The sequence below is a fragment of the Magnolia sinica genome, chromosome 2 (assembly GCF_029962835.1).
Source record: "Magnolia sinica isolate HGM2019 chromosome 2, MsV1, whole genome shotgun sequence".
NCBI lineage: Eukaryota > Viridiplantae > Streptophyta > Magnoliopsida > Magnoliales > Magnoliaceae > Magnolia > Magnolia sinica.
The window spans coordinates 29,148,920-29,221,008 of NC_080574.1; the positions used below are offsets into that span (position 1 = coordinate 29,148,920).

Here is a 72,089-nt window from a genome sequence, read left to right on the forward strand (position 1 = left end):
ACCTTGATTGAAGATAATTTAGTTTATTATAATCTAAATTGAATTATTCTCTATGTAATATCATTGCCACTTCACATATGAGAATTACTCTCTATTCTTGATCATGACATAACTTGGAAATGTGATCCTTCACACATTGACACCGCTCTATCTTAGCAGGATTGAGTAGCAATGATGGTGGTATTTGGATGGAGAGAATTTATTTTGTAAGTTTTTGCACATTATTTGCCATGCATAAAGAGTTTTCAATTTTTTGGAGTCTGTATGAATGGGCGCAATATGATCTTCACTAGATCTAGTGTTAGCCGATTGAGTTGGGTGAGTGTTTCAAGGAGGTCCCAAAGACTCTTTTAACTTGACCCATTTTGATAAATACTAGGTTAATGTAAAGCAATTTTATCATAGGGATGCATAATTAGGGTTTTTGGAGGGTTCGATTGATTTAGTTACAATTAGATTGATTGAGTCCTTCATCTGCTAATCTGGCTCATCAGTTGTTCTTAGGAAATGTTAATGATGCTCTCCCATTTGGTTAGTTTAGACATTTCAATGATCTTTAAATTAACAAAAGATGATTTTATCAAAGGCAAGCATATGCTCGAGGAGTAGTTTATTCTCATTTTGAATGAGTTGTTTACATTTATGGTAATATACGTGTTTTATCCACATCATTCATTTACTTTAAAAGCTTATTTTAAGGCAAAATCCATAAAAAAATTAAAAAAAATAAAATGATCTAGAACTCAAAGTGAACCACACCATACAAACAATGAAGGTTAAACCTATTGAAAACTTCTGGAGGGGCTTATTATTGAAAACTTGCTGGGAGTATGGCAATGTTTATATTCCATCCAACTTATTCATAAAAAAAATACCTGACGAAGGATATATATATATATATATATATATCAACTTAATCCAAAACTTATGCATTCTCCCAATAAATATCACCTTCTTCCAAAATACGCACCCCTGAGAAGTTTTCATGGGCAGCTTCCAATCTTCATTGTTTCCATCGATGTGGTGTACTTGAGCTTTGAATCCGTCTCATTTTTGGAATCCCCTCTTAAAATGGAAGGGAAAAATGGATGGATGGGGTGGATAAGACACATAATTCATGGTGGGCCGACAAAGCTTTTCCATCAGCTACTTGGCTGGTGCAGCGATCACGGAAACGGATTGGCTACTCCCCCTGCCACCAGCCCCGTGGCTGATATTCGGTGCTTTGTGGCCCCCACCATGATGTATGTGTTTCATCCATTCCTTTCATCCATTTTTACAGATCATTTTAGGGCTTGATCCCAAAAATGAGAGGGATATAACTCTCAGATGGACCATACCACAGGAAAACAACAATGATTGGATATCCACCATTAAAATCCTCCTAAGGCCCACTGTACTGTTTATTTGACATCCAATGTGTTGATTAGGTCATACAGACCCATATGAAGGGAAAAAAGAAATATCAGCTTGATCCAAAACTTTTATGGCCCCAAAAAAGATTTTAATGGTCAACGTTTATTCAACACTGTTTCCTGTATGGTCCACTTGAGATTGGGATATGCTTTGGTTCTCATACATAAAATGATCTAGAAAAATAGATGGACGGCATGGATGAAACAAATACATCATGGTGGGGCCCACAGAGCACCAACCACCAGCCATTGGCTGGTGGCAGGGGGAGTAGCCAATCCGTTCCCAGCGATCACCAGCCAATCCACGTCCTGGTCAGTGACTTTTGCAGTGTATTAATTAATACGCAGACATCGTATCAATTCCATCCAAGACAGTGGCCCAACATTTAATGGATGGTCGAAATAAAATATTCAATGGTTCTAATCCAACAAATAAATGTCAGAGGAGGTTCCCACAGATTGGACGGCTTGGTTTGAAACAGTGGACCTCACTTTAGTTGAACCGCATCGAGTCCTGCTAGCGTACATTTTTCTGCACTCGCCCTCACACGCGCGTACGCGGCACACGTGAGAGTGATTGTACCCAATTGCCCAGCAAGTCCCGTGTGCATATATATCTTCGTCTCAAAACCAGGCAGGTCTGCTCGGTAGGTGGGCCACACGTAAAAGAGATATGGACGGTCGGAGTAAGTTAACAACAATCCGTAGCCACTGCACACGTGTGGCTACCGAATGAGTTGATTGCTCATCGTGGACCGCACAAGCGAACGTCCTTGATCTACCTTTCGCACGCACGTCACTCGCACAACAGTCCGGCATCTCTCGCGAGTCAATACACATTCCACTTTCTGCATCTTTCCGAAAGCCCATTTCTTTCCCCTTCTCGGATCCCACGCCCATCCAAAACCCTCGCCTCACTAACAAAAACCCTTCTCTCATCCGTCTCTCGCTCTCCGATTCCAGATTCATATATACAAAGCCTCCGTATAATTCTTCTCTCTCTCTCTCTCTCTCTCTCTCTCTCTGATTCCAGATTCATATATAGCAGAACCTCCGTACAATTCCCTTCCTTTTCTTATCCTCAGAGAATCATGAAATCCCATCACCTTTAAATCCATTTCCCTAAAAGAAAGAAAAAGAAAAAATCAAAGCCATTTCACGATGGGCGGAAAAACCGAACACCCAAACGGAGTGAAAGCCGGATCCACTTCCACTACACCGTCGGCGCAAGTTAGCCTCGCTCCGGACCTCCTCTCCTACCTGAAGTTCCCGAAGCTGAAGACGAAGCAGCAGGAACTCCTGCTCCGCGTGAGTACCCTATGTTTGGTGTACGTCCTTGCATTCGCCATCCGCCTCTTCAGCGTTCTCCGCTACGAGAGCATGATCCACGAGTTCGATCCTTACTTCAACTACCGCACGACGGTCTTCCTCACGAATAATGGCTTCTACGAGTTCTGGAACTGGTTTGACTCCGAGAGCTGGTACCCGCTCGGTCGAATCATCGGTGGGACCCTCTACCCGGGCCTCATGGTCACTGCCGCCCTCCTCTACAGGGCTTTGCGCTTCCTCAGCTTCGCCGTCCACATCCGCGAAGTCTGTGTGCTGACTGCTCCCTTCTTCGCGTCCAACACCACTCTCGTCGCCTACTTCTTCGGCAAGGAGATCTGGGATTCCGGGGCCGGCCTTGTCGCCGCAGCGCTGATCGCGATCTGCCCTGGGTACATATCCAGGTCGGTTGCAGGGTCCTATGACAATGAGGGGGTCGCAATCTTCGCGCTCCTCCTCACGTTCTATCTCTTTGTGAAGGCGGTGAACACAGGGTCGCTGGCGTGGGCCCTGGCATCAGCATTCGGGTACTTCTACATGGTGTCGGCATGGGGCGGGTACGTATTTATCATTAACCTGGTGCCGCTCTATGTGTTGGTGTTGCTGGTGACAGGGCGGTATTCGATGAGGCTTTATGTGGCATATAATTGCATGTATGTGGTGGGGATGCTGCTCGCCATGCAGATTCGGTTTGTCGGGTTTCAGCATGTGCAGTCAGGGGAGCACATGGCTGCCATGGGTGTGTTTTTCCTGATGCAGGTAAATCGAATTTTTATGAATTTTCCTGAGAGTTTTTATTTGTTGGTGTTTTTGGCTTCTGGGAATGATTTGTATGGCTTGATAACATCTGACTGTCATTGCATGAAGTGGGAGTTGTTCTGGGAATATTGTAGAATATGCTAGGCTACTATGTATTTTTGTGGCAACTCATCCACTGTCTATTTAGCATACATGCATGCCAAATTGCCAATCCAGGCCACCTGAATCATGGGCCCCCTTGCGGTTGGAGTATAGCCCGAAAATACCTGTTGAATTTGGGCAGCTGACCATTTTTTGTTTAGCTGTCCATTTTGATAGCCACTAATTGAACAGGACCGTTCAATGAGGATTATTTTTGGCTTATGCTCCATTTGTAATGGGGTCCATGATATGGATGGTACAGATTGGGTTGTACACCACATGTACTGTTGATGAGTTGCCACAACAATGTTGTGGCAAATGCACAATGTTGGGTAGATGGTAAGACTTCAAAGTGCATTTGATATTTGTAAAACATACTTATCTGATATTTGTAATGCATACTTATCTATCAAAAGAAATATATTTGTAAAATATATGAATTCGCTTAGTAATTATTTCTACCAAAACCCTGGTTCCAAAAATGACCAAAACTACAAATGTGCATAGTTGATTGTGTTAAAGGTGATCCTAATAGATTAACGGAAGCGTTAGCTTTTCTTAGGATCAATAGGAGGTTTAGAAGTGCAAGGAAGAATGCAATTTGAGAGTGGGAAAATGTTTTGCAAATAGAAGCTCCCTCCAATTCAGCACCAGACTTGCACTTTGCAATACCTTTTCACTAAACTTTATCTTGTTTCTTGGCCCAATTGATTTTTATTTTTTTTTGGTTCTATGATGATCTCATGCATGATTTTTGTTGTCAATATTATGACCCACTTGATTTTAACAAGATGCAAGATGGGAGAACTAATTCGATCATATGCATTTTTCTATAACCATTAGGTTCTTTCAGTGTTGGTTCTTTTACTCCAAAGGAATTAACTCATGCTACGTTAGAACACGAGTGGTACCCAGGTGCTTCTTGTCTGTACAAGTTTGTTCTATGTTGCATCAATCCAGATTCTAAAGCACTGATCATATGCAATCCATTGTGGATTGGGATGACCCAAAACACTTCCAGATTGGAAAGTCCTTGCCATCCAAGCTTTGGACCTTTATTTTTATTTTTACCGACTAAACTTACTCTATGGCAAATATAGTCAAGGTTGCTAGATGCTTGTGACAGACAAAGGCCCTTCGAATGCTTGAGGTGCGTGTTGATGATAGGCCCATGCTTGGAGAAGCCGGCCCCATTTTTTATATTAATGTGTTATTATTTTTATCATACATGATATATGTATGTATGTATATCTATATATTTTCAAGCTAAACATATTAAAAAATCTATGTATATATATATTATGCATATTGATTTTTTAATACGTTTAGCTTGAAAATAATTTTACCACAATGAAATATTCATATTGTTTTTCTAATACCGTTAACATGAAACCAATTTTGACACAGTGAAATATAACTAATTCTTAAGTTGTTATATATCTAACAGCTCACCAGTTAGACACCACTTCCAAAAACTCACATTTACTAAAAAATTCCAATGAATCCACTAATCATTCATGTTAAACCAATCAAATTCAGGAAAAATATTCGAAGAAAAACTAAAATTGAAACATTAGGTAATTAAACAAAAGCAAATTATGCACCAAACCTTCTACTTATCAAACTAATAATCACTATCAAACCATCACCAAACTGGTATGCAACTAATCACTAACATAAGCTAAATCTACTAAAGTCGTAAAAAAGTTATTATTATTATTATTATTATTAATTTTGAATGGTAACATAAAATTTAAAAAAGATACCATTCATCTCCTTTTCTTAGCTGGCCTATATAATGGCTTCACACACCCTGAGGGGGAGGGTTCAAGGAATTAGTGCCAACTTTGTCAAAAGCATATTTTATTAACACCAAAAGGGATACAACAGGCATCAATCATCATCATCTGGGCCTTATCCCAATTAATTGGGTTGGCTACGTGAATCCTATTTCCCCATCCCACTCTATCAAGGGTTTCTTGAATTTGATCGGTTTAATTAGAATGATTAGTGGATTCATTGGATTTTTTATTTTTATTTTTAGTAAATGTGAGTTTTTGGAAGTGGTGCTTACCTGTTGAGTTGTTAGATATATATAACAACTTTAGGATTAGTTATATATCATTGTGTCGAAACTTGTTTCATACTAAAGGTATGAGAAAAATCAATTCATTGTGGTAAATAGTTTTTTTTTTTCCTTCTTTTTATTAGAATAAAAGAAAAGAGAGGGGGGGGGTCTTCTGTTATGCATTGGTTGGCAGATGTTTTTGGGTGTGAAGTGGGTTCTTTTTCCTTGACACATTTCATTCTTTTATGCATTGGAAAGTCGGTAAGGCACCTTTGGGATAAGGTTATTGGAAGAGTTGAGAGGAAGCTCTGTCTTCCCAAGACTTATTGAACACATGCTAATCGATAAGCCACATTTGTAACTTGCGTATTTTATAGTTGCATGAAGCGTGAAGTGAAGCGTGAACATATTCCGTTGTGGGAGTAAGGAAGCATCTATTTCAAAATGTTAGCAAGTATAAAAAGCTAGGGGAGCAGCACTTGATTGGAACGATAATGCAATTAAGGCTTATTCCAGTTTTTGTTGTAGATCAGCACATCTGAATAAGTGAGGTGAGTAACTTTAAAATAAAATGAAATGATGTTGTTAAGAGATTGCATATGATGCAGACCACTAACTCACATGCTCAAAGATGTTCAAAATTTTCAAAATAATCTATTGAATCATTATCGCATATAAATAATTAAAGTTCAAAATTTTCAAATCAAGCATGTGAAATTGTGAATAGATTTTTAAAGGGGAGAACTGTCACGGTGTACTTGTGCCCTTCTCAAAATGCCAACTCCCTTCCAAATAGCCCTTTAAAGTGAAATAAGTGCCTTTAAAAACAATTGTGTTGAAAAATCAAATCCCGAAACAGCTTACTAATTCACATTATCAGATGCTCTAGCTGCATTTACAACGAAAAGCATTGCAAGCCAAGCTGAGAATTTGAAAAGCTAGCTGTTGTAAATTTGGAGTTCGTCTCCCATGTGATCTCCACCATTCAACTGCAGCTATGGGTTGCAAATTCCAAATTTATCTATCAAATCATTCTCACATGTTAAGAATTAAGAGTTCGAAAGTTTCAAATTGAAGCATGTGAATATATTTTTAAAGAGACGTGTCAGATTGTGCTTTTCCCCATTGTCAAAATGCCAACTTTCTTCCAAATAGCTCTTGCACACTTCTGTACGTAGACAATTCCTCAGAGAGGATCTCTTGCGCATCGGGATCTTGAACCAGCCTCTTTTTCTAATCATAGAGACCTTCATCCACCTCTTTGTTAGAGTCAATTAGGATTTCCATAATACATAGCCGCAATGAAAAGTAACCTGTTGCATGTTCAGTGGTCAATGGAGTTGTATAACCCACATGCAATCAATAATTTTCAAAATCAGAAGATACCTTTTTTATTCCCATTCATGGCATTGTTTATTGCTTCTTACTTCCCACCAAAAAAATTCTTTATTGCTTCTTTCATTCTGTCTGTGGCCTCATAGATGTACCCTGTTGTGGACTCATCACTGTCAACCGGATGCACTACACAAACTAGTTGTGCAGTGATCTTTAAACCCAAAAAAAAAAAATGTTCTTTCAAGTGAAGGTTGGTGAACTATATAACATGTTCTCTTTCTTTTTTTCATGCTTTGCCAATTTACTAGTTATCCAGTCTTTTGAAGTGGAAACTATCAAAAACTTCCCTTCACAATCATATGTGCTTTAAAATTTGATATAGGAAGAGGTGAACCTAGTGATGGCTAGTCTCACAAGTTTCATTTACTAAACTTTATCATCATGTTTAGGACACTGGAGTAATAATACATGAACACATTCAACGCAGTTCCTTTGTCAATTACCCCTTTCACTATGGGGATATCTCAAATGCACTCTAACACGAGGTCAATGCAGCGAGTAGCACAACGTGTCCAAAAATATAGTCTCAATCAACCAATTTACCAAAAAATTGATTCAACATTCTCCCATATCCGTGTGTGCCCATCTGTCTCAAAAAATTATACCCATATAATTTGTCCATGCCTCCCTATATGTCATCAAAGGATCTTTTGTGTGCTTTACCTCTTCTTCTTTCTTTTAAAGAGGTACTTGTAGCTCATGATAATTTGGAGCTTTCATCCCTGTTCTGAATTGCGCTGTAGCTTCAATAGTTTCCTTGAAGCTTTTTAATAAGCAGTGTCAAATGCTATTCCAGCCTGTGTATTGGCAAACTGTCTCTTCCTTCTATTCCTCCTTTGACTGAATTTCCTTACCATCATGATCATCTTCTTCTTCTTCTTCTTTATCATGCAAAACAAATGTATTATATGCGAAAACCATTTTCCCACCATCTTTCTTCTATTTTACACTTCATTCATTCATTAATGTATTCTTTTATCTCATCTAGGACTTTGGGGTGTGTTTTCACAGACCATACATTCAAGAGGCTTTTCAAGGGACTTTGGCACTACTTGTACCCTAGACGGAATGTACAGTGTAGAAAAATGTAGATACTTATAGACAATAGTGCGTAGAGTAGGGTAGATATCTTTGGAATGTTCTAGAGTTCTCTAGTGGGTTTTATATAGATAGTGTAAAATAGTCTAAATGGTTTCTAGAGTTTTCATGACCATTGGATGATTGCCACATGATGCCAATCTTAGCCATCAAATGTAGTCTAGAATGTTCTTATGTCTATATAAGGAGGAAGGGTCCCCATTTGTAACCAATGTTGTTAAATTGCATATGCCATCGTATGCGACTGGCATGTGTTGTTCTCATATGCCATCGCATAATCCCATATGCGATCGCATATTGCTCTTTTTTTTTTTTTAGTAAAAAAAATGGAAAAAAAGAGGAAAATTTTGAAAAAAAATTCTAAAAAAAATAGGAAAAGCTAAGATTGGGTTCTTTTACTTATTTCATTGTAGTTTGAGTGTTTGAGAATATTAGACCATCTATAAAATAATTTATATTTAATCACTTAAATTATATTTACATAAAATTTAACAAAACAAATAATATGTTACATTAAGAGAGAATTAATTATTCAAAAATTTAAACATAGAAAATTTATTGATAAATGATTACTTGAACAAACTTATAAGTTACAAGTTATAACTTAATTTACAAATACAATTTACAATTTACTTAAAAAAAGCTCAAATTGTAAAGAATGCCATTGCATACTTGCATATGCGATCACATACTTATCGCATAAAAAGGTATGCCATTGCATACTATCCTGGATCACATATGCCATGATGGCATATGCAATCCTTCTAAAAAAATGGCATATGCGATCGCACATGACAACAATGTTTGTAACCATTCTCATAATTGTCAGAGACTAGTAAGATTTGGTGCTTTTGCGTAACAACAACATTCTTGCACTCTCTTGCGTCTCTTTTGCATCTTAGGTTTATTGCACAACACTTGGTGTTTGCACTTGAGGGACATGCCGACTTGTCTTCGGCCAGACTACGAGTACGAGTGTTTTACTTCCTACCCTTGGGCAAGCACTTGGGCTATGACAGTGGTGAAATTATCCAATAGAAACAAGATGTTGATTACATCAATAAATCCTTCCCTTGACTTGTTGCAAGAATTACTAATCATATACCTATCCTTGGTATCTCTTATATGTGACCACTCTGCATGGGTTCCTTTGATCAAATACATTTAGATGTTTTAATCATTCAAATGAAGAAAAAATGTCATAGCCACTATATATAGAGAAATGGACCAATGATGATGAATGATTACCCAAAATGTCTTTACTTAAATTGGACCAATGAAAGGTTGAGCCCCGCAATCTCTTGTTTGGTACCACACAATGGAAGCTCAAATTGCTTTTAAGAAGTCCAACATTGTGATCTTACAAGACTGGTAGAAGAAAGAAATCAAATTCTCGTGAGTTAACCAAAAAACTAAGGGAAGAGGTATTTAGTTCATAAACCATAGCTTTGATCTAAAATAAATGGGGAAAAAGAGTTTGGTGCGATCTCTCTCCAAAAAAGGTGAAAAGAAAAAAGAAGAAAGAAATAAGTTTTTAAAATAGGTTTATTTAACCCTCAAGTCTTTCCACCCTTAATGGGTGTCAAGCGGTGTTTCAAATAGCGTTTGTAGCATACGCTACATAGCATAGTGTAGCTAAATAGCATAAATCCCTTGTAGCGTATGCTACAGGGGTCGTAGGTTGTAGCGTGTAGCGTTTGTATCGTACGATACAATGTTTATTTATTTATTTATTTATTTTTTGTTTTTTAGCTTTGTTTGTTAAAAATGGTGTAAAACTCACAGCACAGAAAACTTAGAATATAAAGTTAAAATCAAACCTTTCTTCGTCTACTTTCACTTAAAATGGTGGTGTTAAAGTTGGTGTGAAAGTCACACATTAAAAAACTTTTAAAACTAAGCTTAAAAGAAAAAAAGGTTTCAAAGCAACAAAATGTTTGGCTATGGGAATTGTCTGGCTCATTTGGAAGGAGTGGAATGGCCGTACTATCAACAACAAGGCCTTCCCTGTGGAAGGGATAATTTGTAGAATCAAATATGTGGTGGTGGAATGGGCTGTTTGTGTTGAAGCAACAAAATGTGGAATTTTCCACCTTTTTTGTTTAGTGCTAGGTCGTATTTTGTTGCCGCATTACGGTGGCTCTCTTAATAAATTTTTTTTTTATCTCCTAAAAAAAGGGTTTCGAAAGAGGGTTTTCAAAAACTCCTCTTTGTATTGATGACATCTATTTTGCACTTAATACTCTTAACCTGTGGGATTTTTATTTCTTTTTCATACCTGTGAGTTGTGTGACTTGCAGTTTCAATTAGACCATTAATTAAAGTGGTTTGCTTGGAAAGTTGTTGATGTGATAATTATTTGATTTGGTTTATTACTTTATATATATATATATATATATATATATATATATATATATATATATATATATATATATATATATATATACGCCCATAAAGGATATGGTAGGCTTAGCGACGGGTCGTGACACCCATGACAGGTGGATAGTGCTTCTCGAAAATCTGAACGGTCCACAGGAAGCAGAACCTCATGAAACCCCCTGGTACCAATTTTTACTTTGAACCAAAACTTCGGTGGGCCATGAAAAGTGCAAACGGTTTCTTCCCTTGATTTGAATTTCTCTTTGCTATGGCCCACCAGAATCTTAGATCAGGGTGAAAATTCACCCCTTGAGGTTTCATGGGATTCCGCATCTTATGGACCGTTCAAGGTGCACACGTGCGTAGGTGCGTAGGTGAGCATGCCTCTCTCTCTCTTTCTCTCTCTCTCTCTCTCTCTATATATATATATATATATATAGGTTGTCTTTTGATAAGTGATAATTAATAATTTTTTTGAACGTGCTTGTACTTGAAGAATGAATCTTTTAGGCATTTTAATATATATATATATTTTAAAACTTTTTCCCCCTTACTATTTAATATGTTTTTCCTATTTTTAAATTAAAAATAGAAGTATCGTGTAACTCACACTACACGCTACCAAGGGCTGAAGGCTACACAACATGCTATCGCTATTTAAAACGTTGGTGTCAAGACGTCCAAAATAACCTTTGAGGTCCCCATATGGGTACCCCACTTCACTTTCTAGATTGGACTGGGTGCACCACACTCTCGGGTTGTTCTGCCTAGTGTTTAGGTTGTCAGCAAAAAGATTGAAATATCGCTAATAATTTCATTGTCGTTGGCTCAACGAAATCGAAAACCACAAATTTCATTTATGTTTTAGATATTGGTGAGCTTTCGCCGATTTTTTCGAAATTTTGATAATTCCAAAAGTCAGTCATGTCTTGAATTCGGTACCTGACACGTGCCGTGTCCCGAATTCGATGTGTAATGGGGGTAAATTTTTGGAATGAAATTTTAGTTTGCCTTGTGTGGAGATTGCAAGCTTACTGCTTAGATATTTGGAATAAAAAAAAATTACCCAAAAAATTACTCCCTTTGCGCATCCAATTTGAGACACGAAACGTATGCTTTGGGTACCAGGTTCGGGGTGTGACAGACTTGGTAGTCGATAATTTCCTATTGCCACCCTCCATGGGTGGGCACTATAACCAACAACCATCTTTTATTACCAATAAAGTGGCGAAATTTTTATCAATTATCAACGACAAAATTGAGCCAATGTCCAACATAAATATTGGAAAAAAAAACTCTTTTTTTTTTTTGGGATTTGTTTGAGAAGGTTAATTTTGGCACCTATAGAGGGGTTTCAAAAGATTGAGAAGTGTATTTAGTGGTTGGATTGTAAATCGACTAGGCTGGTCTTCAAAAGGTATGAAATAACCCAAAAATTCTTCGATTAGGTGATGGATTTCAAGGATTTCGACAAGGTTTTAGTAATCTTGTTGGAATTTTCCATTGACAATTCCTCCCATGCTATTTTCCCAAAAAGAATCGTTGAAACTGCTTCTAGATTTGGTTTTAGGGTTAAAAAAGTTGGGGTTCCATTTCCCTTTTTGTTTATGCCTGACAAGCTCAACATGACCATGGAATCGTGCGTGTCTGACTCTGTGGCGCCCACCTCAATATATGCATTGTATATCTATGTTGTCCATTCATTTGCCATGTCATTGGTGCAACTAGTTGATGAGAAAGATCTGACCAAACGTAAACACCTCCAAGCTAATCACAAGAATCACACACAAAGTAGAAAGAGAATTCATAAATTTTATTCAATTTAAATGTGCCTTGATACTATTATGCCAGGCCCTTAAATAAGCTTTGAGATGTACAAACAAGGAATATTCATAATATCATCGACAACCAATTACTTATTACAAAAATGAAAACGTAATAAAAAGATGCCGAAGGGATAAGAATGCAATTAAGAAGATTTGATTGATTGATTATTGCATAGCTAACTGGTTGATTTTGCTAGCTAGCTACCTAGATGGGAAGCTTGGCCCTCTTTATTGATGAGCTAGCTGTGGGGCTTGGGCTTAATGGGCCTAGGTTTGACCTATGGATCGTGGGTCCACTTCAGCTTGTATCAATCCTTCCTAACTTGATATTACTCATAGAGGTCAGGATTCAAGCATTGGAAGTCTTGTCACTGTGATCCATGAAGCATCGGTGAGAGGTCGTTCTTGCCAACGGATGAGAAACTTCTAATAATCGCCTTGGCGTGTGTAGAGAATCTGGTCTTCAAGAACATTAATAATCATGTCTGTAGGTGGGAAAATGGTAGGAAGTGTGATGGCTTGTTCTTTGATACCATCATTGGTATGGTGCCCACGATAGATGGAAAGATCTTCCATATTTAAAGTAGGACTGATAAGTAAATTTAGTAGGAGATCTAAAACATAAGCATTTGTAATAATCTTCTTTATGATTTTGAATAGTCTCGCATTGCAATGATGGAGCTTCCTCGAGGTACCCGGGGGAGGGGTTTGGTAACCGTTCAAGACAAATATAGGCAATAAGCATGCCATCTTCCGCAAATGCAATAAAACGACGTCTTGTATCTACACGGTGCTTATAACTTTCATTACTGGTAGCGTTATTGTGTTGAGCTTCATCATGCGCCTGCTAGCATATGGCGGATGAAGTCATTAGTTTCCATGCTTGGTCTTGGCTCTATGGGTAGAGGAACCAAATTGAATTGGAAGATGCAGTCATATACCAGTTACTACTTCAAAAAGTTACGTTCTTGTTGATTTGTTGACCGAGTTATTATAGGAAAATTCAGCCATTGGTATTACTAGGTCCCACATAGCTATATGATTGTGGACAAGACATCGTAATAACTTGCCCAAACTACGATTGATTCCATTTGACCATTGGTCTGAAGGTGGTGGGCACTAGAGAACTTAAACTTGGTTTTCATTGCTGCCCAAAGAGTTTTTTAGAGATAAGATAACTTATGAATTTAGTATCATGATCCGACACAATTGTCTTTGGAAGCTCATGAAGACAAACAACCTCTCGAAAAATAATTGAGCAATGTTAGAGAGCGTCTGTTGTATTTGAGCATGGTATGAAATAAGCCACCTTTGAAAATCGGTCCATAAATATTGAATCAACGTTCTGAGTGGTTTTTGGGAAGCTCACGACAGAGTCCATGCTAAGATCTTTCCCATAGAGCATGTGGGATCCACAATGGTTGATACAATCCAGTGTTTTCATTTGGTAAGTTGGCAAACCCTACATAACCGGCAAATCTTTATGAGATTTGATTTTGGACTAGGCCAAAAGTATTTATCTCCAACGAGATCTAAGGTCTTATCACGACTCAAGTGACTACTACACTCACCAGTGTGTAACTCCCTGACAACATACTCGCGGATGGACGTACTGGGTAGGCAAAGTTGCGTCCTTTGGAATAAGTAGCCATCATGAATGCTAAAATGTGGGTGTCTCGTATGGTACCCACTAAGAACATCTGTATAAATATGTTTGAAATCCTTGTTGTTAGCAAATTCACGCCGCATTTCGTCGAATCTCGGAATAGTGAAAAACGTCGATGACAATAAATGCGCACGATAGCTCAATGCATTAACAACCTAATTGTCCTTGCCAGCCTTGTGATGGATGATAAAGGAGAATTCCTGAAGATAAGAACTCCACTTGACACAACAAGCACTCATCTTTTGCCGAGAGTTTGAGGACTTGAGTGCTTCATGATCAGAGTATAGGACAAATTCCTTGCCTACCAAATAGTGATGCCAATGCTGTAAATTCTGAACAATGATATACAATTTCAAGTAATAAGTGGAGTACCATTGCTTCGCATTAGAAAGCTTTTCACTGAAGAATGTTATTGGATGGCCCCTCATGATTGAGAAATTTACCAAAGCCGATGTTGGAAGCATCACAACTCACCTTAAATACCTTCTCAAAGTCCGGAAGATGCAAGACTGGAGCTTTGGCCATCTTACATTTGATCCCATCAAATGCTCGTGTTGCTGCACTTGTCCATCAAAGCTCCCTTTGTTTAATGCAATCAGTGATTGGAGCTATGATGCTATTGAATTTCACACAAAACGTTCATAAAATGTGGCAAGGCCATGAAAACTATAAACTTCAGAGGTAGTGGTAGGTGTCGGCCAATCAACATTGCCTTTCACCTTGTTGGGGTCCACCTCTACACCTTGTGACAAGACTATACTGTAAGAAGGCCACATATGTACCATAAAGGTGCACCTTTTAAGGTTGATGTAGAAGCACTCGTGTCGAAGGATTGTGAAGAAAAGACCCAGGCGGTTGAGGTGCTCCAATAAGATTACTAAAACCTCGTTGAAATCCCTGAAACTAATCGAAGATTTTTGGGGGTTATTTCATACCTTTTGAAGATCAACCTTGTCAATCCACAATTCAACCATTGAATGCACTTCTTAATCTCTCGAAACTCCTCCAAAGGTGCTGAAATTGACTTTCTCAAACAGATTAGAAAGAAAAAAAGGTATTTTCTATTATTTAAAACTTTTTAAATATTTATGCTGGACCTTGGCTCGATTTTTTTTCTCGACAATAGACGAAAATTTCGTCATTTTATCGACATTAAAAGGTGATGTTTGACTACAGTGTCCACTTGTGGTAGGTGGCAATGGGAAATTATCAGCGTTATTTTGGAATTATTGAAAATTTGAAAATTTTGGCAAAATCTCATCGATATCCAGAAGAGAAACAGAATTTGTGGTTTTCGATTTCGTTGAGTCAACGACAATGAAAAGATTGGCAATATTTCAACATTTTTGCTGACAACTTAAACAATATGTATATGATGAAACAACATGTGAAAAAAGTATGCGCTAATGCTTTATTCATTATTTAGTTAAGGAGCTCCAAGCTAGAGCAATGATATGCATGGTGATACACTGTCGATACTCGAATGACACTTTATTCAAGGGTCAAGTCACAGAGGACACTTAACTTATTATGGTCATTTCATGATTGGCATTTTGGCAACGCCTAGTAAAGGGCCCAATGGAGACCTCTATGGTGACTTCTAGTTCACGTGAATGTCAATGTTGACATTCTTGTATTGGGTAAGGTGTTGTAGAAGAGGTGAGTGTGAGGCTAACACTTTGCTAGAGTGCAAAAGGACTTAGATGTGAACACAATGGTCCTCAGTGTATGCTAAGCCTAGCGGGACTTACAAGATGCAAGTGTGTGCCAATTGAAAAATAACAGCTAATACTTTCCCAAGAGCCCTAGAGGTGGAGCCATCAAGGGTAGCCCCGAGGTGAGATCTAGAGTATAAGAGTACTCGAAAGTGGGTGTCAGACACTCTATTAGGATTTTATTTTCTTTCTTTCTTTCTTTCCTTTTCTGATTGACACTCCTTGTTGGAGAGAGCCAAAAGAAGGGAATGGGCAAACTCTTTTTGAATCTCACTAAGAGGTGCATGTGGTGCGACAATTTTGGTTAGCCCAAACGTGAATGAATGCAATAAGATGCACTCCTACGTGGTTCATGGATTAACCATTATATGATTAGTGGATCTTAGAATGAAAAGAGTGTTCAATGCACTCTTAGGGGTCGTTTGGTAGCATGGATTCCATATGAATTGGAATCCAAATCACAATTACCACAAAATCTATGTGAATTGGAATTCTTAATTATGTTTGGCACCGTGCATATGGATTCTATGTTAATCCAAAATTTGTGTTTGACACCTCTTTGCATGCATGTCATGTATTTTATCAATTCTCACTAGTGGCCCACTGTAAGGTTTATGTGAAATCCACTACCATATGATTGGAAACATTATATTGGGCATCTCTCTTCCAATTATTTCCCTTCGTCTGGTCCACCTAAATCACGAACTGGGTTGATTTCGGTGTTTATGATTAAATTAAGGTGACAAACTTAGTGACCGGGTGGATTTCACATAAGCATCATGGTAGGACCCACCAACTCTTGAAGTCAACTTTAGACATTTTCATGCATAAGTCATGACTTCAACTCATGCAGGCCTTAAAAAAATTGTCGAGATGGTCCACCGTAATGTTTATATAAAAACCACCTCGATCACTAGGTGCATCACTCAATTTTAGTTGTAGGTCCCAAATATCAGCTTGGTTTGTGATTCAGATGGAATATACGATTGGAAACAGTGTACAGGGTGTACCTCTTCCAACAATTTCCCTTCGTATGGCCCACCTGAATCATGGACCGGGCTGATTTTTGGGTCGTACAGCTAAAATGGGGTGATGCACCCGGTGATCGGGGTGGATTTCATGTAAACATTAAGGTGGGGCACACCAATTCTTGAAGTTAACTACAACCATTTTCATGCAGTAAGCCATGATGCGAACCGATCTAGGCCTTGAAAATGTCTTGGTACATGGCTCATTATGACATTTATGTAAAATACGCCCCAATCACTAGGTGCGCCATTTAATTTTAGTTGTAGGGCCTAAATAGTACCCCACTTTGTGATTCAGGTGGGCCTTACGAAGGGAAACAGTAATCTTCACTTTCCAAACTATTTCCTGTCGTGTGGCCCATACCTATGTGTATCGAGTATGGGCCTGATTTTTGGTCCTTGGGCCTACATTTTAGCTATGTATCTAACAATCGGAGTGGATTTCATATAGTAATCATGGTGGCCGCCCCCAAAAAAAAGGGTGGGTGACCTTCTCCTAGATTTTCCCTTTGTATGGTCCACCCAAACACAGACCGGGTTGATTTTCGGGATCTACGGTTAAATTGAGGTGACACATTTAGTGATCGGGGTAGATTTCACATAAACATCATAGGGGGACCCACCAATTCTTGAAGCAAGGCCACAATTCATTTTAATGCTTTATTGCTTACATCATCCATGGTAATGGGTGGTAATGCAGCTTTAAAAGACACCTCTAGCCAAGGAACTCAAAACTAGTGAAATGGTGGTAAATGCAAATCCATTTACCACCACCGTATGACTTTCCAAATACACTTAGGGATCGTTTGACATGGTGGAAATGGGGTAAAGGGTAGTAATAGGTGATAAAAGCCAAAAAGTAAGTGTTTGGGGAGTCATATGGTAGTGGTTAATGGTTTCCATTTACCACCATTTCGCCTGTTTTGATTACCTTGGCTAGAGGTGTGTTTTCAAGCCTTATTACCACTCATTACCGTGGATGACGCAAGCACCAAAATGAACTGTGGCCTTTCTTTAAGAATTGGTGGGCCCCACTGATGTTTACCTGAAATCCACCCCAATTAGTAAGTGCGTCACCTCACTTTAATCGTAGAGTCCAAAAATCAACCCGGTCTGTGATTTAGGTGGGCCATACGAAGGGAAAATCTGGGAGAGGGACAACCACCCTTGATTTTTTAGGGCCCACCATGATTACTATTTGAAATCCACTCCAATCGTTCGATACAAAGCTAACATGTAGGCCTAGGGACCAAAAAGCAGGCCCATCCTCGATTCACATGGGCCACATGAAAGGAAACAGTTTGGAAGGTGATGGCTGCTGTTTCCCTTAATATGGCCCACCTGAATCATAGTTTGGGCTGATATTTGGGCCCTACGGCTAAAATTAGGTGATGCACTTGGTAATTGGGGTGTATTTTACATAAACGTCTTGGTGGGCCATGTCCCATAACATTTTGAAGGCATAGGTCGGTTCATGTCACGACTTCTGCATGAAAATGGTTGTAGTTGACTTCAAAGATTTGTGTGCCCTACTTAATGTTTATGTGAAATCCACCCATTTTAGCCACATGGCCCAAAAATTAGCCCGGTCCGTAATTCAGGTGGGCCATACGAATGGAAATAGTTGGAAGAGGTACACCTTGTACATTGTTTCGAATCTTATAGTCCACCTGATTTACGGACTGGGTTGATATTGGGGCCCTATAGCTAAAATTGAGTGATGCACCTGGTGATCAGGGTGGATTTTATAGAAACGTCATGGTGGACCATCTCGACAATTTTTTTAAGGCCTAGATGAGTTGGCGTCACAACTTATGCATGACAATGTCTAAAGTTGGCTTAAAAAATTGGCGGGTCTCACCATGATGTTTATGTGAAATCCACCTTGATCACTAAGGGTATGTTTGGTTTTCCAATTACAACGGTAAATGGGTAATGATTACTTTTGTAATTTTGTGGTGACATCACCCACATTTGACTGCAATAATGAGTTTGCGACTATTGTTTATTTCACAAAAAAATTATGAAAATGGTAGTTTTATAATGTAAAATGTAATAATTACAATTTCCTTTACCTGTTTCCTTTACAAGTGTATTTTGATTTCTGATTTATGAGTTGTAATTCTTGTTTAAACCTTGAAATGATAATGATGGCTCATTTACTTTGCATTACATAGGAAATTGAAAAACCAAACATGCCCTTGTCACCTCAATTTAACCGCAAAGCCCAAAAATCAGCTTGGTTCGTGATTCAGGTGGGTCATATGAAAGGAAACAATTGGGAGAGGGATGCCCTATTTATTATTTCCAATTGTATGGTCCACTTGAATCACGAATTGGGCTAACTTTTGTGCCCTACGGCTAAAATGGAGCAACACACCTTGTGATTGGGGTGGATTTCACATAAACCTTACAGTGGGCTGCTAGTGAGAATTTTGTAAAATATATATCATGCATGCAAAAAGGTGCCAAAGATAAATTTTGGATTCACGTGGAATCCATATGCGTAGTGCCAAACACAACCAAGGATTCCAATTCAAATGGATTCCTTGGTAATTATAATTTGAATTCCAATTCACATGGATTCCATGGTAATTATGATTTGAATTCCAATTCACATGGATTCCATGCTACCAAACGACCACTTACCTTTTGCCCTTACCACCTATTACCACCGTTTCCATTGTGCCAAACGGCGACTATGGACCTGGGTCAAGCCCAAGTAGTTTCAGCACTAACACTCAGGTCGACAGCCACTGAGACTTGTCAAGAGGATCCCTGCTCAGAAGAGAACGTCAGGTCTGGCATTCTGGCACAGAGCTCTCTGTTGGGGAGAGTTGAAGGAAGAGAGGAAAGAAGCTCTCCTTTCTTCATGTTCTCATCAAGGGATGCCAAAGTTAGTCCCTTGATGATCTGGGTTTAGGCCATTAAGAGAGAATGCCAAGGGTTACACTTCTGTCAGAGGAGCATGAGTCCAAGTTCGAAACCCAGGTCATATTGAGTGTCATAGTTGACATCTGATGGGGTGTTTGGGTGCGGTGGAGAAAGAGCCTTTTCCTGACAATCAAAAGAAGCAAGAACTGAAAGATGGGTTTCCTGTTATACTTGGGTGCATGGTGGCACTCCGTGAGGACATCAAGGTGGTGTGCAGGATCATCCCTGTTCAGGATATCCTGCCATGATGGGTGCAGTGATGCTCCCGTCCAAGTCCAGATACCCTGAAACCCGTACATTCTCAGTGCATGGAGTAAAGGGGAACCTTGAATTTTTCTTTGAGTCAGGCAAAGAACTCCTTAGCGTGGAATGGATGGGCATTTCCTTACACTCTTGATTGTGAATCTCCCGTCATTCCTTGACTGGATGATGAATACCTTGGGTCCAAGGGGGATGTCCAAAGGGATCACCTTTATCCCATGTAGTAGATGAGGCAGTTGCAGAGGTGCAGATGACACAGTGGTAATAAAATGGTAATAAAGCATCCCACTGTGGCTCTTCTTCTTGATCTTTTGGAGGAGAAAGATAAAAGAGAGGATGAGGGTCATGTCAAAGATAGGCTCTATGTGTAGCAAAGCACAAGAAATGGGAAGGGGTCTAACCCATTGGAGGACTCCAAGGAGTGGAAAGGAGATAAAATTGTTCCGCAGCTCTCTGTGAGTGACAGAGAAGAGAACAGGTCCATGCATATAGATCTTTGGCAGTGGAGCCCTGATGTCAGAGTCCTGAAAACAGTAGTGTGCACATGGCAAACTCTTGGTGGCTCTGGCTGGCAGGGTCCTGTTGGATTTGATCATGGAGCCAGAGCCAACATGCTGAAGTTGCAACTTCCCTTTGTTCACTTATAGCAACCGTCCTTGTGCCACAGGACTTTTCTTAATGGTTAGAGCGCTTCTACCATGGCTTTTGGAATTAAACCCTTCAAAAGAGTGCGCCCAACCTATATGACTAATGGTTATCTGATATGTTAACTCCTAATTGGGACTGCAAGTGGTTTCCCTTGTAAAGGAATGGACCAAGGTGGGGGATTTCAAATCCCTGCTTCCATGGAAAGCCTGTTCACATGGCATTCTCCTATTGGTCCTAGCTGGACCAAGGCTATAGAATCGGTCCTTTTGCCATTGTCTTATGGCAGTAGGAAAGTGGGGTTGAGGCTCTGAAAGCAGCAGTCATTCTGTCAAGGCCACGTGGCAGTCCTCTTGGCAGTAAAAGGGTTGAAGTCCTTTTAAATGGCAATGGGCTGACGCCTCTGCTGATGTACTAGCTGCTGTGGGCAGCTACCAGATGGAAGACCACTGAAGCAAAGGGCATTGACCATGTGGCTGCAGAAGGAAGTCTCCTACCACCCTGCAGCAGGGCATCATAGTGCTAGTCAGCACCAAGGAGGTTGTTTGACTCTGACTACAACTGGGGTTTCTGCTGATGTGGCACCCACAACACGGCACCTCAGAGTGCTGCAGTAAGGTGCGGCTTTTGGGAACTTCAAAGAAGTGGGCTTCATTCATGCTTACATGCTGCTGCGGCATGGAAAGGATCGTGGTTCTGCAAGTAGCAAAGCTTAGGCTCTGTCAGAGGCTATCGGGCATAGGCGACAGAGTGTGTAAACACTTTCAAGATGTTTTTGCATGCTCCTTTTGCAGCAAGGGCTATCCCTGTCAAGGATATTCACACACACTTGTCACCTGCTTCCACCAGGTGTGCACATGCTTGCCTCAATTGCTATATTTTTTTCTTAAATATCTATTGTAGGCTACTAATCAAAAGTCAGGAAGCTGTAATCTGGGGACATTTATGGAATCCCTCATCCATCAGGGTACATCAATGGTTTGGATCAAAGAACCATAGGCCCTGTTTGTATAAAATGGTGTGTCGCCACACTATGCACATTTTAATGAACGAGGACACTATAATTCCTCCTCACTTCATTTTTTGTTGGATAGCCAAAATTAGTAAAACATAAGGCAGGTAGTTGAATTAAGGAAAATATATCCATATCAATGCTGAGCATCAGCAACAATTATACACTGCATGTCTAGAAGGGCGGAAGCATTATGTTCCTACTTTTAAAAAATGTGTTCCCAACATTAGAATAAATAAGCTCAATCAAATGTGGGTGCTAGTGGAAGAGAGAATACAATTTAATAGCTGCAGCGAACATTGAAGCAACAAAATGGAACAATGGCATTTGATTCCCAATCTGGCAATTCGATAATGTTTCTTGTCCTGAAGAGTGAAGTCATGTCACTCATACTTTGATCAAAGTCACCATACACTTGCCCTAAACTTTGTATGAAAAAAACTTGTGGTAAAAAGATGTGGTTGTTTTTCTCCATCGTTTTAAATTCTGAGAACAAAATTTACAGTTATTTTACCTTGTAAATACCATCCATATAATGGTTTTCTTTCTATTAAGGGTACACACACACACACACTCTTGTGCATGTGTGTATCCAGCTTCAGTTCTATTGTGATTGAGAGTATCTTCATTCATAGTACCACAATGTTTCCGGTGATACCATTATATCTATATGTTTGGGAATTGCCGAATCAACTAACATGGAAACGTTATCTTTATTGAGCTCTAGCTTTTGAAATTTATGCTTCCTGTGTGGATGGCAAATGTTTTCTCCATGCAAGTCTAGTGTATGCTTCTGTATGCAGTTTCCTTTCTTGTACCCTGGAGCTTTTCTGGACGCAAGATGATTTTCCACATTTGAGAGTTGCATAAAGAGATAATTTCCTGTCTACCATGTGATTCTCTTTGCAGGTGTTTTACTTTTTAGATTGGGTTAAGCACTCGCTAAACGACCCAAAACTATTTGAAGCCTTCTTGAGAATTACTGTGACCTGTGCAGTAAGCGTGGGCGCTCTTGCACTAGGAGTTGGCATGGCATCTGGCTACATCTCTCCATGGACAGGCCGTTTTTACTCCTTGCTTGATCCAACATATGCAAAGGATCATATTCCCATCATTGCTTCTGTCTCTGAGCATCAACCTACAGCATGGTCATCTTTCATGTTTGACTACCACATCCTGCTTTTTCTTTTCCCAGCAGGCCTGTACTTCTGCTTTAAGCGGTTGTCTGATGCCACAATTTTCATTGTTATGTATGGCCTCACGAGCTTGTATTTTGCTGGTGTGATGGTTCGATTGATTCTTGTCGCGACACCTGCCGTGTGCCTTATCAGTGCTATTGCAGTATCTGCTACTGTAAAAAATTTAACATCATTGATACGCTCAAAGAGCAAGGCTAGTCATGCCAGTTCTGGCAAGGGAACAACTAGCCTAAAGACTTCTGCTAAGGTGAGGGGTTCATGTTTGTCCTTGCAGTTAATTTTCTGTATGTGGGTGTTTGTGTTTGCACTATCTGTCTGTTTAAATATTATAAAAAAAAATAGAAAAATTGTTCAGTTATAATTTGTCTTTCTGGAACTTTTCCTATTAAGAACCTTACAAAATGTGGGTAATGTTTGACATTTGTTTTTTCAATTCAAATTTTCTTGTGCTGGATCATTGGGAAAAGGGGTTCAGCTCAGTCAGGTTGAGGGTTAACCCAAACCCAACTAGCAAACCTGAGGTGCCCAACTGGAATTCCTTCATACTCGATCCAACCCAAGTGACCCAAATACATGTGATCATTCCCAACCCTGACCTGAATTTGCTCAATCAGAACCCAACCCGATTTCAAATTTCCAACTCGAAACTGAAATGAGGATGTGGACACCCTGACCCAACCTGACCTGAATTCGTGTCCGGGTTGGCCAGAGTCCCAAGTTGCAGCCCTAAAGAATGAAGATGGTTCAATTTCAGAAATTTATTTTTATCATTTTCACTTAAAAAGGCTATCTGAGGTTCTTTTTTCTTTTTTGGAATCTCTACCACCATTCATAATAATGTTTGCTTCTTATTTCTCATACATTTTTGCAGCTCCCGTCTCTAAATTTCTTGTCTTGCCTTTTATCCTGACGTTTAGTCTTCGACCAATCATATTGAACATGACCACCTGTTCCCCATCTCTAGTTCTGAAGAACTTTTGTTACATTCTGCTCTTTTCTGGAAGATAGATGGATTTCTTGATCTATGTTATTGAGAAAGATACCATTTGGTTAACTTGAAAGGTCTTCAGTTAACTCATTTAGTACATTAGCCCGTGATTTGAGTAGATCAAGTATCAAGCACATGTTGTCTACAATTTATAGCTCCTACTCATATGCAGACATGCTTAATTAGAAAAAAAAAATGCCTGTAATTAGCATTAACAGTTCATGAGAGTGGCATAAAAAGAACTCCTAAAAGCTAGGAGAGGAATGTTCTGCAGGTTTACTTAGTACTAAACATGAATATGTGACAGCTGCTATAATTATAGCAGTTTGCTAAAAATTACCAAGTGACGTACTCATCACATGCTTTGGGAGAAACTTCCCAGATTCTGCTGGTTTTTTGTAAAGATTTGGGGTTGGCATGACGAGCTATTGAAGATGGATGGCACGATGAAAGAATAGCAAGATCAAGAAGCTGGATGGCAACAAATTAAAACTCGGAAGAAGGTGTCAAAAAAATATGATAGCAACACTCGAAATAGATCTCTGTTCCCAACCCTGTTCGTTAAGGGTTTCCCAGAAGGATGGGCATCGGTTAATTTTTTCAAGGGTGTTTGGTAGAGCTGGGGCGGTAATGGATGTCGTGATTCCAAAAGAGAAGACTACCGGAAAGCATAGGGGATTTGCCCTCGTTAGAATGAGTTCTGAAGAGGAACTATCTAGAGCGGTTCATATGCTACACGGGGAAAGCTTTGGTGGAGTAAAGCTTCTTGTGCGGAGGGCTAGATTCGGTCCAGATTCAATGCTTAATACCAGGGGAGTATATTCCAAAAGTAAAAGCTCCATTCCAAGAGAGGCAGTCTATCAGGACAACATATCTCGATCTTGAACTAGCGATGCTCACTCCTATAAGGAAGCGCTCCTTCTGAAAAAAGGAGATAAACTTCCACAACCTCTAGTCCGGATTGGAATCAAGGAAGATTTAAAGAAAGGAGGAGAAGAGGTAAAGGAAGGGAAAGAAGTTTTGGTGCACATAAAAAAGGGAATCCTTCGACAAGCAAGCACGGGAACTGTAGGGATCGGTGGTAGTGATTACAAAAGGAGTTTTGATTAACCAAGTGAAGGAATGGATAGATGACTGCTGCAGGATAACGAGGTATCAATATACAATTAAGCCAATTGGCTATAACGAGCTTTGGATCAAAACCAGCCCAAAGATCAATCTTGATATGCTGATCATGGCGGGAACGTTACACAGAGAAGGCCCGATCAAGAGAATAATCAGCTGGACCGAGTTCTCGATGTTCGGTATGGAAGAATCCTGGATGCTTATATGGTCAATCCCCCTGGAGCTCTGGTACGAAGAGTTCTTCCTATCGGTTGCCTCACGTGTAGGGAGGTTGGTAGAACTGGACCCCAAAACAAAGCTTGGTGACGAAATGGGGGTGATCACGGTGAGAGTGAGAAGGAAAGGAGGAGATACCAGCCCATATTTAGGTCCTCGTAGAGGATAGAATACTATATCCGCCCGTGCAAAAGGAGATGAGATACCAGCCCATATTTAGGTCCTCGTAGAGGATTGAATACTATATCCGCCCGTGCAAAAGGAGAGCACGGACTCTATCACTCCCCGATGGGGAGATCTGTGGAGAATTAGAGAAATTGGAGTTTTTGAAGTTGTTGTTGCAACTGTAACAGGGAGGGAAGGAGTTCCATCTCCATATGGCGCAGGAGCACCATATGCAGATAGAGATGTTTGTCAGGAAAAAGAGTCTTCTCATAACGATGCAGCACGCTACCGCAATAGTCGAGCGACACATGGCACGAGATCCCTCAACGAAATCTCACTTCTCTCTCTCGAGCCCGGCAAGTTGTTTCCACGTCGTCCACGTCGAGGAAGGGAGAGATCTCGAAATCAAATTGCAAATCATGTATTCCATACGCAACTTCTATAGACACGTGGCCACACGGATGGTGATAGCAACATGTATCGAGTCACTTATACTGACCCGATTCCGATGATCCAGTCAGACCCGACGACTCCTCCAGAACTGACGAGGCTTCCGGATCACACACCAGACCCAGATGAGTTAGCACTTGCAGACCTGATGCGATTTTCAAACCCGATGATCGCCTTTGACCTGGAGTGAGCTTCAGACCCGACACACGATCTAGACCTGGTAAGAGTTCAAACCCGATCACTCCTGATTTGAATTCGATCCTATACAGGCAGTAGATGATCAAAGGAAATAATATACTATCACGCATGACAACGTCTACCCTCTTCACTCATGTAGAAAAGAGCAGCCCGCTCGTGTGTGCAGAAAATTTCCAAAGTCCGATGGTTGTGGTCTGCGCAAAAACGCATTTCGAGGCCTCAGTCACTGTAGAAGATGAAGAAGCGTTCTTCGCGCCAGACATAGATCTCCTTGGTATTCATATTATGCAGATTCTCCAGATAGTCTGTCTTCTCAGTCATCCTTTTGCCGGGACTCAGACTTGGTCAAAGACTTATCAGGCTTGTTCAGAGAAGACATGGGCAATACGATTGTCACAATACAACCTCTTCAGGTTAGGATGGGAAATCAACAGGGGGAGAATGTAGCAGCCGAGGAACGGAGAGCAAAAATTATAGGAGTTATCCAGAAGAAGAAATGGATCAAAGATGCCATGGGACATGTGGGAAGATCGATTGGGCTGTCATTCGGAGATCATCTTGAAGATTTTATCGCTCTATCCCATTGTGTTGAGAGCCGGGGTAGACCTATTATGTCAAATTCTTCTCCCTCATCAAAGAACAGTAAAGATTACAGGAGGAAGAAACTGCATAAATACAGGTCTCACATTGAAAGGTCAGGAAGGACCTCTGTGATGATTGGGCTAAAGGGAGATCGGGGCAATGTGGTTTCCATATGAAGATCTTGTCTTGGCATGTGAGAGGTGTGGGGTCCAAGAAAAAGAGACGAATTATAAAGGATGTTTGCAGTAGAAGTAAAGCGGACATCATCTTTCTCCAGGAAACAAAGGTGCATGAGATCAGTGACAAACTGATAGGGTCTTTATGGAAAGCATCAAATGTTAAATGTGAGAAGTTGGATGCTGTTGGAAGTGCGGGAGGAATTTTGGTCGCCTGGAAGTCTTCTGAATGGACTCTTTTGGATTCCTGGAAAGGAGTTTATTCAATATCGGTTATTTTGAAGGATCCTTCTTCTGATTTCTCGTGTTTAATCTCGTTGGTCTACGGCTCTAATGAAGAAGGCAAGAGATCAGATTTCTGGGAGGAACTGTCAGAAAGTAGGAAAAATTTTACAGGTCCTTGGTGCATAGGGGGAGACTTTAACATAGTTTGTTACGCATATGAGAAATCCAATGGCAGAAAAAACACCTCAGGCATGTCAGCTTTTTCCAGCTGGATTGAAGATCAGGAATTGGTAGATTTGCCCCTGCTTGGTGCCAAGTTCACATGGACAAATGAGAGAGCGATCTCAACCATGTCCAGACTTGATTGTTTCCTCGTTTCCAATGAATGGATTGATGTGTTCCCTTAGGTAGCGCAGACGGTTCTACCTAGGCCCACCTCAGATCATAGCCCGATCATCCTCTCTGTTGACGATATGAATTGGGGTCCATAGCCCTTTAGATTTGACATGGCTTGGTTAAAAATAGAGGGTTTCCAGCAGCTTATATCAGAGTGGTGGAGAGATCTTAAAGGGGAAGGCTTCGCGGGTGATGGACTTTGTCGAAAGTTGAAATTGCTAAAGTGTAAGATCAAAGATTGGTAGAATGCTGTGCTTCGAAAAAGGGAAATAGAGACAGAGGAGATATTATCTGACATTCTTGCCTTGGATAAGGAAGGGGGAAAAGGCCAAATGACAGTCGAGATGTCCAATAAAAAAATGCTGCTTATTCAAAAGTATTCAACAAGAGTTTTGGAGAATGAAATATCTTGGAGACAGAAATCAAGAGTTAAGTGGATCAAAGAAGGAGACAAAAATACTCATTTCTTTCACTCTATAGCAAGTGCAAGGGCTAGAAGGAATGAATCAGCAGTCTGATGGTGAATGGGCAGCGAACTGACGATCAACAACTCATATCCGAAGAACCAATCTGTCATTTCAGTGACCTCCTTAGGGGTGAAAACTGGAACAGACCGCGCCTAGATTTTTTACAGTCTGGCAGAATTTCTGAGGAAGATGCAAGAGGTCTGGAATCTCCAATTTTAATAGAAGAAGTGAAAGGGGCTATTGATGATCTCGGAGGTGATAAGCCTCCTGGCCCAGACGGTTTTCCGATAGCGTTTTTCCAATCTTTTTGGGAAATCCTAAAGGGAGACATTATGGACTTTATGCTAGAATTTTCGGCTAGAAGTCAGATATCGAAAGAGTTAGGCGCTTCCTTTATTACTGTTATTCCAAAGTCTTGAGGAGCAGAATTGTTAAGAGACTCTAGACCTATTAGTCTAATTGGCAGCCCATATAAAATTCTGGCAAAAGTTCTAGCTTCGAGGTTGAAAGGGGTGCTAGGGAAGATTATTTCAGATAATCAGAGTGCATTTATCCTGGGAAGGTAGATTATTAATAGCGCTCTAATTGCTTTAGAGCGTGTGGACTCCAGTCATAGGTCCAAGCGTAAGAGTATCCTATGCAAAGTGGATATCGAAAAGGCTTACGACCATGTTGATTGGGGTTTCCTACAGTACATGCTTCAGCGGATGTGTTTTAGTGATAGGTGGAGGAAATGGATGGGGGAATGTGTGGGTTTTGCTTTCTTCTCGATTCTCATAAATGGCTCCCCTAAAGGTTTCTTTAAAAGCACAAGGGGTCTAAGCCAGGGGGACCCGTTGTCCCCTTTCCTGTTCTTGATAGTGGTGGAAGCCTCTCAAAAATGCTGGAGAATGGTCAAGAACAAGGCATTATTGGCGGCATGAATATTGAAGGCATGATCAAGCCCATTTTGCACGTGCAGTTTGCCGACGATATTCTCCTAATTAGCAAAGCAGAGGAAGAAAAAGTCTTCAACCTCCATACGATTATCCGTTGTTTTGAGGTGGTTTTGGGTCTCAAAGTAAATATGGCTAAATCAAAGATGTTTGGTATAAACATGGAGGAAGAAGAGTTACTGAAATTTGCAGAATCATTTGATTGTGCAGTGGGCTCCCTCTCGACTACATTCGTGGGCCTTCCACTCTGTTATGGAAAACCTCCGTTACACATGTGGGAAAAGGTAATCTCCAGATTCGACACTTACCTTGCTAGATGGAAATGCAGATACCTCTCCCTAGGCGGAAGAATCACTCTTATAAAGGCAGCCCTCTCGAACCTCCCCCTGTACTTTATGTCTTTGTTTTTGTGGCCGGGTGTGATTTTACAAAAATTGGAGAAGCTTAGGAGAAATTTCTTATGGCATGGAAAGGAAGAAAAGAAGTTTCATCTCTTGAATTGGAAAGAGGTGTGTAAGCATATCGAAGATGGAGTGGTGGGAATAAAAGATCTTAAAACAATGAATAGGGCTCTCCTAGGAAAGTGGATTTGGAGATTGGGATCCGAGGATGGTTATTTGTGGAACTCTTTAATGAAGAGTAAGTATGGGTGTTCGATAGGGGGCTGGTGGACTAAATCTTCATTCGTTTTTAGAACTTCAGCAGTGTGGAAAGGGGTCCTATCAACTAAGGAGGAAGTTTTCAATCAAATCGGCTTCACAATAGGGAGAGGAGACAGGATCAGCTTCTGGTCAGACTCATGGGTAGGGGACGGAGTGTTAAAAGTAAAGTTTCCGTGCATTTTCTGTATAGTGGCCAATCTCGACATTTCAGTAGCTGATAGTTTTTCTGTCATTGGGGGTGTGGTAGTTTGGAATGTGGAATGCAGAAGGAATCTCTGCGACAATGAGGCTGAGGAGTATGTGGTGCTTTTAAACTGTATTCAGCATGTCAAGATAAATGCGGAAAGCAAAGATAAGTTAATCTGGAACAAACACGAATCAGGAAAGTTCTTGGTTAAATCGTTTTACGGGTGCATCGATAAAGGAGTGGATAAGGAAGAAGAGACCTTCACCAACAAGATCTGGAAGTACAAAGCTCCTCCTAAGATAGTTGGGTTCACTTGGTTTGTGGGCAAGAATAGAGTCCTCACGATTGATAACTTAAGAAAAAGAGGGACGATTCTCTCTAATGTCTGCCTTTGCTGTATGTCTAATGAGGAAACGGTGAGTCATTTATTTATTCACTGCCCCTTCATTAGCCATATCTGGAAGGATTTCCTTTCTTGGTTTGAAATGAATTGGGCAGCCCCTTCTTCAGCTGGTAGTTTTTTAAAGGCTTGGCATGGCATCTCTTTTGAGAAGAATAAGTTATCCCTTTGGAGAATGTCGCTTCTCGCTGTCTGGTGGGCTGTTTGGGAAGAAAGAAATGGCAGGTGTTTTATTGGGATTTCCAAATCAGCAGATTTTGTCTCTTCCAGAGCTAGATTTCTAGTTGCTGAATGGGTGGTTAACGTAGTAAATTTAAAGGACTGTAATTTGCTGTTTCTAGGCTCTTAGTAGTCTGTGTAGCTCCCTCGGCGGTGCAGTCTACTGTTTTTGTACTCTCTTTCGTTTTTTAATATATTATGTGACTTTTCAAAAAATAAAAAATAAAAAAATTCACAAAGTTATTATTTCTTAGCACTGCAATGAGCACTTTTTATAAAGTAGCAAGCTTCACTTCATGATTACCAAGTTAACTTTTCTTGTCCCATGTTATTGAAAATTCCTCTGTTCAGAAATGTGGTTGCAGTACATGTCGGTGTCAGACACGTCTGACATTGACATGAAGGAAGACATGCACCAACCCTATTGGTTTTAGCTCTTTTTGGATGTAGAGTTACTTCTGTAGCATCTTGATAAGCTATCAGATGCATTAGAATTGGTCAAATCGGATGCCATTGCCACATTTTTGATATGAGGATAACAATCTTTGAGTTTTTATTAATGAACTTTGGTTAAAATTCGTAATGACAGGCTTCACTTGATCAATCTCTGCCTTTCCAAAGAAACGGTGCTATTGCTTTGCTTCTAGGTGCTTTCTATTTGCTTAGTAGATATGCTACACATTGCACCTGGGTCACATCGGAGGCATACTCTTCCCCCTCAATTGTCTTGGCCGCAAGGGGTGCTTATGGTGGAAAGGTGATCTTTGATGACTACCGTGAAGCATATTATTGGCTTCGTCAGAATACTCCTCCAGATGCGAAGGTGATGTCCTGGTGGGACTATGGATACCAGATCACGGCCATGGGAAACAGAACTGTGATTGTAGATAATAACACTTGGAACAATACACACATTGCTACTGTTGGACGCGCAATGTCATCCTATGAACATGAGGCATATGAGATAATGCAGTCGCTGGATGTGGATTATGTGCTAGTTGTATTTGGAGGTGTTACTGGTTATTCTTCTGATGACATTAACAAGTAAGCATACTATCTTTACCTACTGCCACATACAAAATCCTCTATGTACTCTTTGAGCCAGTTTGGACGTACCCATATAGATAACATAATGACATAAAAGTCTTAAGCACTTACTGTTTGCAAAACCCTCACCCACCGCAAAATGAGAATGTAATCACACCTGCATGAGACCTGCTATTATCACATTCTCATTCTGAGTGGTTGAAGCACAGGTTGGACACCATTTTCAGGTCTGCTCAAATTGACCCTTAGCTTGTAAACAAAATTTCTCTGATATAGAATTTGGCTTGATGGTTCGCCTTAGAAAATTTTAATCCGAATGTGTGTTATCTCTTTTTTATGATGAAAATTGATATGTTATGCTAGGTTCTTGTGGATGGTCCGCATTGGAGGTGGAGTTTTTCCTGTAATTAAGGAACCTGACTACCTTGTGAATGGCGAGTATCGTGTTGACAAAGGGGCAGCACCGAAAATGTTGAACTGTCTCATGTGAGTTTCTAAGCTCTGGCTAATTTAATTTATCAGCCTAACTATATGGAAAGACACTATCTTAACAAAAGTGGGATTATGTTCATTGATTTAAAAAGATTACTATGGCAGTCTTTGTTACTCCTACAATTTCAGCTGGTTTTTTTCTTCATTTCCTGTTTCCCTTATATGCTTGGTAGTAAAAGCATCTTCCTGCTGACAGGCTTACATTGGAACGCAATAAATACACTATTAATATTAATTGCATTCTTTTGAAATGAATCGCAGTAATTTGCTATTGACATTCTTTTCAAAAATACCCTATTAATATTGATGCATCCTTCCCCCCCTTTAATACCTGGTTGCTTCCTTTAATGAATTCTACGTCTGATGGTGAATAGGTACAAGCTTTCTTACTACCGATTTGGAGAGCTGACCACAGAGTATGGTAAACCTCCCGGGTAAGTAACTCTTTTCCCATATGCAGTTGTAGAACAGACAATTTTGGGAAACATGCACATTGTAGGGAACATATTACATATACGTGTGTGGATGTATATAGATATGAACACAAATGCCCGTGTGTAAGTCGGTAGTTGCTAGCCAGTAAGCAAGCAAAAGAGTCATGTTATCATACTATATTCAAGTATTTTCAAGTCATTATCACTTTCAATATCTTGGGTTGATCATTCATGAGAGTGGAGAGGTTGAGAACGATTTGGCTCATAGAATTTGAACTGGTTGTATGAAGTGAAGATGTGCCTATGGAATTCTATGTGATCACCACATAGCGATTAAACTGAAGGGGATCAGCGAACGTGTTTGCAAGATATGTAGCTGAAATGAAAGGATGTTGAGATGGATGATTGGCAAGATAAGGAATGTGCCTGTGGAATTCTATGTGATCACCACATACCAATTAAACTGAAGGGGAGATTTTATAGGACAGTTATAAGACCAGCCATGCTCTAGGGGATAGAATGTTGGGCAGTCAATGAATTACATGTTCATAGGATGTGTAGTCAAAATGAAAGGATATTGAGATGGATGGCTGGCAAGATAAGGAAGGATAGAATTAAAAATGAATGCATTTGAGGGAATGAGTAGCAACAATAGCCAGTGTTCTGAGTATCGGTATTGTTACATGTATCGGTGACCGAGGATATCGAAACATATATCGATATCTTTGGAAAAGTATCGCTGTTTGAGGGAAACATTGGGAAAATTGTGGAATTCTTTTGGTGAAACTTTAGGAGATGTTAAAAGGCATATGTTTACATATGTAGGTATCAAATTTTTGAAAAAAAACAACTATACATAATAGATTTCCATTTTCAGGGGCCTAATCACGTGTCGTCGAAAAAATCAGTATAAAATAAATACATAAAATTTGTAGCTAATCAATAGATTTGGCCAACACGTTAATATATGAAATTTCCCCATTAATTAACAACGAAGAACACACTTTCCAATATAAAAAATGAAAAAATTAGGATTTTCCCAATTTCCCCCATTTTCACTTAATGTTAATTTTTTCACCACAAATTCATGTCAATCTATGAGAATAATGCATAGACATGAATTTTTATTGCAATTCATGCTGACATTTGAAGAAACAAATTAAAGTTTTTATGGATTTTTTGTCACGTTTGGGTTCCCAGCCGGCTTTGTTTTTATGGTCATGATTTCTCTCCAAATCCAAACTTTTATTCATTAAAGACTAAGAGTGATTGAAATCACCAAAGGAACCCCAAAAAAAAAAAAAAAAAAAAAACCAAAAAATGGAGATTTTTTGGATTTTTGAAAAATTTTCCTTTCTCTGTGTCATTTTTCACTTATTTACATGTTTCCCTGGTATCAGAGATATTGTCACTGGTGTCGAGATATTATTGATGGTATTGCTGATACCAGGGAACTTTTTTAATAAGGGATTCTTCTCAAAGTTTCACTGATATCGATTACCAAGTATTGCTGATATTATCGAAAATATCGACTATATTTGGAAATTTTTATACTTCTAGTAGTTTTCGTGTTACTGACCTCACGATACTGATATATGGACGATTATTGATAATATTGCCAATGTTTGAGACACTGCCAGTAGGTAATAAGATGAGGAAAAGTACACTTCGATTGTTTGGCCATGTGCAACGAAGACGAGGAACCACTCAAGTTAGGAGTGAGTTGGTTCAAGTTGAAGGCTCTAAAAAGCAAGAAGAAGGCCCAAAGAGACATGGGTTGAGGTAGTAAGAAAAGAGTTAGTGACCTACGTGCCTATTTGGATTTGGACAAAAGTTGTATCGTGATTAGCACAACTGTCAAACTAGTTGGTCATGGACATGTTGCTGAGTAGTTGTTCTGCCCCTTGTTTGTTAGACACCTTGGATCATGGACAGATTTTTATTTTTATTTTCTTGTAAATGTAGAGGATATATTGTGGCGCGTGGGGGAATTAAAATTTGGTTGGTGGCACACTTGCACGTGCCACATTTTTTAGTGCTCGAAGATTGGTTGTGGCACACATGCACATGTAGGATGCTAAAACTCTCATGGTTGGGCACATGGTACATTGATACATGTTATGCTTGTGCACAAACAAATATGATCTCCATGTGCACTGAAACTATAATGTGTCATTGACAAGTAGTTCCACCTCTCCACTAGAGACACCCCATCCATGGTCTAATGGTCACATGTCCATGATTACTTGTTCAAATGTGCATTGGTTCCCCTGCACAAGGAGGTTAGCAAACCATGGACACATAGGGTTGTCCATGACTGCTGGTGAACAATGTTTTGTCAAATCACATATGTGATCATGTGCGATCGCACAATCACATATGTGACCGCATTTTTAATTTTTAATTTGTTTTGAAAAATTAAGGAAAATAAAAAAAAGGGGAAATTTTCAATATATATATATATATATATATATATATATATATATATAAAGAAACTAAGGGAAACTTTCCTAAGTTAATGGATAACTAATTTTACATATTTAAAATACATTTGAGAGAAATAAAATCAATTAGACACCAAGTCATCAACAATCAACGATATAGTTAACAAGTAAGAAGTAACAACAAAATCAACAAGCTATCTTCCTTGAAACTTAAAAGTGCTTGAATCTTGAGAGAGAGATAGAGAGAGGTTTGGAGCAAAATTTATTTATTTATTATTATTTTTTAATGCAAAAAATAAAAATAAAAAATTTAATGTGCCATGGCCAATATGTGATCACATATGCTGTATGCGGTTGCATATGTGCCATGATTGCATACGCGATCTGCATATGGATATGCGCATATGCGGTCACACATGACAACACTGCTGGTGAAGACAACTTCGCTCAAATCCAAACAGCCCCTTGTGGTTGAACTGAGAATGTGATCCTTGATAGAGTGAAATGGCAGAATAGGATTTGTGTATACTTGGGATAAGGCTTAAATGATGGTCCCAGTGAACTATGCAAATATCACCATCTTTCGAAAGAAAAAGAAAACTAATACATTTCTATTTTATTGCATACATGCCAATGTGTATATGTATGAATGGAATCACTGATGGTTGGTCGGGTTTTGGCAGGCATTCTTTTGGCAATTCTGATAGTTAAAAGCCTCCAAAACAAAACTAATAGGTGCTCCATACTGATTTTCTTGATGGTTGGTGGCAGGTATGATCGTGCCAGGGGGGTTGAAATTGGAAATAAGGATGTGAAGCTTGAGCACTTGGAAGAAGCATATACAACATCTAACTGGATAGTTCGCATCTACAAAGTAAAGCCGCCCAGTAATAGATGGTGAGATCTCTCTCTCTCTCTCTCTCTCTCTCTCTCTCTCTCTCTCTCTCTCTCTCACGTTTGGCGGGACAGGAAAGGAACAGTGGATGAATTTTGAGAGTGCTAGTGGATTTTGAAATAATTTGTGCTTATTTTAGAAAGATAGGGTTCTCACAATATCTGATGGCTATGCATTGTTGAGAGAACCCTTTTGCTTAGTTTCATAGATGATTTTTCGGATTATACATGATCACCTTCCCCCCTATATCTTTTAGTATACATGTTCTCTTATTCCATGTCCGAAGAAAGTATGAGAGCCTTCATGTTGATATCTTTTGATTTGGGGCTCCATGGACTTAATAGCTTGCATTCATTTGGGTTATTTTTGGATATGGTGAACTGGCTGTCTTTGCTTATGTTTAGATAGGGTGGTGGTGCACAATCCTGCCTGTGCAAATGAAGGATGGTTAGAGGGAGCATGGCCAATGGGTGTATTTCCCACTGGAAAAGGCCCATTAATCGGATGGCTGGAGTTGTTAGAACTGTCTTTGGTCTTATTTTCCATTTATGGAGCCATTAGCTGGGCACTGCTCATGGTGAAATGCTATAGCCAGGAAGGAATGTGTATGTGCTTTGGGTATAAATGCAGTGCCTGGTCTGAACCCAGCGGAGTTTCCGCAGGGCAAAATTACTTACAGGTAGCTGCCACCGCTGAGGATTCTCCATCCATGATAGGGACTACTGGATCAGTGGTCCCAATTCACCGTCTCCCCACCGCATCTAACAGTGGTGAGAAGGTTGCAAGACCATTCGTTCTCCTTTTATGCTGTTTGGGAAGGAGGAAATGAAAACGTTGGAAAGCTCATGGGAATGCGATTTCTATGCATAAAGAAGCCATATTGATCATAATGGAGATAGTCACTTATTTGGACCGTCCATAATGTGGGGACAATCTTGATTGCCAACTTTGAGAGAGAGAGAGAGGCTTTTCTTTTTTAGTTTGCCTTTGGAGATCTAATTTCAGACGATTCTAGCGTGGACAATCTTTTCGACACCACTTTCTGTGGAATTTTTTTTTTCTCCCACAAAACAGTTTCCTGCTTCCAAACAGGTCCTTAGCAAAGATGCTACTGTCAGCTCTGGCCGACCTTTTGATTTGGCCTTTTGCCTGGGGAGCTTTGATAGTCTAATAATGGCATGCACATTTCAGGCCCAATGTAGATGGGCCGTAAACCTACATTCCAAGCGGATGTTGTAACTAGAGAACAATTTGAATTTAATGAACAAATGTCCATCATCTTAGAGTAGGGATGATTCTAAGTATTTGATTTTGTTTTTGTTCCGGCCCATCTGAATCGGGTCCCACACTGTGGGTGGTTAGATTTGAGTGACTTGTATACCATGTGCGGTTCTGATTGTGCCCATATGAACCATCAGACTGCCAAAGTATTATCGCATGAGGTTTTCTAATTCCACACTTTTCCGCCAGGCAAATTTGTAAGGTGGGCCACACAATTTAGATTATCTGACCTAAGGCTGCATATGGTTGTGTCAAATATCATCAGAGTTCATGAAATTTCATGATATTTGGTACAACCAAATGGACCATTAAAAATTAGGCCATTTCACAGTTAAAAGCAGGGGCAAATAGATGGGCTGGAAAAGTTTGTTTTAACCAGCATTCTACTTGTATATTGTGTCCTACCTTTGGAGTGATACTGCCTGATTTTATTTTTATTTATTGATTGCCATTATTTCAACTATGCAAAAAGAAATTTGGCTGGATGGGCAGGATCTGACGTGTGAATTGCGAAACTCATATATGATAGCTCCGTTTCAGCAAAGAGAGTTGTTATCAAAATACCCATTCTCTAACGCCATCGCAAAACCGCCAATTGCCTGAACTGTAAATATCTTGGAGCTCGTCTTGCCTCTGTTGCGATTCACTCGGGATGGAATACAAAACAATGTGTGGTTCCGATCACTGGACCCTCTCAGCATGTGGGCCCCAATAAACCAACGAAATCCCATCCTGAGTTGCGACAGAGACTATATATATGTGGAAATGGTTCTATGCCGTAGGCCTCATGGGAACTTCCCAGGCGCTGTGTGGGCCCCGTCATGAAGCGAACATCTACCCCATCAGTCAGATGCACCATTCCATGGTGGGCCTTGGGCTTAAAAAATCAAGTCAATCCATGACTTGTGTAGGCCACACCACATACAAATGTTGAGAGAGGTTACCCTCCTATTAAAACATTCATAATCATTTATTAGGCCCATCGAGATGTGGTTCATAAATCCAACCCATCCATTATGCGTGTCCCACCTGGATGAGGGGTTAGACCAAGTTTCATAGGCATCCAAGTTTCAGGTGGGCACCACCAAGTGTTTTTATATGTTTTAAGCATGTCTCGACATGATTTTAGATGGTATGGCTCACCTGAGTTCCGTATTCCGCTGATTTTTGAGATATCCCATAATTTAAAGGAGACCCATCAAATGCATGGTGTTGATGTTGGACACGCTTCACGGTGGGGCCCACACAGCTTGACCTCATGTGAAGTTCCCATGAGATAGACCGTATAGAACCATTTCCCGTTCCCATGAGAATTGAGATCGACCGTACAGAACCATTTCCATATATATATATATATGTCGAGTTGTGTGGGCCCCACCATGAAGCGTGTCGAACATCTTACCCATCAGTCAAATGCACCATTCCATAGTGGACCTTGGTCTTAAAAATCAAGTCAATCAATGACTTTTGTGGGCCACACCACATACAAAAGTTGAGAGGGGTTACCCTCCCATTAAAACATTCATAATCATTTGTTGGGCCCACTGAGGCGTGGTTCACAAATCTAGCCCATCCATTATGTGTGTCCCACTCGGATGAGGGGTCAGACCAAGTTTCAAATGCATCCAAATTTTAGGTGTGCCCCCACTATGTAATTATATATATTTTAGGTATGTCTTCACGTGATTTTTGATGGTATGGCCCACTTGAGTTCGGCATACGGCTGATTTTTGGGATATCCCATAATTTGAAGGGGACCCATCAAATGCATAGTGGTGGCATTTGACATGTATCATGGTAGGGCCCACACAGCTCGACCTCATAGAAAGTTCCCATGAGTTCGACTGCATTCCCGCCCCCCCCCCCCGCCCCCCCACATACACACATATATAGCCCATTGCGGTTCACATGCTGTAATGGCCCAATAATTTGAAGTGTTAATCTTTTTGCCTATCATAAACAAGCTATTTATCTTTTAATCATGCTTCAATGGCAATTATAAGTGTCTATTTGTGGAGTTTACACTTGGTCATTGAGAATATTCTTTCTAATGTTCTAAATTTATCTATACAATAATTGTAACAATCATCCATTCAGTGTTAGTTTTTTCAAATTGTTCACAATAACTTATATGGTATTTCAAATTAGTGTACACATGTGATATTTAATTAAATGATTTTAATAAACTTATTGAAATATATATTTTTTTCAAAAATGAGAAAATCTTAACCCTAGATTGGGCTACAATTGTAAGGATTACAAACAAACTTGTTAATGGTTTTTAATTGTCCATTTAGATGACTAATCTTTGAATAATTTAGATATATTTGTATTATTTTAGTCATGTAGCCAATAATTAGATTGTTTTGGAATATCATCAACTTGTCACGTCCATGGTGATACATTTGTTTATTTCACTCCTATTATGTATTTCTTGTGAGGATTTCATTTACACGTCTGTTTACTCCCATTTCATTTCATTTCCATCATTTACTCTCATCCAAACACACCTTTAATGCAACATTTTCTTTTATTAGCTTGAAAAGTAAATAAAACCTCTAAAAGAATAATCTACTTTTCATATCCACGCAATTGAAATCCTTTTGTCGCCATTAGAAAAGATTTGATGATATATAATTAGGGATTTTTATGAAAAAAAAAAATTCCTCAAAAATTTTAAATTTACCAAAGAATTCCCCAAATGAAGGTTGGGCTTTTAGCGTAAGTTTCCTGAGCACCCTGATACAATATTTTCTAAAAAAGCAATAAAGTTAGGAACTTTTGAGGCCCATAGGGTTTGTGCATCACATCCAACCTGTCCAACATATGCAAGTAATGCAACCCACCATGATAATTGTCCGGACCAAAAATCTCATTGATCTTGCTAACGGAAGTACCATATGAGCTATGCATGAGTATTGATGTTTTCAAGTACTGTTCTTTTTCTTTTCTTTTTTTTTTTCTTCTTATGTGGTCCACCTTATGTTTAGATCGACCAAATCTATAATTCCTCTGAATGTTATTGCAATTAAATCTATTGGACGGGTTAGATATCATACAAATATTACATTGGCCCACAATTATCCACTTTACAAAGAGAAAATTATACAGTGGTAATTTCTCCACTTGGAGGTGAAAATACCTCGACGTTAATACGTACATATGGTGTTAGAGGATGGTGATGACATCTTACATCCACTTTTTATGTTGTGGCCTCTAGATGAACGTAACATAGGCCGTCCAAATTGTGGGCCCTGTTAATGACAGAAGTAGAATATATACCAAAATTCACGCTTAACAGACAATCATCACCGTTTGATTCTTTTGCTGAATATGGGCTCATAAAGTGTATTTTTAACCTTCCATTCAATAGCAAACAACTGGACGGTTAGGATTGTTCAATCAGTGTGGTTTACGGATTATGCACTATCCACAAGGGGTTCTACAACTCGGACAGTCTGGATGAGGCATATATCTGCCACATGTACGGTCGATTGGATGAGGCACCACAACTCAACTAATGGTGGTAAACTATCACCATTGTCTTCTCCGTTTAAACGTTACCATTTCAAATTCGAGCGCGAAAATGAGCAAATCCATAGCCAGCAAGCTCATTCTCAAGAACCCTTGTCTTCCTTTGCTAGAAACATGCAAAAACATGGCAGAACTCAAGCAAATCCATGCTCAGATATTCAGAACAGGACTCTCAGAAGACAATCTAGCATCAATGAAGATCTTAGAAATCTGTTTGCTCTCGAATCCGCCCAATCTCGATTACGCTCATCTTGTTTTCGATCAAATCGAAGCACCAAACACATCCATGTGGAACACCATCATTAGAGCCCACTCCAAAGCGCAAAATTCAATCAGCGCCGTTGATTTCTACAAAAAGATGCTGAAGAGTGGCGCCAGACCGAATGGCGCTACCCTTTTCTTTGTTTTGAAAGCTTGTGCTGATCCCGGAAGCTCACGGGTTTTGATGGGAATTCACGGTCAGGTTTTCAAGTTGGGCTTCCATTCGGACATTTTCATATTAAATTCCTTGATTCGTGACTATTCTGTTTGTGGGTCGGTTGATTATGCGCGGGGCGTATTCGATGAAATTCCCGAAAGAGATTTGATCTCTTGGACTATTCTTATCAACAGCTATGTTCGGAGCAACCGCGCGAGCGAAGCTTTAGTCCTCTTCTTTCTGATGAGAGATGAGAATGTGCGGCCTGATGAGGTCACGTTTGTTGCGATCTTCAACGCGTGTTCTCAATTGGGCGATTTGAATTTGGGTCGTAGATTAGAAAATCTGGCGCATGAAATCGGCATCGAATACAACTCTTACGTGATTAATTCACTTATTGATATGTATGCTAAATGTTGGAACATCCATGAAGCACAGAGATTGTTTGATAAGATGGTGGATAGAAATGTGGTTTCTTGGAACTCTATGGTGTCTGGTTATGCAAGATGTGGCAATATGGAGGCTGCCAGGAGGCTCTTTGATCAGATGCCAGAGAAGAACAACGTTTCTTGGAGTGCATTGCTTAATGGGTATGTACAGAATGATGCTTTCAACAAAGCATTGATGGTGTTTGACGAGATGCAGGCCAGAGCTGCAGCACCCAATGATGCGGCCATCACAGGTGTTATTGCAGCCTGTGCCCATTTGGGTGCTCTAGAAATGGGTCGGAAAATTCACGTCTGTTTGGACGAAAGAAAGGTCCGATCAGATATTGTTCTAAGCACCGCGCTTGTGGACATGTATGCCAAATGTGGGTGTGTAGAGATTTCACGTGCTTTGTTTGATGGGATTGAGAAGAAAAATCTGCCATCTTATAATGCAATGATAATTGGCCTTGCAATACATGGAAAAACTTCTGATTGTCTTGAGATTTTATCTGAAATGGTGAAAGATGGGATCAGACCGGATGGTATTACCTTCGTTGGTATCTTGTCTGGGTGTGCACATGCCGGGTGGTTACAGGAAGGGAAGGAGTATTTTGATCGAATGAGAACCGTCTATGGGATTACTCCTCGAACTGAACATTATTCGTGCATGGTCCATCTGATGGGTCGTGCTGGACTTGTCAATGAGGCCTATGAATTCATTAGATCTTGTCCTCTAAAGCCTGATGTGGCCATGTGGGGGGGCCTATTGAATGCTTGTAAGGTCCATGGCAATGTCGAGGTTGGTGAGTTGGCCTCGAGACGGATTCTTGAGCTGGATCCTGGTCATGGCGGAGCTCACGTGCTGCTGTCTAGTATATATGCTGCGGCTGATAAGTGGGCCGAAGTTATGAAAATCAGGAAGAAGATGAAAGAGATTGGGATTGGGAATCGGCCCGGGTGGAGTTCGATTGAGGTTGATGGGATGGTTCATCAATTCCTTGTTGAGGATTATTCGCACTCTAAAATCGAAGAGATTTTCTCAACAGTGGGTGCATTACACTTCCAGATGGTATCACATTTTTCGACAGACTGGATTGAATTCAGACATTGTCATGGTGGTGGTGGTTGTGATTGGGCCATCTTTGAGAAAGGAAACCAGAGAATGTGCTGCAAATGAGAGGAAATCCTTGCTGCAATTTGCTTGCAAAACCAGTTTTTATGAATGGAACTTGAGGAGGGTACTCTACACAATAAGCCAGACTAGAGATGAGCCCTTGCCCAGAAATTGCAATGATCAAGTGATCTTAACCATCCAATCAACATATTTTCATCTGTTGAATGTGGAACATAGCTCCTCTGTATCTAAAACCGTTTGTTTGTTGACCAATCTGCTGAATGTGGAACATAGCTCCTCTGTATCTTCAACCGTTTGTTTGCTGGCCAAAGATTGGATGATTACATTGTTTGATTAGTGCAATTTTCTGGTTATGGCCCATCAGTAGTGGGACCCATCTCTTAGTCTGAGTAGACAAGCCTGGGTGCCATGACACATCTGCTCATCTCCCTATATGTGCATTTCAGACATCCACCACTTAATCTTTCATCTGGACCGTCCATTAAGTCTGGCGCACCATGTATTGATCACCATACCAAAAACGACATTAATTTGATGATTAAGATTGCATGTTATTGGTATCCTGAAAATGGACGGTTCAAACTGCTATAACAAAATAATAATAATAATAATAATAATAATAATAAAATCAGATCATTGATGCCAACCACCCAAACGGTGGACCCCACCTTGAATGGCCAATTGTTCTCAATGATCAATGTTATCAAACCATCCTAGGCATCTGACCGATGGCTTGCAACATGGATGATTACGATCAACCTATCAACGTGATTTTGGTATATGGGCAACCAACAGTGAAAATTGAATGATCCACGGACTATAGTTCACGTGACCAGTGTTAACATATCCTCAGAGTCCTGGCTCCGAATAGGGCTGAAAGTCGGGCGGGTTGGTGCTCAACCTTAGCACAACCCAAGGTTCCTACACCTCGTTCCTAACCCAACCCACACGAATCTCAGGTTAGAATTTTCAACCTAAGCCTAACCAAAGCGGGCTTAGCCGAGTTGGTCGGGTTAATATATGCTAATATTTTTGTTGTTACACTAGTCTATTATATTTTCAACATGTCTTATTTTTTTTGTACGTATGATTTTATTAATTATATATGTAGTTATTTATCATAAAGAATTTTATTTTATTTTTCTAAATAAACAAGTAATTTATTTGGGAGAGAAACCCAATGTATCCTGTTAGCTTGAGTCATTGGAAATCACGTAGACCAATGAAACCCAACGGCATTGGAACTTCTTGAGCCTTCAACACAGACAATCTGCACTTATAACTTATATATCCACTAGGTTTGGCTTGGGTTGAGCAACCCGAGACCTCAACCCAAGCTTGACCCAAGTTTTATCGGGTTGGTGTTTGTATAGCCCACGCCTAAGACTGAACCTGACACATCTTGCTCGGGCCCAATCCAATGTCAAAACGGTCATGGGTTGATTGGGTTGAACCCACTCGACTTTCGGCCCTAATTCTGAACGGGTAGTCCCATTTCACAAACATAGTTTGGCTGGTGACCCCAACACCAGCCCACTAGCTGGTGTCAAAGCTATGTGGACTCACCATGATGTATGCATTTTATCCATGCCATCCATCCATTTTGCTAGCTTATTCTAGGGTATGAACTAAAAATTAAATTAAGGCAGATCCAAATCACAGGTGGACCACAGAGGAAAACAATGTTGATTGAACATCCACAGTTAAAAACTTCCTATTCTCCATTGTAATGTTTAATTGCCATCTAACTTTTTAATAAGTCATGCAAATCTAGATAAAGGGAAAATACAAATATTAGCTTGATCCAAAATTTCTATGGCCATTAAAAAGTTTACCATCAATCCCCACTATTTCTTGTACTGTAGTTCACGTGAGAGTTGGATTTGCCTATTTTTGATATCATACTTTAAAATAAGCTGAAAACTGAATAGATAATATAGATTAAAAAATATATATTACTATTTATGTTATGTCTAATACTTTTATTTATAAAAATTAATGAGATGAATACCTCTTATATTATCACACATCTTTTTCATTACTTGAACGTGCCATGTTGTTGTGCATTATAAAACAACGCATGCATCATATATTTAAAAAAATTTAATCTACACATGCAACACATGTCTAATAATCCCAAGTCTATTTCTTTCTTTTCTACTCACTTTTTATTTTATTAAACTGCCTACTTGGGATAAGCCCTTTAGGATTCAACTTTTGCTCATTTTTCTTGACTATATGCTTGGCAAGTTAATGTATTAATCAGGACTGTCCATCTAGTCTGTCTGTAGTGAATCTCCCATAATTCAAACTTCTACCTATTACTCATCCCATAAATTTTCTTCATTTTCCACAGCTGAATGTCACCTGCTAACCTTTTCATTTTCCACCATTGCTTTGTAGGCCAATGATCAGATGGATGGGATCATCTGCATCTAAGTGTATCTTCGGTCACTTGCCATCCACATTGGGATCTACTAAATGGACGTTTGACATTGATAAATCAACCCACCACGTGCACTGGGTTGAGTGATGACAATTTCAACGGGATCTACGCCATCCAGGATCCAGCGTGTCGCCACCCAAAGACCCGTACTAAGATGGTCCGAAGATCTGAACCGTCCATATTCTCGATAGTTAACAAGAATGTTATCATATCCCACATTCATTAGTGATCCTGACCTTTGACTTCCAGAGTTGAATGACAGCCATTAAAAGTTTTCATTCAACTGTCCCGAATTCATTTCGGGAAAGTGATGGTAATAATCGAACATTGTAGTGGTCCATATATAGCATAGAGTTCACAACATGGACAGTTCCGATCATCATACCACTCAGCTCGTGGGCCTACGGCCGGCGACATACACTGAGGCTGGCATAAAAATGAACGGTTCCTAATAAGCGATAAAATCCACAAATTAGATGGCTAAGATAGCCTAATCAAAGAAAATTTGGTTAACTATCAATCTATAGCTGAGTGATTCCACAGCATGTATGGTTTAGATCATCATACACGTGCGCCACGTGTGTGGTACACAAGCGGTAGACACGAAATACCGTGCCTCCACAAGCAGGCAATCCGTACGGGCAATTTTTTACTAGCTACCTTCCATCCACGTAGATCTCTACCTGTACGGACAACGCAGTAAGGATGAAAATACTCATACTTTTTCAGCTGCTTAGCCGTTCAAAAAAAACATAAGCATCTACAGTGCTAATTTTTTCATATTAAAACCTACAAAAAAGGACACTGTTATGCCGGAGACATCTCTGTATTGCATTACGTTGCCAAGGAGTCAGATCAAGACCTTCTATGATGCATATCCGACGGTTAAGGTAGCGTGATACAGAAGCATGGCCCATCTACGGTAGCGTCTGCATGTTGGGAGTCCCGATCCACCAGACGAGTGCCACGTGTACGGATGAGAGGTGCCTCTTTCACGACATTGAGAGAGAGAGAGAGAGAGAGAGAGAGAGAGAGAGAGAGGTTTCGATGAGCAGTAGCTTTCAAGAAGGGAGACCGAGGGTGAGTTGCAGAGAAGGAGAAGAAAAAGAAGAGGCGTTGGAAGCGAGGAACGAGGCTTCCTCTCCATAACGGGAAGATACCATCGTACTACCACAACTGCTGCTGCCGCCCTCCCCTTTATCTCTCAGCAGTTCCAATTCCATCACTGCCCTCGACATTCCCGCCGATTCCGCCGAAGTCTCTCCCTGTCATCACACGTGTACTTGTAATAAACGTATATGACCTGATTTTTAAACCTACGGTAGAGAGAGACGCTGTTTTAGACATTGGACCATTGGATATTTTCCATTTTTGGCCGTCCAAATCAATGTCCGCTAGTCCGATGGTCAGATAATCAGATAATCTTTAATGATTGATTTATGATAAAGACCCGTGATTTTAACATTTTAACATGAATTAACTGAATACCAAGCATGCATTCTTTATGTACCTTCTAAGTGCCTGTGTATGGTCCATTCCACTCTGCTAGAGTATTAAAGTTCTCGTCAGAGCCCAAAATCAGGACGATGCAAAATTCAAATGGACCATCCATGCAACCGGCAACGGTAAGGTAAGAGGCCCACCATAGAAGTCTACCTGGGCCGCCCACCATGTTGATCATATGTCATCCAAACGGTTCATCCGGAGAGCACCATCAGGACGAAGAAAATTACAAAAAATCAGCTTGATCGAAAGCTTAGGTAAGCCACACTAAATAAATTGAACTTTTTAAAATGTGATTTATGTTATTCCCCTGGTGTGGTGTTTTTTATTTTGGGATCCACTGATTCTTGTTATGTGTGGTGAACATGAGGAAGAACAACTGATGGACGGAGTGGATCTCAAATACCCATCAAGGTGGGCCCCACAACTTGAGGTGCTACAGGGCTGTTGTGGGCCCCATGTCAACTGTACATCCGATCCACCCCATTTGTCGTGTTCTCCCACTTATTACGGAAGAATCCCCATAAACATGCAGATCCAAAACTTAGGTGGGACACCACTCAGGGACAATGTAAAATCATCCTAAGAAATTCACGTGGTGTGACCCACCTGGGATTTGGAATGATCTGGTTTTTGGTTTGTACCTTTATCCTAGTGAGTCACGTCTAATGAGTGGATAAGATTACACATACGCAATATGTGGGCTCCACAAACAGTGGGAAATGGTTTAATGGTTGGTCTTCCGCTCCCAGTTGCTCCTTTTGGTGTGGCCCACCCAGGTTTCTTTTAGGTTAATTTTTTGCTACATGATGTAGGATAGAAGGTGCATCTAATGGAGGGAGTGGATCGGATGCACAGATGACGTTGGACCCACGACTTGTATTGGCACCGGTACCATATGAGCTCACCTCTCACCTAAGTCCAAACGGTGTTCTTTTGGGACTAAGGCCCGTTAACTGACTACTCAACCAATCAAGTGAACGGTTGGATCAAGACCATGTGTGCCACGTGTTCGGTAATGGCGTGGAGAAATGTATTAGATATAGAGCTGTTTTGCACGTTTAACTTAGACTCGCACAACGAAAAGAAAGCGGCTTAGGTGAGACCCTGGCCTCACGCAAGGCGGTGCGGCCCTTACCATGGGGCTATCCACGCCATCCATCCGTTTTTCCAGATTATTTTATGACATAATCCGAAAAATGAAACAGATAAAATTATCAGGTGGACCATACCATAGGAAAAAGTGTTGATTGACTATTAATGGGACACAAAAGCTAATAACCCCCCTCCCCTCCCTTGATACAGGCTTACTTGACCTCGTAAAAAGATTGGATGGAAAATAAAAACTACAGAAACATTAAGGTGAGCCCTAAGAATTTTTTAATGGTAGGGCAGTCAATCATCGCAGTTTCTTATGGTATGGTCCACCTGATAATTATATATGTTTCACTTTTTGAATAATACCATAAGCAGAGTGAAAAAACGGATGGACGCCGTGGATACATTATACATGCATCAAGGTGGGCCGCACGGTAAGGGTCGCACCGTCTTTTGTGGGGCCGGGGTCTCACCTAATCCGCTCTCCAACGAGAGGAGGGAGAGAGAGAGCGGATAATCCACTATCACGAACAAGGAAACCATAGGATCTATGTATATAGTGTCCCTAGGCCCCAGTCCGTACAAGAGTGCAGGTTATCAGTTGATCCAGAACGTTGATATAGTGTATTCGGCAGTGGAAGGGCCACGTGGAGAGAATTCACCCCGACTGGAAGATCCTACTATCCAATATGCCGCATGTTCCTATTCAATGGGTCTGTTACTGTATTTTTGTCCGTGAATTATGTTCAGGCGACGGATCCGAGATTCGACCGTTACGTCGAGGGGATGTTTATAGAATGGTCCATCCACATTGGGGTTCATCATATCAACGGTATGGATCGGTTTACTATGGACCCCGTTTGTATATACACGGTGGCTAAGTACGCCAAAGGCGTCCTGACTCTCCGACAAACTTCAAAGTAATGGGTTCACTCGCCAGCCCTGTCTTGGTTCATCGCGGCTCACTTACACCCAAGTTGCTGGATATTCGGTGAATCGGTACCATCCATAAGGTGGGCACTAACATGAATGGCCCACAAAACAATTGGATGATCGAATGAGTCTCTCTTTGAATGTGGGTCATGTTCCCGTTCATTTCACCGTTGGTTTGGCCATATATCAGACATCCAGGTTGCTAGAATTGACTGCTCGTGTGGTCTTTCTACCTTAGCAGTTATGATTAGAACCTGACAAATGGACGATTTGGATTCACTAATCGTATGATCATCAGCCATGTACTCGTGACCTTAAAAAAGTGTGTTTGAGCTCGTAGATGAGGTTACCTGAACGTAGCCCATGCTTCCTTTGAAAAGCTTCCTTTCGCTCTCGTTTCTACGATGGACGGTTGACAAACTCAGATCAAGAAACGTGCGGTCCCATTCCGAATCTTCTCCTTGGTTACTCCCGAATTTCCTGATATTGCTGTACGTCATGTAGTAAATGGAAAATACTAGAGAGAGATGCTACCTTGAAGCACGGTCCACGCAATTCCATCAAGCGTGTAAGGATGTATCTTCACCGTAGGTTATGGGACCGTTGATTTACAAGGTCAACATGTTTGGATGTGACGTAGCTCAAAAATCAGCAAATTTGGATAGTCTTAGCCATTGATCATTAGCTGCAAAGGGACGATCGACACTTGTTGAGCTGACCATCTACAATCAACAAAAATCACCTGATCCAATAATTCTAGTTTCTGAGAGTAGATGGTTCATCCACATGTTGGCCCACCAAAACAACGGTCAGGATCACCATAACAATTTTACACATGCATGGTGGGGACTGTACTTGATAAAAGTAGCATTTCTCTATAAAAATCATCGGAAATAATGTAGGTGTGCTGAGTTTACGGTGCAGCGGCGAAATCAGCGGTACCATCGCCAACGTTCATCTCTCCAGCCATAGATGTGAGGCTGAGATCTCTCGATGTACTATGAATTTCCAGCCTTCTCTTCTGCAACCACAAAAGTGTTAGGATATCTTTAGAATGGCTCCTCTACACGTCTTATACAAGAAGCCTATTCTACGATGGTAGCCCTGGATCCAACCATCACGTGGGCCATCACTTGTGTGGCCCACCTAATTACCAGATAGGCCTACTTTTCTGGGGCATCTCATCATCGTAATGGGGACCATGTAATCTACGGTTAGGATGGAATATACACAATACAGCGGCCCACACAGGCAGTAGTGTATAAATAAGTAGCACACGCCACACACGTGCCAGCATGGCACATAGGTGAGAGGTCCAGTCCATCAATCAGGTTGGTCTGACCCTTTACATATTTTCCCAGAAAAAACAAATCTAGTCTACTCAGCATGTGGGCCCCCATATCTGAAACAGATGGATGGATTAGAAAACTTCAGCCAAGTTGTTCAGAGCCCTACATTTGTTTTGCTAATTGTGGCCCACCTGACCACTGGATCGTCAATCTGATTTTGTGCTAGGCATCAATGTATTGGTACCGTTATAATGAGTGGATTGGATCTCGGGACTCTAGTGCCATGCTGGCACATATGTGGCGTGTACATGAGGTTTATTGCACACGCGTTTGTGGGACTACCAAAGCTCTGTAACCTCACGCTGCTTTTTTACTATTGGGTTGCACAACGCAAGAGGCATATCTATCAAACAAGGAAAGTGTCAATATCAATTCCTAAACTGCATGTGAACCTCCATAACCAACCGTCTCTTGCCTGCCTACGTGTCACTTGTTTAGACCATCCATGCTATGCGAAAGGTGGGTCGCACCAAAACAATCAAGCTGGTCCACTTATGGGGTGGACCACAACGATGATGATATCAATGAACTGCGCGCTGATGGTCTAACTCAAAGTGCAGGTGTGGTCCACCTAATGTTGGATGGCCGGATTTTCATGGCAGGTGATCTTCATGGTGTGGCCCCCAGCTTGCTTCCAACAGAGATCGAAGCAGCTTGGTACGGTCTCTAAAGAAAGCATTCAAGCATTTAAACCAAACCCTAAAAGCTTTTGATCCTCTGAGATCTTTGAGAAAGATTACAAAGCCCTCTTCCTATGAAAAACCATTTTATTCGACTGTAAAGGCCTTCTTTTTCTTACCTTTTTTTCTATCTAGAACTTCTTTGGTTCTGTCCCGTTTTGCACGTAAACACGTTCGAATTTTCTCCCCCTATTTTGCAAGGATCTTGTCCATCTGGGACCCATGATTGTTCAATCCAAGCCATTGATCTGACGGGACCCATCATGGATTGACCTTATTTAAAAATATATCTTCAACTGTCAACTCTTTCCCTTCTATTTTTGGCTTGCAATATATGCTTATGAAAAATTGTACCAACAAACTACATTTAATGGAGAAAAAACCAAAGATTCAATGGCTGAGATCTTCCAGTTTGAGAGATTTTGAGGGAATGGTACATCCATGATGGGGGAAAACACATCAATGTCTTGGATAAACCATCCATAGCTCCCATATCCACCAGATCAGTGCGGTGTAGGGAAGTTCCTTATTCGTTACGAACAGAGAAGTCAATCTCTTTTCGTGGTTTTCTAGATGAGATCACAGGCTAGATTCTGTTGGTTTCGCACCGTTTAAGAATTGGTACGGACTCTACAAATATGCATATGGCATTGTTACAAGGCAAACCAGACCATCCAAACCGTTAATATACTGTTGGTGGAGTATCACAGAAAAATCGGCTGAAAATATAATCATGACCATCTGAATTTCCCTTCGTATTTGGACCACTCGCTATTTTACTCTTGCCCATCCAGTTCATAGCCTTTAGTTGGATAGTTAGGATTGATTAATCAGTGTTATTCTGGATAGCTGTACATCAGTGCCGCATGTACGGAGGACGAGTTACTACTTTTTTTCTTTTCTTTTTTTTAATGGTTCAAAACTAACATTGGAGTCTTGACCGACAGATACATGCATGCTGACTTCTTACGTCCAGATCCGCACATGCATGCATGTCGACATATACATGACATTTTAAAAAAAAAAAAATTTACACACACTCACACCCACACACGCCAGTGAGCCGATTACGTGTTTCTCCTACCGCGGGGCCCACCTTGATGATTGGTTGTATATCCACGCCATCAATCTGTTTCTCCAGGCCATTTTAGGATGTGGTCCCAGAAATTAAGCAGATTCAAATCTTAGGTAGACCATACCAAGGAACCGATTGGTGATTGAGTACCTCACCATTAAAAATTCCAAAGTCCCATCATGAGGTTTTAGTACATTGTTTATTTGCCATCCAACCTGTTGATAATATAAAGAAAACCTAGATGGATGAAGGGAAAATACGAAGATCAGCTTGATCCAAAACTTTCAACAAGTTTTTAATAGTCATTCATCATTGTTTCTGATGGTATGGTCCACTTGACATTTGGATCTTCTCAAGGTTTGGGATCAAGTTCTAAAATGAGATTTAAAAACAGATGGATGGTGTGGATATACAATAAATATATAAAGGTTGGCCCCACACGGTTACAGTAACACCCACTAAAGCATTGCCTAGGTAACAGCTAATCCGCTCCCCACAAGCCACCAGAGGTGTCAATGGGCTGGGCTCGGGCCTGAAAATTGAAATTTTAAATAGGGTTGGCCCGACAAGCTGGCCCAAAATAATTCAAAATTCGGACCAAGACCTACCCAGGCTCGGCCCGTTGACAGCCACCTCTGTGTTGAAACGTACATGGTCTACCATTGAGCCATGAGCTAGTGCCCAGACACATACATAACATGCACTAACCCACCTCACCTGCATGTATATGCATGCAGGTTCAAATAGGAATACAGACGTAGAGGGCTATACGTGAACTGAGTCAGCTCGGTTAGTTCGCTCGACTCAACTTGAAAAAGCTCAATTCAACTTGGTTTGAAACTGAGTTTAAGCTAAGTCAAGCTGATTTTTTGAGCTTGAAAAAATTTTGAACCCAGTTTGAGCTTGCCTGAGCTCGACTCGACTCGAATCTAACTCAGATCGAACCAGTTCGATGACTCGATTACTTTGATATTAATGTTGCTCACCAAGTGTTTGATAAAATGACTCAACGAAGTGTCGGCCGGTGGCAAGGAAGGTATTTATATAAAACAAATACCTTTTTTTTTTTTCTTGATTTTAATATTGCCTATAAGGCGTTTGATGAAATACATGTAAACTGCTGCTATTGTTTTACATATAGTAAGAAATTGAAAGTGCACTCCATGTGTTTATGAAAATACCGCACAGGCTCGATCTTAGCTCGAACTGGCCCAAGCTGACCTGGCCAGTCAAGCTTGAGGACCAAGCCAAGCCGAGTTCAAACTAGAGTCAGCTAGAGGCCAAGCCAAGTCGAGCTTGGCACAACTCGACTCGGTTCAACTCGTGTAGACCTCCGCATATGTAGGTTATTAAAACGGATTCCACTTGCAGATTACCATAACGTCCATGGGCCCACCTTAATATTTGTACTATATCCACTCCGTCCATCATTTGCGCCAACTCATGCTGGGAAATTATCTCAAAAAGCAGGCAAAATTAGTGGGCCATACTATAAGAAACCATGGTGATTGAACGCACACAATTGAAACCTTCTTGGCCGCCGCAAAAGTTTTGGATTAGGCTATCCGTTCCCTTAATCAAGTCGGGAATCACATTATCAAGGGTTTGGATGGCTAAAACATTACGGTGGGCCCCAAGAATGTTTCAAGTGGGAATTTCCATCCTCAGTCTTTCTTGGGTCTGACCTACTTAAGTTTATCTCTACCTCAGTTTTGGGCTCATTTCCAAAAACGAGCTGATTAAACGGTTCCATTCTCATTGTTTTGAGAATAAGCTGGAGAAACGGACGGTCAGAATGGATAAGACACAGACACCACGGTGGCCCCACAGAACTGAGGGATATAGAGATTGTTGCATCCCCATTAAAGTACTATTCATACTATCCGTTTTAATTAATTAAGGAGAGATATTTGATACTCTGGCTGTAGTATGATGCTTGATACGCAGGTACTCAGAAATGGTACACACGGAATGCATTAACTAAAATTGAACCAATTAAAATGCAGTACCAGCTGTTGGTAAGTTACACTCCAAAGTCCAGATTGTCTGAATAATCCTAACATCTGATTTTTGGATGATTATTTTTTGAAATAAAGCCACTGGATCTTTTTCATTTTTATTTGTCCAATAAATGCCCAGCATTCTAATAGTCGCATTTCCCAATAAAACTAATCTTTAGTTCATGATATTGAATGGTTTACTTTTTATTACTTGTATTCCACATACGCAGTTTCTCGGCCATTTCTAACCGCCTGTGTATCAACCATCACACTCTACCAGAGTAACTTTCACGTTCCTAACCTTAAATGCATAGAAACAGACATACGTGAAGACACATACGTATACGTACTTTCAAGGAGTTGAGAGTGTGAGGACAAGTATCAAATAACTGCCATTGCCCGATGCTTCTGTTCCAAGCAAGCTCCTCAAACGCTAAACGAGCTGAATCCACCTGCAGCAGCAGCAGCAGCATCGACAACAAACACATAACAAGCTGCATGGGACCCACATGTGCATGACCAAATGATCCTAACCATCCGTCTGGTGGACCCAAAACTGGGTGGACGCCACAGAGGATGTCATCCGTCCATTCGGATGTCAAAGATCAGATGTGGTCAGGATCATCAAGTGGCATGATTTATATAGAATGGTGCATCCTTGGTGAGACCTTAAAGATGGACAGCCAAGATCATCTGACCGTGCAGCCATGTGGGCCCATTCATAAAAAAATAAATAAAAATAAAAAAATCATCTGAAAAGTAAGTCAAACCTCAAGAAAAGGAGGAGTCAGATGAAAGGAGGAGAAGAAAGGAATAAAAGAGCTGAGAAAAGGAAATCTGCTTGCTTCCATCTCTTCCATTGAATTCTTCTGTTCAAGAAGCCTCATCGTCTCAAGCCGAGCTATTCCCAATCCCCGTCGAGGCGCCTTCTTTTCCTTCACTGCCCTTTTTCCTTTGTTCTTTCTATACCCTGACTTCGTATTTCTCAGATCCGCCATCTCTCTCTCTCTCTCTCTCTCTCTCTCTCTCTCTCTCTCAGATTTTGGGTGTGGGTTTTGGAGAAAACGCCTTCTGGCGTAAAATAGCAGCGGGCGGTAGAGAGAAGGGGAGTCGATGGTCTGACAGAGATTTGGGATGTTGCTCTGTTCCGCACCACTTTTGTTCTCCCCCGAAAAACTTTCATACTCTGCCGGAGTGACTGATGATACACAGGCACATAGAAATGACTTTAAAATTGCACACGTGGCATATAAAAATCGAACAGTCCAAATTATATGGTGCCCTGTGTAGATGTATAATGAGGCAAATATCAAGCTTATTTTATTATTGGACTATCGGATTGGTACACATTATTAGACGGTTCAAAGTGAAAAATATCCAACGGTCCTATTTCCACAAAAAAAGTGTCATGAATCAGAGGGTACGATTGGTCAAACAATCTGATCTTGGGATGGTGACTTGTAGATAGTGGGCTGCACAATGTAGTCGGTTTTATTTGAGTTGATATATGCAACGTATACAATTTCTAAGTGCCTGCGTATCAAGCGTCATACGCAGCCTGAGTATCATATAACTCCTCCTTCTCTCTTTCTCTGTCCTGTTGTACGTTTCCCTTAATCATCAGTTACTCTCCGCAGTGTGATAGAGCAACATGGAAGCGGTTTGGCTGGTGTACCTCACACCAGCTATATAGCTGCTGTAGGTACGTGTCGTGCGAAGACGAGCACTGCGCACCTCGAGCTCCGAGTTATACGAACGGTTCAAAGGAGATCAAAGTTACGTGGGCCCCACAGTGATGTATTTATTATATCTAACCGTTCATCTACTTTTAGAGTTCATTTTAGATTATTATCCAAAAACTGAATTATATCCAAAGATTATCTAGACCACACTATAAAAAGGAGCGGAGATAGTGATTTTCGCAGTTAAACAATTTGCAGGGCCCACCATAACGTTTATTTTACATCCAATCTGCTCATAAGGTCAAAAATACCTGAATAAAAAGGAAAAATAAATTTCATATTGATCCAAAACTTCCGTGACCCCAAAAATGGTTTCAATGGTAGACGTTCAATCCCCCACTGGTTTTTCTATTGTGGTCCACTTGATTGTTAGATCTGTCTTATTTTTCGTCTCAAGCGTTAAGACGATCTCTCCAAATGGATGGACGGTTTTGATATAACACATACCTCATAATCAGACCCACAGAACTTGCTGACGTCAATACAGCAGCTATATAGCTGGTGTGATGTACACCAGCCAATCCGCTTCCGCCGTGAGCATGGACTCGGATTCGGTAGTGACCCCTCCAAGGAGCATGTTAGCCACGCACCCGCAGCACACGTGGCATACTTGTAACGGCCATCCAAATAATGGGCCAGCTTGTGGATGGAGCATATCCCAAGAACCGCGGCGATTTGACGATCATGACATTCTCAGTGGCGGCCATCAAAGGACGGTTGAGAATTACTTGATCGACGTTCCAAATTCAAGGGGCAAAATCAGACGGTTAGGGTTGTCAGAGTGATCTACCATGCTTGCTCCCGTACTGCCCAATGCCCATGCGTGATGAAAACAAAGTTCTAGCCATTGGTTTAGTAGGCGGATCCCAGTGAATTCATGTTGGTCCCATCACTGGAGAGGCATTCCTTGATTCGAGCCAATGATAAGGACTGAATAATGAGAACAGAGCCTCTAAGACCCCCGACGCCGATTGACTGGTGAACCCAACACCACATAGCTACGTGGTGTAACGACGCTACGTAGCCTATCGTGATATATGTGTTTTATCCACACCGTCCGTCCGTTTTTCCAGCTCGTGGGCACGAACCAAAGCTCCAGTGGACCACACCACAGGAAAAGTAGGGATAACGACGTCCACTGTTTAACCTTCCTTGTGCTGATTAGGTCACACGGACCTGAATAAAGGAAAAACACAAATTACAAATATCAGCTTGATCCAAAACTTCCACTGGCGTGGTTCCGTTGAGGTTTGGATATGCTTAAATTTTGAGATTAAGTACTAAAATGAGCTGGCAAAATGGATGAACGGTGTGGATAAAACACATATATCACGGTGGGCCCTACAATGTCCTTACAAACACGTATGTAGCTGATGTTAGTATCACCCCGCAATCCGCGTCCCTACAACAGTGCATTCGGTAAAACTCCGCAGAAATTTGGGCCCACCTTGTTGTTAATATCACATCCACACCGTCCATCATGTGCAAATTCTCATTAATATCCTACATCCTAAGAATTAGGTGGGCCACATCAGGGAAAACAATGTAAAATCACCCTAAAACTTAAAAATTTATTCCGTTGAGGCCCATCTTAATTTTTATCAGGCTAATTTTTGGAGTATCTGTTCATCCTTGTGAGCATCACCTGATGAACGGATGGCATAGAATATATGCGCCATGGTGGGCCACACGTAAACGTACGGTTGTTAACCCCTCACTGTTCCCCACGATGTAGCCGATCTGACTGATGGATCGAGCCTGATTTTTTGCCCTACCGTCCAACACTGACGGACGTACCAAATGGATGGAATGGATTTCTACAATGTACAACGTAGGCCCATGGAGCTCGTACGATCTGCGTACAACAGGTGTTGCAGTGGAATCCAGTGACCCTTTTTTATAAAAGCACCCTATTTCTCTACTTTTGGTCATACAACGGTATAAAAGGTTCACCCCAAAGCAGTAAATAGTGGATCCATTATTAAAAAGGGAAGGTGTAAATATCAATCATCTTTGGCTGTTTTTCACTTTTGGTAAAAGTATCTGTTAGCTTTAGAACCGGAACCGAGAATTTAGTTGCTGATGTACTTTCTCAGCTGAGGCAGGCTTACCTACAATGTGCAGAATAAGATTCTTCTACAACCTTTGTGTCTGGGCCCCACCTTGATGCATGGAGAAAATCCACTCCGTCCATCAGGTGAAAAATTTAGAGTCCATCCGATATGATAAAAATCAGGCATATCCAAGAAACAGATTGTTCATACCTTAGGGACAGTTGGGAATGGGAAACCCACCATTAGAAATTTCAGATTGTGCGTGGCCTACCGTACTTTATATATCAGATCCATTCCATTTATCGGATTTGACAAGGCAAGATCAATGGACACGATGCAAAAATCGGGCCGTTTCTAAAATTATGTGGGACACACCAATTGATTTAGAGGCTTTAGGCATTTTTTTTACATGGTGGGCCTGCCTGAGTTTTGGATCGGTCTGATGGATGGAGTGGATATCATACACACAACACGGTCATACTATAAAAGGATTCGGATTCGGTAGTGACCCATCCAGTGCCAGATCTCGGTCGGTGCTTCAAAAGCTCTGTGAGCCGCACCGTGATGTATGTGTTTTATCCACGCCGTCCATCCATTTTTCCAGCTCATTTTAGGGCATAAAATAAAAAATTATGTAGATCCAAATTATAGGTGTGCCACACCACATGAAACAGTGGTGATTCAACGCCCACCATTAAAAAATTCTTAGGGCCTACTGTAATGTTTTTATGCTATCCAATCTGTTGATTAAGTCAAACAGACCTGGATGAATGGAAAACACAAATATCAGCTTGATCGAAATCTTTTGTGGCCACCAAGAAGTTTTTAATGGTAGGCGTTCAATCACCACTCTTTACTGTAGTGTGGTCCACTTTAGACTTGGATCTTTCGGATTTTTGTTATAATGCCTAAAATGGGCTGGAAAAATTGATGGACGGCATGGATAAAAATACATCATTGTGGGGTCCACAACACCGACCTCTGTACTGGTGAGGTTACCGCCGAACCCGAGTCCGGCGGGGTGGGGACCGGCACTGCCCAACGTTACAGCCAGCCGCCAAGACCGTACTGCCCAGAATCGAAACTAATCATTACGCTCCAACCCTTCCCTTTTCGTAGCCTGTGGGCGAGTAGAAGGCCAGACGACGTTCGCGATCAACTGCCTATTACCGGTATCTTCCACCGGCACGCCGTCCAGATTCCTCGGCAACCTCGCTCTCGCGCCGAACTCGCCGTCGCCAGCGTTTTCCTCTCTTTACGTCGTTTTCCTCTTCTCACGACCCCACTTATCGAGTCAGACAGGTGGACGGTGGAGATCGTGCCGGCCACTAACTGGGTACTCTTCGAAACCCGCAGAAGAGGCCTGTTCTTCCGCAACGTTTCACCCCCTCCTTTGCGCGGGCGCCGATTCAGTCCGGTCGTTTCCGTAGGGCCCACATATACGTATATACTGTATATTTAATCCGTTCATCCGTTTTTCCGTATTATTATAAGGACATGTTCCCAAAAATATCCTAAAAAATTTTCAACAAGAGGTGTTGGGGGAAAAATCTAGGAGTCCATGAATCAGCTTATGGAATGGACCAACTCTATTGAACCAGCCTGAGCCCATGCGAATCTGAGCCTAACAAGGCCTCTACGTCCAAAAAACAAAGCACCCTCCAAAGAGAGCGATGCAATTGTAAGGACACACAAAGAGCTTCCAAGCTCGTACAAGTGGTTGAAAGACCAACCTAATTTATAGGTCGGCTAAAGGACGGTTATAGATTGACTATAAATCAGCCACATGTCGATTACGGATCAACCATAGCTCGATCATAGACCGGCCATAGTTCAATCATAAATCGGTCATAGATCGACCATAGCTCGATCACAAACTGGGCATAGTTCAATCATAAATCGGTCATAGATCGACCATAGCTCTGTCACAGATCGACCATAGATCAATCACAGATTAGTTACAAGGCGATTACAGACCAGCCAAATCTCAATCATAGATCAACCATAGACTAACGACGCCCCTGGCGAGGTCAAAAAGGTCTCAGCACCCAGATAAAGGAAACACTGTCCTTCCGGCTTACTTGACGAACAGAAATGGTGAATGCCAATCTGTCGGTCAGGACAGTATCAGTCAGTTTCGATTCAGCGCCCGCTTTGGGACTTGACCTAAAGCCGAACGACAAGCTCAAAGAATCCTCAGAAAGACTTGAAGATCTCCCTCTTAAGAACTTCGAGAGATAAGAGCGGATCTCGACAATCTCGGGATTCCGCAATCTCAGGGAGATCCTGGATCACGTCAAATCTCAAAGATATTAGGGAAGATCCCCCTTTTATGACGAGATCCTCTCTTCCCTATAAATAGATGAGCATCTCCCACCATTAGAGGTACGTTTACTAAACCCTAATACCTGACTGATCTCTTTTTTGGAGATCTTACTTCCAAGACCACGAGCCTGGCTTAGGCATCGGAGAGTCCCCTGAATAAACCAAGGCCTCCTTTGTCTCTCACTTTCGTCTGTGCAGGTTCAATGAGGTGCACCGTGGAGGGTCTGCCGAAAAACTGCATCAACAAGAGGCATTCAATCCCTCGAGGATAGGAATGGTTAGGCTAACATGTGTCGAGAAGAAACGAAATGATATAGATACTATAGTTACAAAAATTCAGCTTCCATAATGGTTGAAATAAAGTATTTAAAGGTCATAGAAAAAAATATATAAATAATAAGAAATTAAGTAAATAAGTCATCTCGTACCAATCAAACAAGCCAATCAATTTATCTTTCATTATCATACATTTAGCTCCTAGGAATAGTCATAATTTTTAACGGCAATCTCTATCTATAATCCAAGTCTACATTCTTACGCTAGACTATTTCCATTTTAGTTTCGTTCAACAGTCGAGTGTAAGTTTTCCTTTTATGTGTGATTGTTTCTGATTGTCTGGCATACAAAAAGTCATTTTGTATGAAAGTCAAAGTACAACTCATCTTTGGAGGGCTAAATAGATTACCGATCTTTTCAGGTCTCGGTCATATATAATTGCAGTCGACATATATACCTATCATTGGCACTTAGCGTCAAAGTTATTCGATTTGAATTGAGCAGCACAATCAATTTTGGCACTCCCACATACACCACACGTGATAAAAAACAAGTTGAGAGCAAAAAAAAATTAAAATGGCATGCCTAATTAGACATGAGAGTTTGAGTATACATATCGGTGCAATATGAACCGAAGAGGTTGTAACACTTTGAGTACTACCAAACTTCCTACATAAGACGAGAAAATGTAGGTGCAACTATTGCTTGAGGTGTTGCCAAACCTGATCCCCAAACCTTCAAATCAGGACAGGGCATTATCATCTCGGACAAATCCTCTTAAGATAATATCGGCTAGGCTACGCAATATGCAAATGGTGATTCAGCATATTGTAGAGTAGTTACAAGCTTAGGTCAAGAAGTCTCGAATTTATGCTGAAACTTCCAACAGGTGGATGGTCAGTTAGACTGAGAGTTTAAATCCGATGATGACTAATTTTGTTGAAAGAGTATGTGTTGGCAAACTATTAAGACTAGTTCAATTGGAAATCTGGCATCAGTACCGTCAGCACTTATTCTACAATAGAACACACATCCTACTCTAGTACAAAAAGTGTGAAATGTTCCTCCACTTACAAAGTTCAGACGATTTGAACGAGAAAACATGAATTTCATTCCTGACTTCAAAAATTACAGAATGCCCGATGGGCAGCCTTTCCAAAAGAATATCACTCACAATGAGAAGCAATACCCGATAAGTCCTAATCCTCTTCCTATGGCCGAACCACACCACTTGAATTGTAACCAAGGTTTCCAACAAGTAGTAGACCAAATTCTTGGTCGTACTACTACCTTGCTCTACCATACATCTTATCTAGAATTGATTGATTGGCAATCTTCATTGTCACGGCCGAATTTGATATTTTTCGATTAGATGATCGAGTTCGACCAAGATAGGCGACTTTAATGTTTTTCAATCAAGATGATTAAGTTCGAGCAAGATGACCTAGTTTGACTAAGATGAATGATTTTGATGTTTTTCGAGCAAGATAGCCAACTTCGACCAAGATTGCCGACTTTGAGTTTTTCAATCGAGATGGTTGAGTTCAACTAAGATAGCCGAATTTGATGTTTTTTGCATAAGTCAAGCAATTACATTTATTACATTGAACAACAAGACATCGTCGCTTTCACCTTTTTACCCAAAGGTGAAGCGATATGGGGGGCAATGTTGTACCCTATTTCTTACCGTTTTTTAAATAACCAATGAGGAAAGGGCATGTGTCATTAATATGGTAAAGAAATAACATGCGTAAGATCTTTAGAGATATTTAGAGCACTTTTCATGGAAGCACAACTAACGCTAAGCTAAATTATACACGCCATCTAATGATGAGGCATGCCCGATAAGTCTAAAATGTGAAAAGTAGTTGAGGAAAAAAGAACGGTTAAATGAACACATGTCGAGAAGAGACAAAAGGACATAGGAGACCAAACGTAGCAACAATTCAGCTTCTGTAACCGTTTAGATAAAGAAGTATCTAAAGCGTGCAGAAGAAATCTATAAATAGAAAAAAAAACCAGCAAAGCAAGTCGTCTCATACCAACCAAACAAACCGATTAATTTATCTTACCTTATCATAGCTTTAGTTCTATCTTAGGAGTAGTGATGATCTTTGGTAATAATATCTAGCTATGGTATAAGTCTACGCTCTTGCGTTGGACTATTTCCGTTCCAATATAAATAATTCTTCATTCAGAAAGGCTCCTTGCAGTATCGCCCCATGGTCGAGTGTAAGTGTTTATTTTCTGTGTGATTGTTTCTAATTGCCTGGTATACCAAAAGTCTATGTAAGGCAAAGTGTAACCTACCTTCGAAGGAAGAACCTCACCCTCCAATAGTCACCTAATCATCTTATAATAATCTTGTACGTGTGGCTGAATAAGAGACCTATCTTTTCAAGTCTCGGTCATATACAATCACATTCGATGTATTTGCTTATCTTAGCGCTTGGGGTCAAAGTTGTTTGGTTTGAATTGAGCTGTCTAATAGGTATTAGCAAGCTCACATATACCACACCTGACCAAAAACAGGCCAAGAGCCAACTTTGATTTGAGTGTGAACCTTTGACCATTTTATCCGCAACTGTCCATATGATATCCATCGGTTGGTGTGTTCACGATTTAAGAGTGTCCTTTAAGTACATTTTTTTTACTTATAATCAAACCACAGTGGACCCTATGATTTGGACGATCTAATTGAGGTAGATGATTGCCACTTGAAATGTGAATGAGGGACACCACAGCTTAAAAACTAGACCATTCACTATCTTAAAAGTGGCCTTCTAAGCCTAATGTTATGGTTGGGGTGGAAAGATTAAAAAAAACTAATCACTTAAAGATAGGCTTAAGGCGCGTTACGATGTCGCTATCTTTAAGGCAATAATATTCGTACCCTACTGATAATTAAACTAATTTGAAAGAAGGTTACAACAAATTTGCCTCCAAAATATAATAATCATCTTCTCCAAAACCTGAGAAATGTGGGTTTTGGCTTGCAAAATCGAAAAACCACACCCTGAATAAACTTTTACAACATACACCGATGACTTAGGTGTTGTTACAGTTTAACCCCTAAAAATTTTTTGCAGTTTAACACCTGAAAACTGCAACTTTTCAAAAAAATTCAAAACCAAAAATGAAAAAGAAGAAAAAGATGGAGAGGAGATTGTTGGAATTGATATTTTCGGATTGACCCAAAAAGATATAGAGTCACAAGAGATGCTTTAAGATCATTTTTCATGAAAAGACATCTTCTTCCATGGTATCTTTTCAACAATGACATCCCTCCATCATTAATGACATCTTTTCATCACCATTTCGAATTCAAATGATGTTCCATTTATTAAGAGGCACCATCATTCACAAATGAATGATCACCAACAATCACCAAAAGCTATAACCATTTTTCTAAATTCTCTTTTATAAGTTTTTTAAAAATTTATTTTGAAAAAACTCAGCAATCCCCCACTATTTTTCAAAATAAATAGGTCAATGTATGTAAGGAAAATATGTATATAGGAGAATGTGTCTTATGAACTTAAACAGTCATTTGGTGTAAACAAATCAAAATTGTATCAGAATCCTTAGTGACTATAGTCTTGAACTAAGTATTCCATATGACACAACCGGACATGTCACACACATATATTTCAATTGCATGTGTTCTAAAATTATAGCATATTAATAGCATTGTGCTTTGTCCTGGATTCATGAGTTCATGAGAATAGCCAAAACTCTCGAACATCAGGAAGCAGCCCCACTTCCAATACTCATATATGTGAGTCCTTATGAATCCCCCTGTAACAATAACACCCTTGAAAGGACTCATTAAGAGTAAAGGCTCATCCTCCTTTTAATCATTATAGATACCTAGCACTATACATGCATCTAGGAATGAGACAAATAGAAAAAGTACGGGATTATTTTAGACATTTCCTGCAAGATACTTTGCCCATTAAACTTATTAACTTAGGTTAGGTTTCCCTCATATAGAGCTATACACGAACTGAGTTAGCTCAGTTAACTTGCTTGACTCGACTCAAAAAAACTCGAATCGACTCGGTTTAAAAATGAGTTCAAGACAAGTCGAGCTAATTTTTGAAGCTTGAAAAAATTTCGAGTCGAGTTCGAGATTGTCCGAGCTCGAATCGACTCGGACCGAACCTCAACTCAAATCAACTCGGATCGGATCAGTTCGGTGACTCGGTTGTTTTGATATTGACATTGCTCACCAAATGTTTGATGAAATGACTCAATGAAGTGTTGTTTTGGTTGCATACATTCTCTGAGGGATCAACTGGTGGCGAGGAAGGTATATATACGAAACAAATCACTACAAAAATAAATAAATAAACTTTACATGATAAAACTACCCTTGTATATTGATTTTGATGTTGTTTGTCGAGTGTTTGATGAAATACCTTAAACTATTGTTGTTGTTTTGCATACTGTGAGAAATTGAAGGTGCACTCTATGTTTGAGAAAATATCGTATAGGCTCGAACTCAGCTTGAACTGGCCTGAGCTACCCAGTCAGGCTCGAGGACTAAGTCGAGCCAAGGTCAAGCTGGGGTTAGCTATTAGCCGAGCCGAGTCAAGTGTATGTGGAATTGACTTAAGTCTCATTCCTCTTGATGTTCTACTAACAACATCCCTTGACAGTCCCTTGGTAATAACACCATCACCAAGTAGCTGTTGCACAAAACTATGCCTTATACTGATATGTCTGGATTTTCCATTATAAGTCTTGTTATATTCCTTTGACAATGTTGCTTCACTATCATAATAGATAGAGACCGGTGGCAAAGGTCTTATCAATAATGGTATTTCTAATAATAGATTTATTAACTATTATGTCTCTTTACTACTGCCCACCAAAGTTATGAATTCAAATTCCATGGTAGAGTGAGATATGCAAGTTTGCTTTTTAGATCCCTAAGAAATGACAGCTCCTCCAAGTGTAAAAATCAATCTACTGGTAAACTTGGATTCATCAAAATCAGTAACCCAACTTGCATTACTATACCCTTCAAATACAAAGGAATTTTTTATTGTCTTCGTCCTTTGATGTGTATTTGGTGAGCAAGACCTGCCACAAATCATTAGCGGTCTTCTTTTGACGGTAAACAGCATATAACAAGTCAGAAAGAGCGTTGAAATTATGATTTTTGCATAGGTAATCGTTACGCTCCCAATCTTATCACTTTTGAATTTGTTCTGTCATATCATTGTTAAATGGTGGTGAGGTGGATCTTGAGTGAGCATATGATCCAACTTGACTGATATGGGGAAGATATGTACCCTTGATTGCCATAAAAAAAAAAACTTAAGCCATCGAATGTTGTAATTCGAATAAAGTCAGGATGACACATACAAGAGGCCAGAATATCACCTTAAAATTGTTAGGGTTGAAACGGAAAGATAGAAAAACTAGTCACTTAAAGATATGCTTAAAGCGTGTTACGATGTCGCTATTTTTAAGACGATATTCGTACTGTACTGGTAATTAAACCAATTTGCAAGAGGGTTACAGCGAATTTACCTTCAGGATACAATAAGTCTCTTCTCTAAGACAGGAGAAATGTGCGCTTCGGCTTGCAAAACCTAAAAACCGCACCCTGAACATACTTTTACAGCATACACCTTTGACTTCTGTGTTGTTACAGTTTAACCCTTGAAAACCGTTTGCAATTTACTGCCCGAAAAACTGTTTATAGTTTAGCGCCTGAAAACTATAACTTTTCAAAAAACATTTAAAACCGAAAATAGAGAAAAAGAAGAAGATGATAGAGAGAAGATTATTAGAATTGTTATTTTCGAATTGACCCAAAGATAAGTTTATGTAAAGTCATAAGAAATGTTGTAATATTCTTTTCATGGAAAGACATCTTCTTTCGTGGTGTCTTTTCTACAGTGACATCCATTTACCACTAATTGCATCTTTTCATCACTATTTTGAATTCAAATGATACTCCATTTACTAAGAAGCACTACCATTCACAAATGATGGCTCATCAACAATGATCAAAAGCCATTACCTTTTTTTCTAAATTCTCTTTTATAAGTTTTAAAAAATATGTATTTTTAGAAAAAACCCAACACCTAGCACGTCCTCCGCACTCCTTTTTAACGTAGCACACGTGCCAACACGGCAAGCGTGTGGGACATCTGAGTGGAATAAGGTGGCCCAGCAAAGTGAGGGTGAAAATGTACAAGAGCATGAAAGTCGACCCATCAAGCGGGTTTTCGGGTGAAAAAGTTGCACGGATTTAAGGTCCAATCGATACTCTGTTAGCCTTTATTTTCTATGGCCATCCTTTTCCAAGACATGGATGGACGGTTACAATTGCCCAAATGAATGCCATATATACCGTGAATGGGAATTGCTCAAAATCAACTTTAAGCTGTCCAGTCTTACGATATAATGGTGGACCACACAATGATTCGATCTGGCTGGGCCATAAATGATAGGCTCCGGCCCGAACAACAGGCTAAATTGTAGCCCAGGCCCAACCATTGGGCCGAGTTAAAAGTCCCAAGACCAAGCCCCACTGGGCCTTCCAGCTCGGTCCATTACGGCCCTGACCATGGCTGTCAACAGGCTGGGCTAGAGCCTGGTCCATTCGAAACTTAGGCCCGAAATACAGAACTGGCCTTGGATCATGGTCCTGAAGGTAGGCCCAAGCCCAACTCATGGTAGATGTAAAACCGGCCTGACCCATAAGCCTGAAGTTGTGACCCGGCCCACTGACACCCCTGATTGGCGATTCGCCTTGGTACAGATACTCATGCCCTCTCCTCCTTCCAGCACAGGCAGCTTAATCTCCATAGGGTCCACCATATTAAAATCCAATCCGTCCATCACTTGATCCAGCCTGTTTTAGGAGATACACCAAAAAATCATGAAGATTCAAAGCTCAAGTGGGTCACACCATAGGCAAATGTATGAATAAAGACGACCACTGTTGAAATATTCCAGGGGCCTACTGTGATGTTTATATGACATCCAACCCGTTGATAAGGCGAGTACATGGAGGATGAAAGGAAAACCTAATATTTTCTTTATTGGAGACTTCTGTGGGTCCTAGGAAGATTCCAGTGGTGTGTGTGTGGTGTGGCCTACTTATTTTTTGGATGGGCTTGATTTCTGGTATCAAGTCCTATGATGATCATGTGGAAATGATGAACGGAATGGATTATTGCGAACATCACGGTGGGCCCCACAGATACTAATGTAGCACTTGCTGCCTTGTCCTATCAAATGCGGAGGGGAATCGCTTCCATCGAATCGCAGATGCATTGCTATTATACGAAGGACAGTTTCCCGCTGAAGGAGATCCATTCATGGTAGAAGCCATGGAATCAGACCCGGTAAAATCCCCCGAGCAGTGTGGGGCCCACCGTATTTTTTTTGTGTGACATCCACTCCTTCCATCGCATACAGCTTCTCGAACTCTCTGTACATGCCAGAACTCATGTGGACTACACCATTGGAATAATGTAAGATCACTGCTAAAACTCTTAAGTTCACCTTGTGTGGCCTGTCTGAATTTTGGGTCTGACTGATTTTCATTTTATCTGTTCATCCAAGTGAGGCAGACCTGATGAACGGATTGGATGGGATGGGCACACCATGGATGGCCCCACTAACAAATCAATGGTTCATGGGGCCAAAGGTAAGACCCACCCCAGCCCTATATATGATGATTTGTTGACCCACAGGTGACCAGACCCATCTTCACCCCTGTACTAAAACCCATTTCATGTCATAATCTAGACCATTAGTTTGTTGGATGCCATAGTACTCTTAACAAAAATCTCTCATGTTGCAAGATCCTGGCCGCTAATCATGGGGTCTTTTGGATGCATGTGTGTGGTGCATGTGCTTCTCTTCTTGACTGTCTGTTAGTAGGCCAAGCATTTAGACATCATGATCGTCCATTGATTGTAAGGACCACCGGATTGTGGGATCTCTGCCAAGAAAGATTGACTCTTCAAGTGTAGGCGCTCTTAATTGGGACAAGCCCATTCATAGACTCGTACGCTTGGCGCACGGTGTTAGATAGGATTGGGTGGGATAGAATTGAATTTGGTAGCATAAAAATTCCATTCAGCATTTGAGGAGGATGAGAAAGGTTGAGATTAGCTGAGATGAAATTGCATTTGGTCCCATGCGAGATTTCGATAGATTTTGAAATCCACTACACATGTGGGCCCCACATTGATGCATATGTTTATTAATGCCATCCATTCGTATACACCATTTACACGTGACATTCTGGTTATATTTTGTGTACAAGTGAACGACATCCGTTGTGAATTCAGTTTGTTGATTACTACTCCATGGTCCACCAAACATAATTTTGCTTAATTTGGTGCTTTCCCTATAGCAAGGTTTTTATCCCAAACATGGAATTGGATGGCAAAAATATCATGGTATTTCCAGACATGCAATTATTATGGTGTTAATCCCATCTAATACAATTCAATAACATTTAATTCCACATATAGAGCTGGGCATGAACCAACTCGAGTCGACCCGAACCGAATGGGTAAGTCGGTTCGAACCGAGTAGGCTTCGCCCAATCCGAACTCAAACCGAGTCGAGTTCGAGTTACCCAGTAACTCGACCCGGCTCGACTCAAAACTCAATCCGGTTAGACTCGACTCGATCCAAAATCGACTCAACTCGAATTCGAATGTGTGTGTGCATGTGTGTGTGTGTGCACGTGTGTGTGTGTGTATAAAACCTAGTTTTTTAAATATCTCTAACCCTATACGCTGTACCTAACCCCACCCTGACCCGATCCCAAACTCTTTTTTCCTCCCCCATCCTCCTCTTCCAAGCTCGGCAACCACCCACCACCGTCACCACGCTCCTCCTCCTCTCTCTCTCCTCTCCACTCCCTCCCACCCTCATCTTCCAAGCCCGACAGCCACCCACCACAATCAACGGATTCACACCGTCATCCTCTCTCTCCTCTCCACCCCCTCCCTCCCTCATCTCTCGATTTGAATCAGTGCCAACTCGAACCGACTCGGTACTTTTTACCAGGTCAAACTTAGTTCGGATTAGTCCAGGCCAAACCTGGATTCAGATCAGTTCAGGCATACTGGACTCGATACCAAGTCAAGTCAAGTTGGGGTCAAGCCTATTTCAAAACTAGATCGAGTTGGGTCAACCCTAACTCGGTCCGACTTGACTCGACTCGATGCCCAACTCTATCCAGAGACCAAACACGCATTATAGTGGGGGTGCATGCATTAGATGGTGAGCCCGCGGATCACTTCTTAGATTTCTTTACATGAAATCATGTTTTTGAATGGTTAAGATTGCTTTGTTAATAGCCATCCAAAACCCCATAAGACAGAGTAGTCTGTTGTGTTTCATCACTGACCATCGATTTGCATGATTAAAAATGATTTTTGAACTGTCTTGTAAATGACTGACTTTCAGAGCATCCCACCATTGGATATCATGATCAAACTCTCTCACTTGCCTAAAAGGTGAAAGACATTGATGATTGAGGTGGGGGTGATTAGGTGCTGACTCGGCCTCACCTACGACTTGCTGTCCTTATCATGAGGCTCACCTATATTCATGTATCCTATATCTGCATTGTTCAACTGTTTTGTGATATTATTTCAGGACACGATCCGAAAAATGAAGAAGATCCAAATTTTAGATAGACCTTATTATAAAAAACAATAGTGATTAAACACTACCATTAAAATTTTCTTAGGGGCATCATAAGGTTTCCATAACGTGTATTTGACATCCAACCTATTGATAAGGTGACATAAACCCAGATAAAGGAATAAAGTAAATATCATCTTGATCCAAAACTTTCACGGCTCATTAATCATCAATCACCACTATTTTTCTATGATATGTTCCAACTGAGATTGGATCTTCTCTATTTTTGGGCCCGCACCCTAATATAATCCAGCAAAACAAATGGGAATACATGTTTTCCAAGCTAGCTCATGGGTGAGATTGTCCGCACGTACTCGGCTTCCCATTCAAATGCTCTTCTGGAGCGGAGCAATTGTTGGTATGTGGTCTCTGGACGCGGATTGAGTCCTACCCCGCACCGAACGGGCAGTTATGTTGGTGGGCCCACCTCAATATATCCGTTTATCCATGCCATCCATCCCTTTTCTAGTATTATTTTAAAACGTGAATATAAAATGAGACAGATCCAACACTCAAATGGACCAAGCCTATAAATGATTTTTGCATTCAATGTAACTAGCATTTAATGCTTTGTGCATTTAATTCAACCAAGGTTATTATTTAGTGTGGTCCACTTGAACTTGGATCAGTTTCAATATTTTTTTTTTTTCATGCCTTAAAATGACATGAAAAAAAGGGATGGACGGCTTAGATATACAGATATATCATGGTGGGCCCACCCACAGAACCGCCAGTTCGAGGCTAGAGACGGTGGGGTAGGACGCAATCCGTAGTCTCTGGCATCTCCACCCTACACGTGGCATGCCATGGAAAGGAAGCTCCCTAAACTAATTAGGTCAAAGGGAAACACAATTTGGGCGGTAAACCCAACACCAGCCAACTAGTTGCGTGAAAATTTTGTTAACCACATCATTAACGTCAACCATTCATTTTCCCAAATTAATTTAGGACAGGAAAAATAAAATGAGGCAAATACAAAATTCAAGTGGACAACACCATAGGAAATATTGAGAATTAAACTCTTATCATTGAAAACTTCTCAAAGGTTATAGTAGTTTCAGATCAATTTGATATTTATGTTTTTCATTTTTTTCAAAATCACGTTATCTCCAAATAAACATCACTTAGCTAAAAAAATGTTTCAATAGTGTACATCATTTTCTCAGCTGTTTTCTATGACGTGGCCCACTTAAGCTTTCAACATGACTCACTTTTTAGCTTGAATCATAATTTGAGTCACGCAAGATCGAAAAATAGTATAAATAAAACACATACATTGTGGTAGGGGCCCATAGAACTTTCACACTAGCTAGTTGGTAGGTGTAGGGTCACCAGCCAAACTGCATCCATCTAAGAGGGCCTTTACACCAAGATTCATAGCTCAAGTGGTAAACTTGAGTTAAAGATACCTTGTTTCAACACTGAGGTCTTGGTATGAATTCCCCAGTCGGGGTGGGTAACAGTGAAGTGTGAACTGACAGTGGTGTACCAAAGCAATAATAATGATAATAAAAGGGCCTTTGTGATGCACAGCTTGACATAGGAGTTCTATCCAAGCCCTGCAACTTCTTCATCCATCGTATATATCATTTCAGGTACAAGCTACAAATGCAAACCTCAAGTAGACCATATCACATAAAGCTAAATGACACCAACCATTTATTTGAAGAAATTGACATGCAACTTTTGAGCCCGTTTCTTTCCTAAAGAGTCCAAAGCTTACCTTCCCAACTTATACGTGGAACGTACGGACGAGCATTTGAGGACCAAAATGCCCCTGCCTTCCTTTCAGAAGCGGATTGTGTGCGAAGACGAGTACTGACGCTCGGACGCGGAGGAAACGGATTGGCTACTCCCCTGACACCAGCCGAATGGCTGATGGTCGGTGCTATGTGGGCCACACCATGATGTATGTGTTTCATCCATGCCGTCCATATATTTTTACAGATCATTTTACCATAAGAATCTAAAAATGAGGTATATCCAAATCTCAAGTGGACCACATTGCATGAAACAGTTTTGAATGAGGGTTGACCATTAAAAACATTTTGGGGGCTATGAAAGCTTTGGATCAAGCTGATATTTGTTTTTTCTCTTCATCTGGGCCTGTATGACGTAATGAACAGATTGGATGTCAAATAAACAGTATAGTGGGCCTTAGGAGGATTTTAATGGTGGATATCCAATCACTACTGTTTTCATGTGGTGTGGTCCAACTGAAATTTACATCCCTCTCATTTTTGGGATCAAGTTATAACATGATCTGTAAAAATGGATGAAACCCATACATCATGGGGGGCCACAGAGCACCGACTAGCAGCCACGGAGCTGGTGGCAGGGGAGTAGCTATCCGTTTCCGACGCGGATTAGATACTGACAGGTTGAGTAGCGAGTCGGCTACTGAAGTGACGTCACCAAGTTCTGTGGGCCCCACTATGATGTATGTGTTATATCCACACCGTCCATCCATTTTTAGATATCATTTTAGGGTATGAACCAAAGAATGAGGCAAATAAAAATCTGCAGTGGACCCCACCAAAGAAAAC

At 40.6% G+C, this 72,089-nt stretch overlaps 3 protein-coding genes across 4 annotated transcripts; 2 read left to right on the top strand and 1 right to left on the bottom strand.

Moving 5' to 3' along the window:
• Positions 1–2,219: 2,219 nt before the first annotated feature.
• On the top strand, positions 2,220–35,880 carry LOC131236837 (dolichyl-diphosphooligosaccharide--protein glycosyltransferase subunit STT3B). Of its 2 annotated transcripts, XM_058234309.1 has the most exons (7): positions 2,220–3,500; positions 22,578–23,114; positions 30,848–31,302; positions 31,669–31,791; positions 32,172–32,231; positions 35,447–35,578; positions 35,611–35,880. In XM_058234309.1, exons 1-6 carry the CDS (start codon positions 2,577–2,579, stop codon positions 35,574–35,576), a joined length of 2,229 nt encoding a protein of 742 aa, XP_058090292.1. In that variant the 5' UTR covers positions 2,220–2,576; the 3' UTR covers positions 35,577–35,578; positions 35,611–35,880. The 2 variants fall into 2 exon arrangements, with proteins under 2 accessions (XP_058090292.1, XP_058090291.1); XM_058234308.1 differs by having other exon boundaries at positions 2,222–3,500; positions 35,447–35,880.
• A 4,557-nt stretch (positions 35,881–40,437) lies between these two features.
• On the top strand, positions 40,438–42,408 carry LOC131224722 (pentatricopeptide repeat-containing protein At2g22410, mitochondrial-like). Its single transcript, XM_058220040.1, has one exon. It carries the CDS (start codon positions 40,438–40,440, stop codon positions 42,406–42,408), a length of 1,971 nt encoding a protein of 656 aa, XP_058076023.1.
• A 3,194-nt stretch (positions 42,409–45,602) lies between these two features.
• On the bottom strand, positions 45,603–54,554 carry LOC131228215 (uncharacterized). The gene is made up of 5 exons (XM_058224107.1): positions 54,221–54,554; positions 53,801–53,902; positions 49,264–49,367; positions 48,697–48,826; positions 45,603–46,077 (listed from the first exon to the last, which is right to left on the bottom strand). The coding sequence occupies exons 1-5, from the start codon at positions 54,446–54,448 to the stop codon at positions 45,874–45,876; spliced, it is 768 nt and encodes a 255-aa protein (XP_058080090.1). The 5' UTR covers positions 54,449–54,554; the 3' UTR covers positions 45,603–45,873.
• Positions 54,555–72,089: the final 17,535 nt, after the last annotated feature.

Excerpts from the sequence above, each read along its gene's own strand:
- LOC131236837 (XM_058234309.1), top strand. The coding sequence starts at position 2,577 with ATGGGCGGAAAAACCGAACACCCAAACGGAGTGAAAGCCGGATCCACT. Across the intron at positions 31,303-31,668 it reads TCTTCTGATGACATTAACAA|GTTCTTGTGGATGGTCCGCA; the intron begins GTAAGCATACTA and ends ATGTTATGCTAG. Across the intron at positions 32,232-35,446 it reads GAGTATGGTAAACCTCCCGG|GTATGATCGTGCCAGGGGGG; the intron begins GTAAGTAACTCT and ends GGTTGGTGGCAG.
- LOC131224722 (XM_058220040.1), top strand. The coding sequence starts at position 40,438 with ATGAGCAAATCCATAGCCAGCAAGCTCATTCTCAAGAACCCTTGTCTT.
- LOC131228215 (XM_058224107.1), bottom strand. The coding sequence starts at position 54,448 with ATGGCGGATCTGAGAAATACGAAGTCAGGGTATAGAAAGAACAAAGGA. Across the intron at positions 53,903-54,220 it reads TGACTCCTCCTTTTCTTGAG|GTGGATTCAGCTCGTTTAGC; the intron begins GTTTGACTTACT and ends CTGCTGCTGCAG. Across the intron at positions 46,078-48,696 it reads GAAGCATGGGCTACGTTCAG|GGAGAGACTTCGGCGGAATC; the intron begins GTAACCTCATCT and ends GTGTGATGACAG.